Consider the following 60,948-nt stretch of genomic DNA (forward strand, 5'->3'; position numbering starts at 1 on the left):
AACTTCTTCAACCACTTCAGCTCTGTGCATCCCAGTGAGCATCTCCCATGACGTGACCCACATCCAGCAGCTGCTAGTGCTTGCAATTGAGAGGATCTCCAGGTTCTGGAGGCAGTAAGTCCTTGTATACATGGGTGGCTCATCTGTGCATGAGCAAAATGGGAAGGCACCAAACAGGAGCAGTTTTAGCAGCATAGGCAAAGACAGAGCTATGTGCTTCTTGACATGAGGAGAGAGCAGCTAGTCTGCCCTTCCCCTAAAAAGAGGGTTTGAATGTACAATTTTACTAAATGCTGAAGATTTCAGAACAAGGTAAAGGCTTCTTTTATCTCCCTAGCCTTGCATTAAGCAATAAGCTGAAGGTCAGCTTGTGGTAAGGTGGCATTTTGTATGTGATGCTACTGTTGTTTACTAATTAGAGGTGACTGCTTTGACTTAGAAGACCCAGCCTGCTTAGTGCATGGCTTCTGCTAACACTGTGTCGAGGACAACTTGTTTCAGTGTTTTCAGAGGAGGATGAGAGTATGATAACATGTCAAAGCATTTTGTGTTTGATATATGCACACAAATTCAGAAATGTGGCACAGACATTCACATCTTCCAATGGCAATAATGGTTAACAGCATATTCATGTGTTCATTCCAATAATTCAATGATATATAGCTCTATTACAACAAAATTTGTACCTCTGAAAGAAAGGGCAGCTTTATAAAATTTCCTTATCTGCATTCTAGCTAGCTACATTTGGCCTGAACTTACTTGGAGAAAGGTCGGGGATGCTGTTGGTTACCCAGCTGCCGAATCAACGTCATCCTTCCTTAAAGTATTCCAACACACATCATTAATTCTGATTAAGAAGCATCACTCAGTTGTGATTCTTATTAGAACTCTATTAGTGTCTCTGCTAATAGATGCCATCTCAGTTATTATCATAATTATTACTATTTATCACTTATGTTACTTTGGCAATGCCTTGAGGACTCATTCATAAGACAGTCTCTTATTGGATCTTCTGCAAACAAGGAATCAAAAGAAGTTTCTTGCCTTCAGCACTTTTATTTGGTAAAACAACAAATAAAGCATAGAGGAGTATGAGGAGACAAAGGGACCATCTGAGTTAGCACTACACATTGTTCTCAGCACCTCTGGAGCCTAAATTTAGCCATAATCCCACCAAAGAAAGGTACTCAAAATTCAGCACTTACATGCAGATGTCAACACTGTCTGTCTTCAGACGCACAGATCATCACCAGTGGGCCTCAGCATAGAGATACAAGTTCCAGCAGACGTGAGTATGGGAATTCAGAAGACATGAACTAAGCTGCCATCCACCAGACAAGTGTGCATCCGAGTAAACTGTAGCTCCTACTTATCCAGGGTGTGCAGGTTGCACTCAGGCAAGGCGTACTATGCTGAAACTTGTTAATAGCAGTTTTAAGATAGGTAGCCCGTTGCTTATTTGGAAGACTAACCATAGAAATTTAATTTCAAAGTACCACATCCTGAGATCCCTGTGCTCAGTGCAGCAAACTCCATGTTTCATTTTCTAGCTGCAGGTGCTATCCTCCTCCTTTACCCTGAGAAAAGTGAAATGAAGAGCTGGCCACAAAGCCCTACATGTGGAACAGATACAGAACGGGGCAGGATGAGCTGAGGGAATAGGTATATTTTCAAAGAAGAAATAGAGCAAGGAGTTCAAGAAAAGTTTTATGAAGTAGACTAGATTCTACTCTCCGGAGCTTCTCTGATCCTCCCAACAATCTGGAGTCAATCATTTGGCTCTGTGCGGCCTTGTAACATTAAGGAGAACATAAGCACTGGTTTGAGACATTTGAGATGCTTTGTAATCCCGAGACAGAAGGTATCAAAGAACTGCAGCATACTTATTGTTAAAAGTGTTTTCATTCAGGATTATAGCACAGTTGCAAAGAGATCTTGCATTCCTGCATCCCTGTAGCCCTGGGCTGTCTTCTTTCCACAAATTCTTTTGCAACTGAACTTGGAAGATTAATATTTTAAGAGCAGCTAATGCTGCTAATTGAACAGGGAAACAGATATGTCAACCTTTGTTTTCCGCAGGACTCACTTCAGAAGCATGAATGATAAATGCACCCCAAGAGACATTATGATAATCGTAACACCAAATAAATTTTTCAGACAATGAAGTTCATGGCCATTAACTTTCAGTGAGATGCAAAAAAAACACACTTGGTGCTAAGCTACTTCCCAAACACATGAATATGTATTTTGCCCCACTGTAATGAACTGATACAGCTTGAATGAAAAGGACCATGACCAGGTGAAGGCAATAGGGATGAAGCTCAAAGCAAGGAGAAATACTCAATTAGCAATCACTTTTGTCCTGTACTCTTACTGTGGAAATCCACAACAAATGCCTTGATAAGACCACAGAGCTGATGGTTCCCACAGCAGCTTTTGGCAGTGAAAAAGGAGAGTGGTCCTGCTATCAAATAATAGCAGGCGTTTGCTGATGTGAGACAGAGAGCTTTAATTCCCAGCTTAAAATGACCCACTGGAGCTGAGAATAATTGTGGAAAATATCAGGCTTTGTTGTGTCATTAGGTACCAATGGTATAAGGTCACTTCTGTTCAAACACACTCCTCAACCCTGTAATTAAATTAATATTTTGAGAAATGGTTCTCTGGGTTGTGTTTTTACCACCGAGAATGTTATTCTCAGCCATATGTCACATCCTTGTGCTATGCACATAAGAACTTGGACATGAGGCTGTCAGGTCCTTGGCTGTGCAGCAGAGATCTAACTGTTCTTCTTTAGTGCAAGAAATCCTTGGCCCAAGCCTTGAAAATGAATTGTTTTGGAGAAGATGCTTCCCACTCTTTGGCCCCTGTTGCTTTTGCTCATAATAGGTAAATAAATAAATAAAATAAAGAAATACAGAAAACTTTTCTTTCCCCTGATTTCTGATGAAGAAGGATATTTTCTTCAGAAACGACTTGCAGGCAATTTTTGTATCAGCCCTACTCACAGACTCTGCAGTGAAAGGCACAGAGCTGCTTTCCCAATCACACTGCATTTCTTTGTAGATTCAGCTAAAGGAAAACATGTTAAATAAATTATTTGTTTCCAATTATTCACTCAGCTCTAAAAACAAATACACATGCATATCTTTACATAGAGACATAGCAGGCAAACCAAAATATTTGCTATTTTAAGAGCTTAATGGGAAATAACACAAACAAATGCCTCTTCTGATCACAAGCAGCTATGCCACCACTCCCTGTGCATATCATTGAGGGTAGAGAGCTGCTCCCCTACAGCAGGTGACAATGTGACCAAAAGGAATGCATTAAGAGAAAATTACAAGCCTATAAATATTACACCATAATTTTTTAATTTACTTCAAAGATAAAAATGCAGGCACACAGCCATTATTGTGTACATCTGCATGCTATTCTATTCTCTGCCTTCCAAACCAGATCTATTGGAAGGATGAAGTTCTGATGATGTCTCCCAAAAGCTGTGTGATCCTCTGCTCTGACAAGCTCTTCTGTCATCACCCAAACAACATAGGTGAGAGAATAATACAAGAGAAATGAGCGTACAAGAGAGTGTTAGCAAATCCTTGAAGATATGCACATATTTGCTGTTCCATTAGGTTTCAAAACAAACTCTTTGTCTCTTTTTCTTACATTTTTCAGACATTTCTTTGAACATGATAGTCCCACCTGCTACATGCAAAATGACATCATCAGGAAGCTAGATTTTTATGGTCAGGAGAAGCCCTTCCCTATCTGCTCTTTACTGGTTCCCTTCTCCTCCTGCATCATTAGCCCAGTGAGCACACTGCCAAGCAGAAAAAAAGACAGCATGGTTTACCCCCACTCTTAGGGCAGATCAACCCAAAAGGTACAGTATTGCACCTGTAAACAAGTGTCCTGGACGAAGATGCACTGGTGCACTCAACCTGAGGCTTCTCAAGCTCTTTCTAATTAGTGAAGAAAGTTGGCTCACTTCACTACCCTGTTTGCTAGCTCAGCAAAAGCTGAAAAGGTGTCAGGAGAGCCTCTCCTGGCTTTTAGCACGTCCAATAGTTGTGAAATCCAATAGGTGAAAGGAACTGGGAAGCAGGCAATTATAGGATGACCTCTTTAAGAGGCTCCTCTGTGCTAAAAATTCAGCTAGGAAGATGCCAAGGCTTCTTCCCATGCAATCTCCTCCTTGTTGTCATTGCTGCAATATAAATATAGCAACAAGTAACACTCTGAAAGACAAAAGAAAAATAAACTCAATCTCCCTCACTCTCCTCCTTAATTATTACTAAATCTATAGAGAACTGTGGGTCTGAGCATAGCAGATCAGAAGGCTACCCTGACCAGGGAGCTCCTCTGGGGCTCCCACCATGGAAGGACACCACCTGTCTTGCAATGGTGGTTTGCTGAGCTCTGAGCAGTGTTTTCACTGGGTGCAGCACAGCCCCGGTGAGCTCTGCTCATGTAAATGGAGTATTCACAATGGCAATTAAGTTGGAAGAACATCAGTTTGAAAAGGACTCGGTATAAGACTGTGTATCAATCAGAAATCAGTGCTGGGTACGCAAAGGAATGGCATTTCCATCTTATCCTGGCACTTTTCCATCAGCCTGAAACATTATACACGTAGGAAATGTATGTCTGTGTGCATATAGATGCACGTGCGTACATGGGTGTGTGCCTGTGCACATACATTGAACTTTCCACTTCTCAGAAGAAACAACCTCTAAAAAAAGGCCTCAGAAATAATGAGTCTTAAAATTGAAGAACCACACTGAAGTCAAGTGAGTTGGACACAAGGTTAAGAAAAGATCCCATACCTCTGGAATTCAGCAATCCTGTACCAGCAATTTCTTCACTCGTTTACTGCAGAACTCTCTCAGAATCACTCTGCATGAGAAGACGTGATGCATTTAAGTAAATCTGATACATAAAGAAGAATAATCGAAATAAAGTTAGTGAAAGGAGAAACAATTCTGCATTAGATAAAGAGAAGAGCAGCATTTACAGGAACAAAACTCATCAGATCAAAGACAAGTTTTTACTCTACGAACCATCAAGAATTTTTCTGGAAGGGGAGATCACAAAACCAAGGATGAATTGTGTGACAGCTGGGGGCAAAGCCTTCACTGCTGATAAGATAGAGCCTGAGAAATGTCTGCCAGGGAAGGTTAACTTAACTGCACTACCACCTTTAGGATATATTGCCAGGTTACAGTTTGAGTACAATAATGGCACAGGAATAGCAAAAATATGAGCAATTGCATGAAGATCGATGGCTTTTTCACTAATTTCTTTGAAAATTCACAATACAGAAATATATTGCTATGTAAATATACATTAGCCAAGCCCCATATATGTGCTTGGGGCTAAGAACACACAAACAGACAGTCCCCATCACTCAGATGATCCACAGTGAACTGCTGGAGTGCAATAAATTAATCATATGCATGAACCCACCTTGACAAATGATCCCTCCTAATTATTCTTCCTAAGGAGATCTCAAGAATGGAAATTTAATCATAAGCAAAGAAAATCCACTGAACAATTGCTGCTACCTCAGACAAAATTTTGAATCTGCGGTTACCCTGCTGAAATCTGTGGTTATATTTTAGAAAACGCCTCATTACGTTAATTAGCTGAAGGTTTTGCAGCTGATCCTCTCCCTCAGCAATGCACATAGGTGGTGCCATAGGGGTAAGGCGCACAAAGGATGAGATGCCGCAGCAAACCCAACTCTGAGAGTAACTACCACTATCATTCCACAGTGCCTTTTACCCAGCCCTTAGAAATGTGACCTGTTCAGAGCCCCTGCCAGGTCGGCACTTTCAAAGAAAACCTCCACTGGCTTTGCTCACTTTTCAATCTGAGCCAGAGCAATTTCGCTCTGCCACCCACTGAGCAATCATTTCGGCAGGAGCAGTGCAGTTTGACCCCATTTAGCGTCTGCAGACCAGACCCTCGTGCTCACGTCTCTGCGGAGCCTGGGCCAAGTAGAAGCCAAGAGCACTTCGTGCTGCAGTCGGGCTCAGCTCATCCCACCCATGCTGTGGGGCTACCCCATGGCTGAGCATCCCAATTCGGGGAGGGATGCAATAACTCTCCTGCCAGAGTTGCAAACGAAAGGAAGCTTCTGCTCACCCAAGGCACGAGAAAGCTGTAAAACAGCACACTATGTGTGGGAGGGAAATGGAGCCTGACGGGTTTGGGCCATGAAAGGACCAAGCGTTAACAGATTTTGCTATTGCATTGCACTATGGCAGTGTGAGGATAGCGCAGGGTGGGAAGCTCAGGGCTAACACACTGCTGTAGTGCATGAGAATGAGACCTGCTCCTCTGCACCTGTGTGTATGACACATGCAGGAGCTCACAGGGTACAGTCTGCTCAACATTTCACTTCTCCCTGCTCTCAGAAAAAATGAGAAAGGGAAGCTTATTTGTCCACCAGGCCTTTTTAAACAGAAGAGGTAATTACCTGAGTACATCCATTATATGCAGAGCTGCTCTGATCATCACTAAGCATGATTGTCAAAGTATAGTTAATCAGGAAAGGAAAAAAAAAAAAAAAAAAAAAAAGCTGTGTGACTAATGCAAAGGTATGGACCAAAAATTCCTCTTGTCGACCCCATCTGGCTGGAGGCAAGAACAGGGCTCCCCCTGCAATCCCGGCCCTTGGCTTTCAGCTCCCTGTGTTGAAAATTCTTAGCACTGTATTTTTCAGAACTAGTCTGCTATGGAGAGTTACTAAACATACATCAGCAGCCCAACAGAGCACTAACAGGAGTACGCAGCAATCAACTAAATGGACCGAGCGAGAGCTGGGAAGAAGACAGTGTGGGAGAACGTTAAGTGAATTGGTGTGTTCCTAAAAAATGACATATTAATGGTCCAACAGACTCAAGGTCCCAGGGAAAGCAGAGAAGCAGTTCAAGCTCCAGGAGGGCTTTTTAAGGTGTCCTGGGGCTGCAGAGCTTGTGGAGTCACCAAGGCACAAATCCCATTTTTCCTCCCCTGTTCTATGCACACATCAGTCTAAGTACAAGCATTTCTCATGTCTGGATACCATGGTTTGTTTCTCCCTCTTCACAACAGCCTCCAAGGGAAGAAGATGCACCAGTAGGACGTAAATGTTCCCCCAGGTCAGCGATGCTGATGTGGGAGCCCTAGACCCTTCCCTTGGCCCCTCCTGGCAATGCAGGAGCAGCTGGCAGGGGTCCTCAACCCCCCTTCTGCCCCAGGCCCCAAATGCTAACAGCTGCATTCCTAGCACAGCCATGTATGCAGCAGTAACAGAGCAAGGTCACCATGGCATGTTCTCTAACCCACATCAAAAAAGCCAGCATGTGAAGGAATGGATTTACAGAAGACTGGAGAAGGCAGAAAGTCAAACATCCCATTTCCACAGCCCCACCACCAGGTAATCTCATGGAGCTCAAAATCAATTTGTCCTGACTTCCACAAGCATGGAAGGAGAATCAGGAATCCCGTATCTATATATTACAGCCCTAAAAGGGAAGAAATCATACAGTTAGCAAAGCAAGGGCATTTTTTTTTCTTCTCTAAACCCAGAGGTATAAGAACAAGAAAAAAAGAAACTTCACCTTACCCAGTACACAAACATCATATGTACTTTCACTGTTACTCAGCACTTTCACCTGCCTTCCCTCTCACACCAGATTTCACTCTCACTAGGGAATTTACAATTACACACACCTGTTCTAGAGCTAAGGTAACTTTATGCTTGGTATAGGTCAAGGCAAGCTTTGTGTGGGGAAATGCAGTATCCACTTCTAGATGGGAAGGATGCTTAATTTTGAGATATTCATCTACAAGAACCCCAAAGCTGTCTGCACAAACCTGATGTCACTGACTTCAGTTCAGTTTAAAAACATGGAAATTCCACCAGTTCCCACATATCACAACTATTTGTGCAAGCCCTACCAACCCATGCAAACCTGAAAAAAAAAGCCCCAGGTCCCTTCCCAGCATCATGCTTTGTTTCTGGTCTGATCAGAAGAGGGGCTGTTCCCAAAGTTGTGCCTGATGAATGTCATAATGTGGCCTTAAAGTTAACTTTTCATCCAAATGAGAATAAATGGACTTCACAAGTGTGTGTGCACATGTGTTAGCACATGCATGTGACAGATCCAATTAGCAACTGAAGCAGATACATTTCTGGTAGTCTCTCACTCAGACAAATTCTCTCCCTTTACCATATGTAAGTTAACAAAACATAACGTCCCATTCTCCCTTGGATTTTCTGAAAGTGAGAGCTGTAGAGTAATTTAATGTCCCCACTTACCACATTTTTATTGAATACAAAAATCAATAGCAAACCGCTGGTCAATAAAGTGCTGTTTATTGAAGGCAAAATCTTCTTGCAGGTGCTAGAAAGGAAAAAATAGAGGAATAATTAATAAGTGTTTGACAGTGGCCACTGGGCTGTAACTAATAAGAGGAATGTATCATCTGTTAGGAGAAAGTTTTCATTTCACAGCTGCCTGGAAGACCTGGGGACATTTTTCTGGCTGCCTGCAGGAGCAGGGCATAGGCACTTACCTTCTCCCATGGATATTTTAGCCAAGCAAGGAAAACCTTTTTTTCATCTCTTTGAAATTGGTTATTGCTTGCACAGAATCACTGTCTCCAGTAAGTCAAACGTCTTTGTTGCATTCCTACAAAGTAAACTGAGATCTTGATGCCCTCGTTACCACGTGGCTGCACTCATTGCCTCATCAGTGTTATGTCCTGATGCCTCCATGACACAGAGCTGGAGGGGACCTGGCCACCCCAGACAGGTTGGCTTCAGCTCATGGGAATAAAGTAAAAGAGCGAAGAAAAGTACACTGAAAAATAAAAGTGCCCGTAAAAAACCAAGCCTTTACACCAATGGAGGAATAAGCACACTAACTGAAATGCATTGATTAGTTATGCTACCTTTGGGAATCTACTCTACTGCTTCCGGTTTCCAAACCCTGCAGCAAAGCACTCCAGATAGCCCAGCCACAATGAGCCCAACCTCAGGTGCTGAATGTGCACAGTCTTAATTTAGGCAGTTTATAACCCAATTTCTTCCAGATGAAGACAGAAAGAAGGAGACTGCAGTGAGTCTACAGGCATGTTTCAAATCCTTTGCCTGGACAGCTGGGCCCCATTGGTTGGGTTTTGTGGACCCTTTCCTGCTGTGCTGTATCAATATGCAAACAACTCGAGTGCACCTTCAGCTTTCTTTTGCTCTGCAAGCTTCTGTTTCCTCCTTCAGTGCTATTATACTTCAGTTGGAGTGATCATTCTATATTATCCCACTGTTGTCACTCTCGGGTGCGAGAGCTATTAGATTATGCTGCCCCATCCATGAAGACACGCATATCGATAGCATCTGTACATCCTCCCTGATGAACTGCTAACCGCTACAAGATCACCCTGGGGGAGGAAGCATTTCAAATGCCCAAGAAATGAAAATTAGAGGGAAAAGAACACAAAGCCACAAATAAACAAGGTGTTTGCCTGTATGGAATGCATGTCTGAGGAATAACAGCCTTCAAGTTGACACTGCTGCTGCTGCTTTTACAGAAGTGAGTGTGAACAAAGAACGGAGCTGTTCAGGTAAGAGGAATAATTAAGCCCGTAATCAGTTATATGTCTCCAGATGGAGACTCATTAGCTTTTCAGGCAACGTGCATTAAAATTCTGACAAGTTCATAGCAAAGTCCAAGCAATTCAAACACCTCCCCAGCATGTCTCTGGTCTGTAATGTTTCCTTTTAACCCTCACTGTTGTAACGTGTTAGTTAAAGGTAATGAGGGGAGTGCTCCAGCGTTGAACCCAATCCATACACCGTCTGATGTGAAGGCATTAGGATGTAAACAGGCTGACATTTCGTATATTTAGGGTTTAATCTATATGTAAATTTCCCAAGCGTACTAAAATAAAATATAATTCACAAAAATTTACGTTTACAACATAGGGTGTGATTCTTCACGTCTTTAACTAATGCTCTCAGATCCGTGCTATTATATTTTCTAACACAGAGCCAATAGATCGTCTGAACAGGAGCAGGGCTGAACGTTTCCTTCTGTAATAACAAGAGAGACCTGAGAGGTTTTGGTACACGGGTAACAGGCAGTGGTAAGGCACATAAGCCCTCTGCTAAGATTCCTGTTAATTAGGCATCTGTGAACCCAACGCCAAATGAACTCTAAAGAAACCAGTTCCTGTCCAACAGCATTCCCAAAGACATTCAGCCCCCTCCATGAGACTTTCAAGGAGATCTGGAAAGTCGACTGTAAAAAAAACAACAACCAAAGCTGTTTGTATCAGAAACATCATTTCAAGGACAGAAAAGGGCTTTAAACAAAGACATAGGTCTTTAAAGAAAGACAGAGGTCACTACCTCCTTTGGTTCCTCCTGCACAGAAAACAGTAACTCTCTGAGGCAGCCAGCTCTGACTGAAAGTCTTCAAGCAATGGGGATTCATCATTCCATTAACTTTCACTATTTCTCATTTCCATGGCAGCGAAATGGTAGTTTTCATGCAAGCTGAGAAACATGTTGAAAAGAAATGCTCATACATATAGAAGGAATGAATCACAAATGCTCCTACTTAATATCCATTTATATTTTTCACGCTAATGTGCAGGTTATAAACAAGAGACCTAACAATTCTGAGATTTTATCTAGATGCAAAAATGTTCTGTTTAATATTAAAACTTGTGTAATGTATGAAATTCCAAACCAGGTATTTTTGCATACAGTCAAGCCATTCACATTCTGATGGTTTAATAGTCTAGTTCAGTAGGAGCCACGTTTGTTAGCTGTCTGTAATTCTCAGACTATTTTATTCTGATTATGTTTATATAAAGACAGAAAAAGAAAAAAGGAACAATGTGCATTTCAATGGTTTTGTCTTAAAAAAAAAAAGAAAAAAGGAATATTTACACGCCATATCTGATTAAAAATTTACCAGTTACTAATATTGCATTGGGAAGATTCAAACATAATTTCAAGGTAGAATACACGAAAAGTACATGTAGTTAAGACCAAACCTGTTGCAAGAGCAATCAATAAAAGTATTCATTAAAAACCTTTGCCGTTCAAAGTTAATGGTTCTCTTAGAAGGCTCTCAAACACCTTAAGGGAAATACAATGCGCAATGAAGACATTTAATTAACCTTAATTCTGACCCCCATAGCAATAGCATACACGTATCTTGCAATCATTATTTCTTTCCTACCTGCTCTGTACCTCTGGGAGCACACTTTCTCATCACAAGGATCTTTCTGTGCTTTTCTAAATTTCTCTAAGAGAAGCATAAGGGACACTGTATGAAATCACGTAAGGAAGCAGAGGCAACAGGATAAAATTAAAGATAAACATAGATGGAGATCATCTCGTTTGCTGGGGTGGGAAAATCATCAAGATATGAGAAGATAATTTCAACTGTGGCTGTTTCTACAACAAGAGAATGATGAACAGAGAAGAAGAGAGAGAGGGAGGGACAATCTTTTATTTCACACACAACAGAAATGACATAATTCTGGGAATGAGCAAGGCTGCCAGACCACCTTCTTACCTCGATTCCCTGCTTGCAATAAATAATAACCTGGGCTTCCCCACGGGCACCAAAAAAAGCTCTACAGAGGTAAGATGAAGGAAGGGAGGAAGCGACTGGCTCAGGTTCCTTCTTGGAAAACTTTCCAGGTTTATGCTAAAATTCTTAGTAATCTCTCCCCCTCGACATAGTATTTGGTGAGAACCTCAGACTGAGGGCTGTTAGAGATTTATTCACTAAAAGCTTTTCAACTCGCTCTCCAAATGCACAGCAAATTCACACACGAGTGTCAAGAACTCCTGAAAAAGTACCACTTAGAAAAAAAGTAAAGGCTGAAGATTTTAAGAGGTGGATGAGAAATGGCTCTTTTATACTCAGAATGTCTTAATGTTCATAGGAGTCTACGAGGACAGCTGGGTTTAATGGAAAGGGAGAGGAACCCCATACTTCAGAGAAACTTCTGCTATGGAAGGGATTGTATCAGAAGTGTCATTTCCTCGCCCTGCCTTAGAAAGGAAGCCAAAGAGTTCTTAAGAAGACAGATCTGCTAGACACAGGCTGACAGGCACTAAGGCTACAGCTGCACCAAACGAGTGAAAAACCACAGCTGAAAGGTGTATTCGGAAGAGTTTTGGAGGAGAATGATCTCCTATGCACCATAACAAAATAAGCTCCCTAAGATATCACAGTTATAGGAAACATTGCCATAGATGGAATGTAGATAATTTAGGAGAGTAAAATTTTGTGTAATATGGATTGTTTTCCCTTGCCATGCAGTACACTTTCACTACTAAATAATAGCTAAGGAACTAAGACAGCTCCCTTGAGTCAGTGAAGTAGCTGCCCTTGACTTCATCTGATGATTAATCCAGTTCCAAGGAAGGTAAGTGAAATGGATGTGCTACTTTCCATCATCAGTGAATGATGGAACGGAGGAGAGCCATTTTCCAGCCATATCCAGTTTGTTTGGATCCAGTCAAAGCCATAGTTTGTGCCTAAAGGGGTCACCACTGCAGCACAGCCTCTGCTGGGGCAGGACGCGGATCTTTTACAGAGCACAACAGCACAATCCATTTTGGAGATGAGAGCAACTCAAGCACTCACTCGTTTGCAAAGAATATGTTTGACCCCTCCCCCCCCAGCCCATGATAGCCCCAAGATGTATGGATGTATTTTAACATCTGGAAATTCCAGAACAAACATATTTGAATAGCCTCTCCCAGGCTGACCAGGACCTGGAATTCAGCCTCAGCAGGGATGATGTGCTTCCTTCGACCACCAGCCCCACTCCCTTGGAAGATGCTAAGATAATGCCAGCTCAGTCCTGTTTCATTTATGAGAGCAGATGTGACAACAGGCCAAGGCCATACAACCCGAGGGCAATGACTCTTTGCATCCATGTACGAAGCAAAATATCTGAACTCATTACTTGCTGGAGCAGTCAGCATCTGCTGTATCGTGTCATTGTGCAGTCTGTCAGAATAAATGACTTGGAAAGATCAATACTGGTAAGAGATACCAGGGGAGAGGCAGACAGATGGCTTAGATAAGAAGAGCTGAATTCTTCATCAAGGCTCTGATTTGTGCTCATCGTATTTGGTTGTTTCCTTAGATCTGACTTTTCAAGGACCTGCCTGCATGGAGTGAGCTCAGAAATCACACAGAAATATCCCAGCCCCTGTCAGTGAGAGCTCCAGTAGCCCTCCAGAGACAAGCAATGACCTCAGCATGGCTCTCCTGCTCTAGAACACCCATTCACATATCCTGACGGTTACATCAACACCCAGTGACTCCAAACACTTTTAGATCAGACAGCAGAAGCAGCAATCTGGCAGCAGGTATGACTGATAAACACTCTCTTCGTACCATATGAAATCCATACACTGCTGCTGGCCTCATCATTAAGCCTGCTCCACTATTGAATCTTATTGGAAAAGAGTAGGAGGCATTTTGCCCTGGCATCTCTTGCACTGAGCCCAACTACAAGTTCAGTGCTGTCACAAACTTTCACCTTCTTATATCCAATATTTTGCCATCTGAAGCAGGAAAAGTATGAAGGGGAAAAAAATAAAAATAAAAGCTCATCCCAGAAGGAAATGAGCATCCGGCAGCCTAATAACCCCTTCACTGCAGCCCGTGCAGGGCCGTGCAATTAAAGCCATAAAATATTCAGAATTGATTTCTGCATGTGGCAGATACGCTTACTACATAACTAATGATGGTTGCTGCTGTGATTCTGGGAGAGGCACTCTCCCCCACAAAAGCTGCTCTCACTAGGATACCTGCAGGTCTTATCCTGACTCTGCCAGGAGAGATGAAGGTCAGATAATCCAGACAGGCTGCAAATGCATTTGGTTCCTACCCAATCCACAGCCCAAATCATCACAACTCAACACTGCTTTGAACTGATCAACAGTGATTTCTCATAGACAGAGAGACTGCCCTGACCTGGGTCCTGCCTTGGTGGGCTTGCTTTTGTCTAAAGAGTGTGGAAGCCTTCTCCAATCTATCAGGTTCCCTTTAAAAGCAGAATTAACTTCTTAATGTATTAAGATAAGAAGTACAAGATGTCAAAATGAAAAACTGCTTAAGTTAAGCTCATATGCAACAGTGTTCTAAGCTGCACAGTACACAGAAAGCACCCAGTCTTCTGTAAGACAGATTCACACACAGTATTACTTTTTTCCTCCTCTGCTTTCCAAACACTGCAGTGACTGCTTTGGGTCACAAGTGACCTGTGCTGCATGGCAGCTTGATGATGCCTATATTTTCCTTGCAAAGCCAAAGCAGGTACTTACTGATGTGCACTGCGTACAACAAGAAGAGAGAGAGATGTTGCAGCCAGCAATGCTTCAGCCATAGAGAAAATAGAATTTCTCCTGAAACACTTCGGCAGAAGATCTCCAGGCTGATGCCTCCTTCACGTCTCCATCCACCTCAACATAAGCAGGACAATGAGGAATCCCATAGAGGCACTCTGCTGTCCTAACCCAGTTATCCCAGCAGTTATCCCAAGGTATTCCATGGAACAAAACCCATTAACAAAAGTCTGGACTTAAGCATCGACAGCTACAAGAATTTCCTTCAAAACCAGTAGGTTTGAAGGAAACCTTACTGCTGCATTTCAGGGTGAGAAGCAGGAATTCTTGCCCATGTGTAGCAAAGAGGAGAAACTCAGCCTGAGGCCCACCCTGCAGCCAGCTGTAAGTTAGAAAGAAATTATTTCCATAATTCAGCTAAAATTTGCTTCTTGTCCTTTCCAAAAAATCACTGTCTTGTACAGAACATTGGACGAGTCCCCTTGATTTACAGCTGCAGTCATTAGGAGATGTAAGAAATATTAATGACCTAAGAATTACCTTGCTTCTGAAAGCCAAAAACAATCTGAATAAAAAATTCACTGATCAATATTCTCCCGTCATTTCTCACCAATTAAGCCTGTAAGTTAGTGTACCTTCAAAGATAACGCCAGAGCAAAGGCTTTATGGGCTTAGCCTTGGCTGTTCACCTGTGAAAAATAAAATCTGCTTAATTTTGATGGGATAATAATTATATGACTTATTTTTGGAAGTAAATAAATTCAGCAAGGATGAGCCATGCAATACAGAGCATGTATTTCCTGCTGAAAAAGGGCAATTCTGCTGTCCCACAGAGTGCCTGCAGCACCAGCATTAACCTCTGCAAACATCTTGAGAGAGAAATGAGAAGAGCTCTCCCAGCAAACCTAAATTCCTCTGCCAGCTGACATTTGTTTCCTTTTATCTATACATTTGTCTAATTAAGAAGATATAGTGCCATTTTAATTTTCATATAAACTCTTAACTTCGATGGGGATGCATTCTGCAAACCAAACAAGGATTTATTAAGACAATAAAGCAAGCACTTCATAAAAATTTAAATGCCTGCTACAAACATCTTTTTTTTTTTTTTTTTTTTTGTGCAACTGAGAGGCCAAAAAAATCTCTTAAACTGGGGGAGGCATCTGCAGCAGTCAAATAGCCTTGGCAGGAAAAGCACATGTATGACATCCCTACATGTGAGAGTGGATTTCCGTATCTGAGGCCACAGCACCAAGGTCCAGCAAGATTGTAGCTGTGTGCCAGCACTGCACCTTTTCATGCACAGGGGTGCACTGGTTCAAATTAATTGATTCATTTACAGGGGCCTTGGCTCAGGGGGAAGCATATTAGTTTCCCTTGCTTGTGCTGCATCGTCTGTTTATAACAACATAGTTAATCAAAGGAAGAGGAGATGAAGATCTTTTTTTGCCAGTGTGGCAGGAAAGACTGTGAAGCTTTAATTGACCCCTCGAGAGACAAAGTGAAAAGCTTGTGGAATGAGCTGAATTTTTAGCACAAGGGCACATTTTTCTTTCATTTCTTCTCTGGAGACTATAAGGAAGGGTCATGCTCTCTGGTCCTGGGTACAGCTGCTGTGGCTTCTCACCTGAATCATTCCAGAAGCAATGGAGGTATTAATACCTCAGAGTAATAGCTCACCCTAATCCCTTAAACCCTGTAATTGGAAAAAAATGATCACTGCTGACTAATGATTTTAAAGGCTGAGGCTTAATGAATTGAGCTTTGCCTACAATGCCAGAAGATTTTAAAGTTGGTAGCTCTACTCCATTTATCTGGGCCACACACAAAGGTGTTCCTGCAAGGCAAAACCCAACCAGGTCCTCCCAGCAAGGGATGCTGTCCTGGATGTCACCATCCCTGTAGATGTTCAAGAAACGTGGAGATGTGGCACTGAGGGGTGTGGTTCAGTGGGCATGGTGTGGATTGACTGATGGTTGGACTGGATGATCTTAGTGGTCTTTCCAACCTTAATGATTCTATAATCCCACATCCCCACCAAACACACACAGCCAGCCAGGGAGTGGATTTAGTGGGCACCAGAATGAAGAAGGTCCCCAGCTGGGTGGGTAAGGAAGGACAGCATCCCTTGTGGCTGAAGTGAAATGCTCAGCTTGTATTCAGCACTCCTGTTGGAGAAGGGTTCATAAAATACTCCCAAGCTCTCACATTTGTCAGGAGATGCCAGCATCCATACACGGTTATACAAATGAGAGAACTCCAAACAGCATTTAGAAAATGGGCAGGAGAGAAAAGAGCCTCAAAAATACTCCAAATCTGACAAGAAGTTCCTACAGAGAACTGATGAAGTGAGCTTGTTCCCTATTAAATCCCATTGGCTTTTACATGACAAACTGTCCCAGTTATCTCCACCAAACCAGATTTTTCCACCTTCCTATTTCATTCTGGGTTTCTAAGTACTCTTCAATCAGCAAAGACCATCAGCAAGCCATTAGGGATGAGCCTTGGTAACAATGGTAACAATGTTGTAGCCTGGTCACACACAATGAGGAGGAACAAATACCAGCACTAGCAGCTCCAGACTTGCTCAGATGCTATTATGAAAAGAAGGACAGTGATGGCCATGCCAAATCACAACCACAGAAGCTGAGGAGTGGAGCTAATAACGGGTGGTTTTGCAAGTGGTGTTTCCTGTAGGAGATAAAATTCTGGTGAACAATTCCCCTACCCAAAATAAAGCTGCTTGCAACCCATACATTCACTCCCCAGCCATGGACACGTAAGTGGCAGCAATGAAGAAAAACTTTTTAGGTATAGGCAATAGTTTTTGTTACAGCAACTAAAAGCCATTACTTCTCTCAACAAAACTCATTTTGCCCTCATTATACAACTGCAGCTCCAACAATGCTATGATAAATAACAAATACACCCAAACGTGTGGCAAGAAAATCTAAGCAACGTGTTAGCTGTTACTCTCTTATCTTAAAATATTCTAGTCAGATTTCCTCTCCGCTGTAGCAAACATTATGTTTCCCTCTTTTTCTCAAACAACTGTGACACTCGCGACCACATAGCACGGAAGCTCCCTGCAAGCCCCCAGCATTATGCAGCCTCATTAGCAGCTTTGATTATTTATTCGGAACATCTCCAGCTTGCCTGTGAGACTCTAAGATTGTCAGCCCTGTACACTGATTCATATTCTTACTACAAGGCAAGCCAAAGGGCAAAGCCAAAAATAGGTAGTAACATCAGCTAAGAAAAGTAACTAATTCACATAATGTCAGTGACCCCATGATGACGTTTGAGTGGTGTTTAATAGAAAGCATTGAAAATGAGGAATTCATGCCTAGGGCCATATTGATAATATCACGGAAACCACCATGAGCCAGCACTGTTCTTCTGAGACCTGTTTTTTTTTTTAATGACTGCTAAACTTGTTTAAGACAAGAAAAACTGCAGTTTACTTGAATGTTCTGGATCTACAGGATGGTTTCATTTCATTCTTCCTTTCCTTTCTCTAAAGCACCAGACAAGATTAAACAGCAGTTTGAGCTAGAACACATATACAAAAAACAAAATAGCCTTAAGAAAATTTGCGTTCTCTAAAAAAATGCTCCTGGAACCAGACATCCAGATCCCGATCTTCATATGAACCAGCTTTATTTTCATCTTGACATTTTCAGTGTTGTTGCCATTAGAAAGTTACCAAAAATGTGCTACTTAAAAATCCTTTGAGACCATTGACCAGCAGCCCATGGACCACCTCCAGTTGTCAGTGAGCAAGGCAGAGATATACTTTGGTTTGTCTGAAAATACCCATTTTGACCTTTTTATATGGGAGGAAAAAGCCTGCCTAGTTTTCTATTCGTGTTGTGGAATTTAGCTTCTTTGAAAGTCTTTTCTCTAACTTTCAAATCAAATCATCATCTAGAAATTCTTCATCATTATACCACATTGCAACCAATGGGTATTATTGCTGAAGGAAGAAATAGCTGAACAAAAAATAGCTTTATTTTCAACCTATCCCTTATAAGGCATAATGACCCACAGGAGTTATCCCTATCACTGCAGGATGAATAGAGATTTTTACTGGTCTGCAAAGCCCAAATAATACATAATTCATGCCAAACTTGTAGAGCTCTTGTCAAAAAGGCTTTACCCAGACACAAGGCAGGATGTAGGTTACCCTTACATCAATAGCTCCTGGTATGGTGATCTGCAAAATGTCATAGCAACCAGTCCTGCAATGGGCTGAACTTCCTCTGAGGTAGAATTCTGAGGGTAAGTCATGCCAACAGCTCAAACCACATTTTGGGATGCAGCCCAGAGCAAGGAACAGCCCCAGGGCCTGCCGGCACCCTCCTCTTCCAGCTGCCAAGTTCCTGGGTTGAGCTATATGAAGAAAAAGGCATGAAGTGAAAAAACGGAAGGAAATTGGACTGAAAATGTTCTTTCTACTGGAGCTAAGTAGGACATGAAAGCTGAAGCACTATGTCCAAGAGCCAAGGAGACTTGGAGGATTAAGGAGGCTTGTGCTCTACTTCATGTGGTTGCTGGGGGGGGGAGGTTAGCCCCCCCAAAAGACCCCTTTTTCCTGACTGTCAGTCTTGCCAGGAGTCTTAAAGAGTAACTGCTGTGCTGTGGCCTTCACAACGTGCCAGAAGATAGTATGAGAGACAGCTAAGGCATAAACTACGTGCTCCAAATCCATCAAGTCTCATGAGGAACCAGCACTAGAAGGATCCTCAGACCCAGGGAAAACAGCTGGGTGAGGAAATGAGATGAATTCACATGGGAAATGGGAAGGGAAATGGAATGAGATTGACGTTCCCACCTCTTCACACACATCTGTGTGCTCCTTGTGCTCCACTGGGGACAAGAAGAATGAGAACGGGATCATTTCTCCCTTCAGGAAATGCTGATTGGATTATTTCACCTTTCTCACTTCAAAAGGCATAGTTAAGGCCCAACAAACAGCACACCCAGAGGTGACATTCTCCACACAAGTGATTACTTAAGGATTAGTCACACCCCTGCACCTCAGGCACAGCGCTGGCTTTGCAGAAAGCTCTGTAGGACCAAAAATGAATACAGATGGCCAAAGCTGCCAGGACAAAAGCTTGTCCTCCCATTTCAGCAGGGGAAAAAGTTCCTTGTTGGAGATCTGTCTGTAAGTGGTGTCTCCTGGATGCTCCTGCAGCTCCGCGTGTAGTGATCATGAAAGGAAGGAAATCATTTACAAAAAAGAAAGAAGAACACAAAGCATCTGATTTCCCTATGAAATCTTGATCAGTGCCATGAAAAGTCCTCCCCCTCCATCTGGCAGTTTGTGAAAGGCAACAGAAAGGCAAGAACTTTCTGCAGCATTTTCAATTGCAAAATTCATACGGGAGCCACAGGAGCTCCTTCATAGAATCATAGAAATGGTCTAGGTTGAAAAGGACCTCAAAGATCATCTAGTTTCAACCCCTCTGCCACAGGCAGGGACACCAACCATTAGACCAGGCTGCCCAGAAGCCACATCCAGCCTGGCCTTGAATGTATCCAGGATGGGGCATCCGAAACCTCTTTGCACAGCCTGAGCACATACCCTTGGTGCCCTGTACAGGGCCATGCCTTCCCAGCAACCTGAGCTGGGGAATTCATGCTCCTTGCACGCCCAGGAGATGCATTGGCAAAATTCTGTGCAAGGCCCCAGTCCCAAGTTCAGCCCTGGGTAACAGTGAAAAACACACTGCTGGTGACTTCACCAGGGTTTCTAATCATCCCAGGTGTCTGTTATGTTAAAATTGCAGCTTTTAGCACTGTGGAGCCTAGCAGTTTGCTGGGATGTAACAATTGTCCTTGGGTTGCTCTTCTTTCTTCCAACTGCTGGTTTGTAACTCTCCTCAGAAAATCCATGGGGAATTGTTTTGTTGTTGTTGTGGTTGGTTGGCTTGGTTTTTTGGGGTGATGGACACGGCACAGTCATCCTCTAACCATCACCCGTGCAGGCACATATGGTCCCCTAAGAAAAGAGACCAAGCTCCCACCTTCACCTGAAACAACACATTATCACTCCCTGTTGGTGCCTTCACATCTGCAACATCACAAACAAGCCTAGTACAGAACAAACAAAACAGCAGCAAGCCTTAATTATCAAGGCATCTCTACCTTCATCATCCCAAATGCAAAAAAAATAATAATAACATCCATCAAATCTCAGACGAACAGGAAGCCATGATTAGTCACTTTGTTTGTTTGTTTGTTTTAAATTCCCCATCTTTTTTTCCCCAATTGCCCTTTTCCACACTCACTTGGAAGCAGCTTGCCATCCCCACTCCAAGCCTGCTTTCCCCCACTGCCCACATCATCCCTGTCTGCTGTGCTCCCCCCAGGCCATACTTGGCCGCTCCGCGGGGTCCCTCTGGCGGCACTCACTGAGCGAGGTGAGATGCTGCCAATAGCATCACCTGTCAATGCAGCTCTCTAAAACAGGTGTCATTTAGCAGAGGGTCATGCCTGCTTTTTTCCCCTAAAGATCCCTTACAAAAAGCAATCTGTCAGACGTTCCTATTCAGAACGTTCCCAAGTTATGTTCTGCAATACGGACACAGAGAAAAATGTAGGGCTTTCACTTTAAAGAATGATGATAAAAGAATATCTGGTAGCCAGTGAGAATCTTCCAGGGGCAAGAGAAGCCCTTCCAACTCCTCCGGGGGTCTGATATTACAGCTCCTCAGGCAGGTAAGCTATTAACTGGCTTCATTCACTGCTTTTAGTGGGAAGCAAAAGTAAGTGCAAATCTGAGTCCTAACAACTGCGGACTGCATGCCTACCTTGGGGTCTCATTTTTTCCAGCTCCAGTAAGTATCCGTCTCTCATTTTGCCATTTTCATGTTGCTCTTTCCAGTGGTGCCCAGTGCCAGGATAAGAGGCAATGAGCACAAACTGGAAACCATCACAATGCATTTTTGTGCAGTACAAGTGCCAGAGTCCTGGCACAGGGACCTCAAGCGAAACATTTGATCCATATCCCTTTCAGATTTTTCCACACAAATTAAGTGGGAGAATATGCCCAAAAGTGAAATTGGGATATAGAAATATGATGTGTGGAGTTGAAGGGTTATGATACCCTCACAATGTTCCAAAGTCCATTAACAACGTAGCTGGTTTTCCAGGCAATTCCAAAGTAGATGTCACACTGAGTGATATGTATTAGCAGGCATAGTGATGATGGGCTGATGGTCAGACTAGATGATAATAGTGGTCTTTACAACTTTAATGATTCTATGACCCTATGATTCAATTCTGTTTCGTGCTCAGAGCAGTGTTTGTACCACTTACCATCAGACATCCTCGAGAAACTTCTCTTTTTTACCCACTGGAAGTGAAAGCAGCCAAGATCTCCCACCTCTCCAGCACAGATAGATGAATTGGTGTCCAGCTTTGTGCCAGAGATGCCATCCACACACTGTTCAGGACTGAGAAGCATAAAAATTGATTCTGCCCAGTTTTGGCAGAATGGTGGTGCGGACATTCATCCTGTCCAGAAAACAAATAGAGCTGTGAGCACATTGTGACATCCAAAGCTAAGCACACCCATGGCAGGCAAAATTAGTGGGTGGTGCACAATATTAATTCTGCTCCTTATCCCTGCGTGCCAGGATGCTGCCTTTAATTAAATTAACATAAGCTCCCTCTTTGACATTGTGATTTAATGTTATAGGCTTCGAGTTTTATCCCAGTAAATGTATAAAATGTGAATGCATCTTAGAGTCATTTTTCCATTTGTTGCTCTGTACTCACATTGTTCCTATTGTCCTAATGATCTAGTTTGTCTTTGCCAGCTGGGATGCATGCATTACAGAGTAAGCCAATGTTTGATTCTCAGGAGAGAACAAGTCCCCACCATAGCTCCTCCATTGTGAGGTGCAGGGGTAGGAGGGCTGTTCTCCCTGGGTTGGTTTTTTTCAAAACTACTTTTTACTTTGTCAAGTGCTGTGAAAATGTCACGGATAGCTGAGTCTTATTCAATAAGCAAAGTAAAGAGCAGGGATAGGTTGTGTGACCATGATCTCCAACGTGATCTCTATGCACAGAGGCTTGCTTCCAGGATTTTCCTCACTTCTTTTTCCTCCTGCTTGCCGGAGGACAAGGAACCAAACCACAGTTCTGCAACACATGTCTATGTGCTTTCATCCAGCCATCACATTTGCATGTTTTGGCCTGCATTAATCACTTAAATGAATGCTTGCTGATTTTCTCACACCAAACGCAAAACAATATTATCTTCACAGTGACTATTTTTATCTCTACAGCTACAGAACAAAACCAGATTTGCTGACGTTTCATAGCCAGTAAAACCAAGCATCTGCAGTACAATTCTTAATGCTAAGCAGACAAAATTACATCATTTTTAGAAGTATTTTAAAATGCTTGACCGTAACAGCGTGAAGCTCACTTGCTTTGCGCATTGATGATGACAGGAACCTCCTCCACTGCAGGTCCTTATCAGGTTGCTTGTGATACTGGTGCTTCCCTGGTGCCATTGCCTTCTCCTTGCTTAGCATCTCAATCTTTCCAGGATTTTTACATTTCTTCCACCTCACCCTGGGAACCTAACTCAGCAGGAACCAACCTGCCCCAGAGCCCACCTTGATGGGCACCACAAATCCTCCCTGAGGCAGACACAGAGCACTCTGCTCTGGCAATGTTTTTTCCAAATCCAATCAGCACAGGGAATGACAGCCAGGTTTCATAAGTTTTATGCCCCAAAATATTTTAAACCATTTCCAAAAACTGTCAGAATACTTTAAATCAGCAATTTCTAAATGGAAAAGTCTACAATTTATTTTTTCTTTAAAAATTAATCTAATTGGTTGTTTAATTAGAATTGTCAGTATTTACACAACCTCTGAAAATGAAATGTTTGGTAGATGTTATTTTTTCAAGCCCAATAATTTGTCAGGTTTCTATTTAGCAAAACTTACCGTGGCTTTATCCCAGAAAAGAATTACCATAAAAAATACCTTCATGAGGCAGAAAAAAAGAATATCTTCTGCTTTTTCCTTGTTTTGAGCAACTCTGCCATTGCAGTGATTGCAGCAGCATGGTGCTTGCATGCCTCTTGCAGCTCAGGCTCCTAAAGGGAGAAAGGCAATGCTAATTCCATGGTTAACTTTGCTTAATTAAATAAAAAGAATATTAGAGTAAATGAAACGGGATTCTTCCCAGCCCTTGCCCTGATCAAGCTGTGCTCCAAAACATGTGGTTTGATTATGGTTATCTTAGCAAGATGACTGTCAGACTTTGCAACCCAGCGTGAAGACAGGCTATTAACAAGTCAGATATTTATAGTGCAGATGTCAATAATTTGGGTATTTAATCACCACTTTCTTCAATCTGTCCACAGCTTAGACAAACGATCCAGCTATACTAAAGGCAATGGAGGTGCATGGAGCTGGTCCAGGGTCTGGCCCTGGGCTGCTGGCCCTGCATCTGAGAGAAATTTCCTATATTCATACGTGCCATGACCTCTATGTTAACTGAGTCATGTACCTGATATACCTTCTCATTAGCTAATTATCCAACAATGAGTTTCAGATGGACCATCCATCCATCCCATCACAAACGCTGGTCTGAAAAGTACTTGGAGGAGTACCTTTTCCAGCTGGGAACGACAAAACATCCCTGACGTTTCTGCAGGACCTTCCAGCTGTGCCCTGCTGCTGCAATGGGAGGACACAACATGCTCAGGTCACAGCTGCATCCTGCACATTTGCCAGTGCTCAGCAGTGTGTGATCCGAAAGGAGCTGCAGGTGGGGATGGGGAAGGTTTGCTTTCTCTGACTAATAGCATGGCATATATTTTGCCTGCAAAAGTCCTCTCAGATATGAAATTTCACAAATCTTAGAGAAAGGTCTTTTCTGAGTGCCCAGAGACAGTGCACAAGCTAATCCTGTAGCACTGAGATGATAAAAGCACACCCTGAAGGAATGAATAATTGAGGCCAGCCCTAAATATTAATGGCATACAAGGGGGAGAAGACACTTTCCTCAACTTTGCACTTATTGAGCTGCCTGTTCAGATTTGAGAGGAGATATTCTCCCAACCACTCAGAGCTCCTTAAATCCCTCTTGGAAGGCTGCGGTACTCCAAAATAATGCTGCCTTTGCCTAAAATCCCACAGCTCATTCTCCATTCAAACCTCAAGAGGAACACAGCAGTGTTTATCGGAGGACATGATCCAAATGCAAAGGGACATGGAGAATGCTCACTGAGTCCCATGTCACACAAGGGACATAGAGAATGCTCACTGAGTCCCATGTCACTGCACAGGAGAGAGGATGCACGGGGAGCAGGATTGAGTGCAGCAATGGGCTTCCTGACTTGAGGTGATGGAGGGATACTGAAAGCTCTGGTGGACCCTTACAACAAATGAAGAAGGGTGGGATTGGATTTCTTTCATTAAATGTCATTAATGAAATGAATTTCAATTAAATGTTCATTAACCTGAGCTGTAAAAGTGGCTCTGCAGACAATGGAGACAGCCTCAAAGAACAGAAATCCCCCACAGCATTTCCCAACCTCAGGCCAGTAAAAAATAAGCAATGTATTAATTAAAAAAAAAAAAAAGAAAGAAAAAAAAATATCTACACTTTCACATGACTTAGGCTGCTCTCTGCTGGCTCTGTGTGCATTTAAAGTCAGGATCACAGACATCACTTAAATTCACCATTAGACCATTTCCAGGTTATCTCAATAAAATCTAGAAACAGCTTCAAATGAGACAGTGTTCCCAACGTTAGGGAGACAAAATACCTAAATAAAACAAATTTCCATAACACTGATTTAAGTTAAAGCACACCTGTGGTTAGAGGTGTCCCCTTTCTGAGGCACTCCCTCGATGCCAAGACTTGCCCCCGCTGACAGCAGTAAGGGGTCTGCAGCATCTCTGCAGAGGAAGCACTAGCTTGCAATTAAGAACATTTGGACAGCAGCTGCTGTGGTTTGGTCAGCCCTGGGAAGCTGAAAAATTGTCATTTGCAGCCAAGTCTGTATACTGAGGATGATTTTGAACTTTTAGTGATGGCAACGTTCCAGGTGCTGAGAAGTAAAGCTCTAAGGGAGCCCCATGGGCACTGCAGCCAGTCCAACCCGAGCCAGGTGCAGTGAATTCCAGCAAACTGTGCCGAAGTGCCCCTCCTCTGCTAATGCTTTGCAGGTGCTTGTTTTCACCATGGCAGCTTCAGGTGTGGAGAGCTCAGCAGGGTTTGCTCAGCCTCTGTTTTCTTGTCTAGGGAGACAAAAAGGGCCTCAGCTCCAGAGGGACAGTTCAACCCCTGTCCTCAGATCCACTCACTAAGACTCCGGTCCCTGTAACCAAGCCCACACCAAAGGGCTGTGGGTGGAAAGCTGTCATTTCACCAGCTGAGGTACCAAGAACACATCCTCACTATGGCTCCTCCAACCTTGCTGAAGGTGCTGAAGGTCCTCTCCTCCTCCAAAACCACCACAGAAGGGATCAGATCCCATGCTTGGACAAAGGAAGCCCATGGCTCCCATTCTCCTTGGGCCCTGTCTCCCCTTTCCTTCTGAGGCACTCAGAAGCTTGGTAAGATGAGCCTGGCTTGATTGAATACGAGATATGTTACATGTGACTGAGAATAAAACATGACAGTATCAGCTCTGGGGTTGAATTTCTCCTTCTTCCAAAATACGAGTGCTCAAGAAATGGGGTGGTTAAAGCCCTTCTGTAAGTGTGGTTTTGCTGATGACTTATCTCACAAGTTCCTCCCGGAGGAAGGATAAGGAGCCTGCATGCAGTGATCAAGGCACAACTGCTCTTCAGCAGCACCTTTGGGAGCAAAACCAGGGAGAAAGAGCAATCTGAGCAAGTGAACAAATCGGTCTAAAATAGCTTTAAGTACCTTTTGGCTGTAAATTTGAAGATTCCCAGCTGTCAGAGCAGCAACTTTCTCAAAACATCTTGCACAAGGCATGATCAGAGCGGGGAGCCTCCAACCCTGCTGCTTACAACGGAGCTGGGCGAGCTGCTGCAGAGCTGCCCCCAAACCTCTTTCTCCTCATGAAGCAATGCAGAGGAATCATAAGAAACTAGTTGTTTTTTTGTTTTTTGTTTTTAATGGAGTCAGACAGCATTACGTTCCTGTTTCTTTTCTATGCTAATTGTTATCAGGCAGCTGATGCTTCACTGCATCACAGAAGTAACCATGTCCATGGGCATCCGCCACATCCCAAATTTAGAACACTTTTTAACAAGCTGGAAGGAACAAAATAAACAGCACTCGATCTGTGAAGCTTCCCATTCTTGACAGTGTCCCCAGAGGTGGTGGGAAGCTGAGGAGATAGCTCCTTGCTTTAATTGGTACATTAAAATTCTTCCAAGCTGCTACACAACTGTTAATAGGCAACTTAATTAAGTACTAACCCAGTTCATATTTCCACCCTCTAGAGGCCCTTGTTTCATTTTTTTTTCTTATTACAGCCAAAACCATGGGGACTTTTGTCCTTATCATGTCAAACAACTGAGGGCACTGACACCAGGCAATTTAACTCCTGATCACAAGACACCCCACCAGACATTGGACCCACAATTTGTCCCCTAAAAAAAAGGCTTAGGAAAAGGATTTGTCCCCTTCTGCCACCCTACAGCAAGGGGTCCTGCTGTTCCCTCTGTCAGTGAAGCTTCAAAGCAGTTTAATTACTTCACACAAGGCAGAAAAATGGAGCAGACCTAGGAGACTCTGGGAGCAAGGTGCGAATTGCTGCAAGTTAACAGAAATAAACAGCAAAAATCCTCAGCACCAGCCGTGACTTCACCCCCAGTGAGTGCCAAAAGGAGCAACAGATTCTCTGCAGGCAACAGGGGTGAATACAAAGGCATGTTTTAGGCAGGACTGAGGAGCCTCATTCAGCTTCTCATTTCTCCAAATGTTGGTGTACACCACACCCTGCCCAGAGGACAACCCCTCCGAGCCAGAGCCACCACGTGACAGAAAAGGAAAGATGTCACCTCCTGGTCTCCAGGAGAGCTGGGTTTGACAGTGAGGTCCTCAACAATGGTATTCTCAGTTTCACTTTTCTTTCCAAAGCCAGGCTGGGGAAAATCAAAACTTGCTTCAAAACTGCTGTGTAAAGTGATAGGTTTAAGAGCCATGCAAATAAACAGTGCAGTATCTGTTACAGGTGAGTTACAAGCCACGTAAGTTAAAAACAGTGGGGTTTTACTGCTGCCTGGCACGCTTTTGGAAATACTCCCAGACTGAGGAAGGAGGGGTTATGGAAGGATGGAGCAGCAGAAGTAGGCACAGAATAGGTCAAAATCTGAAAGAAATAAAAAGTGTATTTTCCATAAGGAATCTGAAGCTTGGACATGAAAAAGTAGAGAATGCACTTGTGTTTACTATGTTTTCAGAGTGTGCTGGAGAGGATTTAGGGATGGCAAAGGGCCAAACATTTCTAGGACATGGATGGTAACAACCCCAGGTGGGTATACAACCCCCTAAAGAGGTAATCCAGGTGGGAAGAAGGATAATTGGGCTATTCAAACCTAGCAGCGCACAAATTGCTTTAGATGTTACATCCCCCATCCCTCACTTCCCACTGAGGTCTCTGAGCCAAAACACAGTAGCTTTGTATTTAAGACAAAGGACAACAGCTTCCCTGGCTGTTCTGCTTCAGCGTTTGGTAGGCATCATTCTCTTTTGCCTAACCATTCAGCCTTACTGCACAGACATTTCACTGGGAAGTAACAACCTGTTCAGAGATCCCCTGCTTGTTCTTTGATCCCGTAGCACCGTCAGTGCCATCAAAGGTAATACATACCTGTGGAAGAAATGCTTTTTCCCCAGTCTGTTTTAGATAGCATACACACACGAGATATGTGGACTGCTTGATATGTGAGCAGGGAATCCCACAGACAGCTAACAGCTAATACTTGCAGGCAGTGGTGGGAAACCACTTGGATATTTAAATGCATGCATGTATCTGTAGAAAGTGTAGTATCAAACTTTTAAGAACTTACTGCACTTCTGCTTTTACACTTTCTTGGACAACACAGCCAGGAGGCCAGGCAATGCTATTTCCTGGACTTCTCTTCCCTAGTTTCTCTTCCAAGTTTTCTGTCTGAATACATGATACTGCTTCCCATTCCTGGAACTCTTGCAGTAAATACAAGTTTCATGCCATTTAACGGAGATTAACATTTCCCTCTCAGAATTTCTTGCAGGAAAAAAAAAAAGAGAGAATTCTACATATATATGAACATTTTCATTTGCACAGAGCATTTCTTTACAATATCAGGAATCTGAGTTAGTTACCCAATTATTCCTTTTATATCTAATATTGAGCTTTAGTTTTTTTTCTGTTTCAAACATTATGAGTTCTTCTTTCAGTAAGCATATTCTTATACTGCCATTCAGCATTATGGACAATGCTCTGATGAGGCTGCACACAGATTTTTCAGAAGACAGATCAGAAGACTGCAGAAGAGAACATTCTCCCTCTGGTGAAGGGTGGGATGAGCTCATACCAGCACTTACCTTGCAGTAGCTCGCTCAGCCACTAGATGTCTTTGTGCACTGCCTAGCAATCCAGAGTACTGTTCCTGGTGTCCGAGGTCAGGCTGATTTTGAACCAAAGTTGCACAGAAGCCTTCTTTTGTCCACTGTATCTTTTTTTTAAACTTAATAATTGCCCTGTGTCCAGGAAGAGCTATAATTCCATGATACTGCCAACTCATCCTGTGCTGCCAAGGGTTATATAAGTACTCAGTACATCATAACAATAGACAGAAGTACTGGCCTGAGAGCTCCACAGGCATAACCCTCTGTGTCACCAAATCCCTTCCACAATCTGTCACAAAGCATAGACAGAACTGACAGCTCCTGTCAGGCCTTTTCATAACATCTGCGCTGTTCCTAGCACAAGGAAGCTCTATGTGCATTTCTTCACTGTCTATGCTGGATACACACATAAGGGTGGAATTTTCTGGTTCCTGCCCTTCTTCAGGCTGTCAAACTCAACGCATCACTGACTGCAAGAGAAGGCAAAGCAAGTAACAGGTTGGAAACTTTTATTCAATAATCAGTCCTGCTGTGTGGGTAGAATCTTAGCAACTGGAACCCAAGTATGTAAAAATACTGAGTTTTCACAGTGAAAAAAACAGACCATATAAAATATTCCAGTATTATCTCTTATAACCATTATTTCAAGATCCTCCATTTCAAAAGCAACATGCTTGCGTATTTCATTTGCTTTCTATTCTCAACCTTCCCCTCTCCCTCAAAAACTGTTGAGACAGTAATCTTTCTTTCCCTCCCATTACCCGCACGTAATGGGAAGGAGACAAACACTAAACAAAATCCCCCTCCTGATTTCCAAAGAACTTTCTCCCAGTGGTGTCAAGGGCCAAGAAGATGTAGATTGCTGTGACACCGAGCAGTCCTGATGTTCCACATACCAAAGACAACCATGCTGCTACTGAACTCTGATTAGAGGCTCTGTCTCCCGGATGAGCCATCGAAGAGCTTCATGCCGACCCTGCCTCTCCAGTTCTGCTCCAATTACTTCCCGGCACTTTTGATGATAGTCATTCACCCAGTTGCACTAGAGAAAAGGAGGGATACAACATTCAGTACAAACACAGAATAGCTGGTGGCTGTACACAACTATGAAGGCAAAGACATTAGTAGGGCATTGTGCCCTTTGGGACTGGGCTGTGAGACTGGGCTGGCATCCTGTCCCAGAGACAGATCCCCAATGCATTCAAGTGACTTGCAGATTTGATAAGGGAAGGAACTGAAACAGTTAGCCCTGGGTTTTCAGAGGTGCTAAAGTTCAGTTCAAATGACTAGTATTTAAAATCTGCAAATCACTGCCTCCAATATGTCAGAATAGCTACCTTGGCACAGTCTAATTAAAAGCTTTGCACATTTGTAACTCTGAACAATGCACTGCTGAGATACAAGTTGCCCTATGATCTCAACAGGTAACCTTAAGGTAAATCTTGGCACTGTTCACAGTCCTCTTCAGATAAAGGAAACGCAAATGGAATTATCATTCAGAATAGCAGGATAAGCTGAAGAAAAATGAACAGTATGATAAAAATCAGCATGAAACATACCAAGGTGAAGGTAATGGGAAATGTAAAGAGAAAGCTATGGTATAAAGCTATTTAGGAAATAAATGCTGCTGAGCAAGTATGACTGATGTCTGCCCAGAGGCCATATGCGCTGCAAAACGTGGCACTGCTGAATGGGATAGATCATGATCAGATACAGACAGCAACATGGGACAGTAATTAGTATAAGTCTCTGGGGAGACAGCACCAGAGTCTGAAAATGAAGGCAGGAGCAGAAAAAGACAACACATGAGAACAGCAAATACCATATCAAAGCATCACTGGAAGGCCCTCACTGCCTTCATCACAGAATAATTCAGATAAGAATTCTAAAGTCATCTATTCCACCCAACCACCCACAACTGGATCAAGTTGAAAATTAAGTCAGGTTCTTCAAAATTGCTCTCTGAATCTACCAGCTAAAACAGAGGACAGTGGTTCACGTAAATAGAACAAGACAGTTCTAATGTTATATAGAAAACAGTGGAAACGTGCTCTTTTCACTTACCTCTTTTTGTGTCAGCAAACTAACATCAATCATTTTTGTCTGAATTGGAACCAGCGTTAAGGGTTCAAAAGTCAGGCTTCCTCTGTTTTTGAAGTTGTACTGCAAAAGACAAATTAAGTTGCAAATTTTTAGAAGCCACTCTAGCAAGATCATACTCTTCAGATCATGTCATCACTGACCACTAGAAAAATACCCTCATATCATTCAGATGAGAAGGTAGCAACTTACCAAAAAGTTTTTCTCACAGATCAAAGAGATAATCTACACATAAATTTTAGTCTTTTCTTTCAATAGTCGCTTTCTAAAGGCCCTGTCCCAAGTCACAACTGTACAGGACTTGATGACCATACAGTAATTTCCAGTCTGGCATTTCTAAAAGCATATTCCAACCAGACCTGAAATTATTATGTCAAAATCTATCCGTAGTTTTGGTTCTACTGCCATGGGGGACTGACCTGAGATCAACTAATGCTACAGCAATAAATCCAAGTGGCTGCATTAAAGAAGGTTCTAGTCTTTGATACCCAGACAGAAAACATTTTAGAACAACTCTCGAATATGTATGTTAACCCATGGAAACTCCACGGAAGCAGAACTGTCTTCTGTGTCTCCATTAATAAAGAAGACTTAGAAACAGTCATCACCAAAGCAGGGTTTTGGTGAGCAGCAGTCTTGAGTAGGACTAACTGTCCACAGCACTGTCCCACCTCAAGTTTTATGACACGGAGTCATGAAGAAAGGTACAACCTGTGCAGGTCATTCACCTTGGTTTCAGCAGGGATCACGAGGACAACATTTTCTATTCGGATCCCGAAGGACCCATCCTCATAGTACCCAGGCTCTGTAGAAACAGACAATAATTAACTAAGACACACAGCTACACTATGAGAGTGCTTATTCCCTATGGCAAAACTTCCCCTTCATAGCTTTAGTTCACTGAGGTTGCTAAACAATCTTGACATCAGGCACCAGAGAGGCAAACAAATTTCTGACTCTACTTAATCTGCACAGAAGCCCCGAGCAAGGTGACAGCAGAAGTTCTCAAAGAGGGGAGAAACCAGACAGACAGCCCTCAAGCTCAGAGAGTCTCCTTCCAAGTCAAGAGAGAGCACCAAGTACATGTTCCAAGTACCAGAAACTCTGTAAACCTTCATCTCTTTATAAAAGGCACATAGGAAACACCCTTCCCTGAAATTATTTTAGAGTTCTCTCCTGACTTCCTGAAAGGACTTGGCAGCCCTGAAGGAATGTGAGTCTTTTAGTAAAACCCAGAAGGTTGTTAATTTCTTACTGGAAAAATAAGGCATGTATTAACCATCTCAAATTACCCATAGCATAACTCCTGAAAATCTGGTGTCCACCATGTTCTGTAGCCAGCTCTTCCACTGCAGAATGGGAGGCAGCATGCCAAAACTACTATGGTCAGCAGCACAGATCTGCTGAGGTTTGCACTTTACAAAGAAGGAAGCAGGCCTGCAGAACTCAACTGAAAAGATGCTTTGTGATGACACCTAAAATCAGAGTGTCTTTACCCAGAAAGCTTACGAGACAAAGTAACAAACTGAGGAGGCAGGACCAGAGCTTACAATCACATCCTCCCTTCACCACTGAGTTATTCCTCCTACATCTTAAGAACTTGGTCCCTCCCTCAATAGCCAGAAAGAACAGTCAATGTTAAATACCATCAGAGACGATCATGCCAGCCTCCAAGGGCTCATCTGCAAAGGTTTTGTAGCTAATGCCGCAAGGACCTTCATGTACATTTAGGAAAGAGCCAACTCCGTGTCCTGTCCCATGCAGGTAATCCAAACCACAGTCCCACAAGGCAGAACGGGCAAAGGAATCTAGAAGGTGACCTGCAGGCCAAGGGGAAAGACACACATGGAAAGATAACTTGATTAACTCAGACTCAAGTCAGGCTTCCTCACAGATTGCTAGTCACATCAAGGGTTCAAACCTGGAAAATGCGCAAAGAAAACAAAATTTTAAAAAGGGGAAAAACAAAACAAGTCATTGGTTTGTCAGGAGTTACAGAGCAGAAGTCTGCCATTCAAACTCATCCTCATTGAAAGAACCCCTCTCCCATTCGAGTCGCACAGCTCTTCAGAACACAGCCTGCAAAATGTTGCACTGCTGCTTGCTTTACTTGGGTTTTCAGGAAAGAATCTAGTAGTTAAACGGCCCACAGAGAATTCAGGCAGCTACACAAAGAGAACTTCGTGTGGAAGACCTGGCAATTCTACTTGGTGAACTAACCAGCCAGACCTCTGGCCTGAATGTCATCACTTCATGCTGTTTCAATCAGAATGCAGGAGATTTCTGTTGCCTGCATGTGAACATCAACCATGTGCAAGTGCTGACACTCTCTGTACTGCTCACTTCAGTTGGAATTTCTCATACCAGCAGCCAGATGCTTTTTCCTTACATACATAACAATGTGAACTGGAAGCCACCCTATAAAGAAGCACGCTAATGTCAAGTTTCTGACTAGAGAGAAAAGAGCTTGCAGCATTCACCAGCAGTGAATGTGTATCACATGTTCTCCCGCACAAAAATCAAATCAGCTCCTCTGTATGTTATTCTCCCACACTGCTCACTGATGAAAGAGATTCCACATTAACTGGAAGAGAATTAATCTTTTTGAACTGGAAAGCGACCTATCGCTTTGATAAGTCTTAGAATAAAAGCATAAAGACAATCTCAGAGCACAAAAAAGCCACAGATGTGCTAGGAATGCTAGTCACTGAGGAACATCGCCATCACCCTAGAAACAAAGCACTCAGAATACCCTTCAGACTTCTCTCTCTAAATTTTCAGCACTGGTGGCTGCTAAAAGAGGGGGAATCAATAATCCAGAATCCAACATGCTGTGATGGAAACAGACACAGACAGTTACACCAACATCTGCCTAACGCATCAGGACCTATCAATCACAATGCTGCTTTCACATCATTTAATGGTTCTCCAGAAGTCACCGTCATGGTCAAACACTCCAACTCATCAACCTACCTTTGGTTCCATTTGGGAAAATGGCTGCACTCACAGCTATGTGTCCCTTCAGGACATAGGTGAAGCATTCCTGCCAAAGAAATGCATACTGTAAATAAAAAGGGAGATACAAAACATTGCCCTTCTCTGGAACAGAAAGGAAGACTGCATCTGGCAGCAAAATGCGAAGAATATGGAAAGACCTGCTCATTTCCTCCTATGACGACGCAGTGCAAAAGCAAAGCATGAGCAGAAAAGAGTTTAAATTACTCTGAAGATCTTCCTCAGTTAATATGGACAGTGCCACAAACTCAGATTGCAAGTTTAGCAGAAGGATTCACCTGATCTGTGTGACTGATTTTCTTTGTGGCTAAGAGCTTCGCTTCATAAGCATATCCTATTTTCATCACTGAGCAAACTACAATAATTGGGTGTTAATTAAAGAAACAATTTAAAATAAAGAAAATTATATTGCTGAATTTCCAACATGGACCTCCTCAGAGCAGTCTGAGACTATTTTTTGATGAAATATACTAGGCACAAACCACTAATGCAGCTCTACATTAGACACTGAGCTTTAAGCTAAATTAAACTCCTGTAATACCCCATTTTGGGCAAACCAGTAATGTGTATCCTCAGCCCACTCATTTTATTACTTCGTAGAGAAGACATGCTATTTAGTAAATGAGAGGTGTATGTTTTGAGATAAAAAAGTGTCATTCTCTAAACACTTTATATTCAAAAAGTTCAAGTCAGACAGCTTCTTCTTCAGTCTTAATCAAAACGCTGTCACTTTCATTAGTAAAGAAAAGTACTTGATAGATCCCTTAGACAACATAGCAATGAGGCACATCACTAAATTTAAGCCATCATCATGATTAATCATCTCAAATAAGGGTCAAATTGCAAAACACACTGAGACGGCAACCTACCTTTTCATAGGCTGATGGTGTGCCAAAATGCATTGTTCTGGTCACATCTGTTGTACCATCTCTTCCAGAGGCAAAGATTTGGGAAGCAAAGGAATAGGAGAAAATTAAGATCAAAGTGAAAATGCATTAAAAAAGCAAACAAGACAACAGTCATACTGCAGAAAAACAACCAGTCTAACCATTGGGTAAAGCTATCTGCTCTCTACTACATAAGACTGATTCTATAAAAGATCCTGATCCGAAGAATTCCTGAACACGCACATTCTCTTTCAAACCTAAGGATCTCAAAGTTCTTCTCAAATTAGAATCTAGACTGCTCATAAAAATCAAGTAAATTTGGGGTTTAGCAGCTGGTACCTGCCCACTGGGAACACAAAGAGAAGGCCAAATTTATCTTATTGTATGAAAAATGATACATTAGCAGCTCGAAAATATATGTTTATGTACAAATTACAGCCAACAGCTTAGAAGAAGGATGTGTAAGCAGGTTTAGAGTCCTTTTCATCCTCAAAATGCTTTATGCTAAGACTACTAGAAATTATCCATCATTTGGATAGGATTTAGTCTGAAACATTAAAAACTTCCTTATGCAGATATTATTTTGAGCCTGCTGTCAAACACAGAGGCTTCTGAAATAATGAGTTACCTTTGAAACATTCTCTGCTGTATCAACATTCTTCCCAGCACATACAGGCCATAGACACAAAGAACTCACAGTTTAACTTCTCAGCGGTGACAAGCTGAGCATCCCTGTCACAATGCTCTGCTGAGTGTCATTGATGTCCAGCTTACATTCTATTCAAAGACTTGCTTTTCACAGTGGCACCAAGGAAAATTGCTAATTAGGCCATCAGAGGGGTGGGGTAAAGATCTCATTGTAAAAGCCTTATCAAAGGATGTCTGCATGGTTCATTTTCAAAGCTCTTCCTGACTGACAAAACAAAAAGGCACAGCTCTCAGAGGTACAGCCAGGTCTATCCTGCATCTCTCTGAACAAACCACTTCTCATATATTTACACTGGTTGAAAACACTACTTCCTTCATTATCTGTGGAGTCCGAGCTCCACAATAAACAGCTGCAGAGAACTGAGGCCACTGCCAACAGAGCACAGTGCGTCAAAAGACATGACACCTGCCCAAAAACATACCTGAGACCTAAGTGGCCACTGGGATAAGAAACTTTGCACCTGAGTCTCTCAAAGAATGCCACAGGGCAGTGCTGTCCTGCTCCTTTGCCCCACTTTCTGACCTCAGTATCAAACAAATCATTACCTTCTGCCCACATCCTGGGAGGGTAAGTGCCTTACTTAGCTGAGCAGGCTGCTGTGTGGACAGCCAAAGGCTAAACTTGGGTAGCCAGAGCTCCTCCCAACTCCCCACAACTCTAACATGATCAAATCAGTGAGCAGAGGTGCAACAAACAGAAACGTGCCCCACCAGCTAAAGCACAGCTACCATCACACCAACAAAAGGACTCAGAGAAGCCCCAGCCAGCCACCCAGAAAGTAGCTCAGTGCCTTCTAGCAGGGATCAGTCATCCACTGACTGATGTTCTTGGCTACACTCAGAATCCCAGAGTCTTCCTTCACATGGGATACAATAAGCAGCCTCCCTGTGAAATGGCACTGCAGTCAAAATTATACATCACCATGCTTGCCAGAGCAACTGTGAGCTGACTCTGCAGGGCAGTCACTAGGAGTAGAAAACATAGTGGTTCTGTCCCATTCATCCCACTCACTTGTACTGTGCTCCTGAGTCCAGGAGGTAGATCTCGTTGACAGACAGCGTTCTGTTGGTCTCAGGAACTGGCCTGTTCAGTTAAATACAAAGTTGTTTGGTCCACAGTTTTAAGGCCTCCAACTCATATCTATAACCCAGAAGCCTTACCAGGTGCTCACATGGATGCATCAGTCCTGATTTTTTATGGCAATTACGGAAATCTAACACATGGTATACCAGAAATCATACTAAGAGTTTATTTTCTACAGTAAATAGCACTAAAGTACAGAGAATAGATTTCTTGCTTCCAGCAAAGCCCTCAACATCTGTTCCTGGACATACTACAGAACAGTTTGCACTTCATATTTGTCCTTCTCAGACTTCTACCCACAAAAAAGCCTTTTTCCATGGCCCCTGAGCAGATCAACATCATAATACATGCATGCTGCCAGCAGGGAGAGATCTTTACTTAGTATGCATGGAAGCTCTGGTGGAATAAAATAAGACGGCAAACAGTGACTACATCTCCCTGGAGTACTCTTGTGACTCCACAAAGAAGCTAGACAACTCACTCCAACTATGTTTGCTGATGGATGAAAGAAGAAGCAGTGTTTCTCTTACTTGTAATGAATGATGGCTCCATTTGGACCAGTGCTTGATATAGTAGCAAAACTCAATTCAACAAAGTCTTTCTGTTGGCTGAAAGAAAAGATGGTGATCACTACAGCACAAGCAAGAGGAATACAAAAGATGAAGTGAAACTGAGGACAAGGCCCTCCATCTCAGCCTTCCTCTTAGCCAAGTTAGCTGCCTGGGCAAGAAACACTTTGGTAGGGAAACCATACAGATTCCAGTCCTATCCTTTCAACAATATGGAAACATTTTCCACCTCTATCCTTTTCTTACATGTAAGGTTACCACTCATATCACCCAGGGAAGAGATGTCCTGAACAATTTCTTCTTTCTATTTACTTCTAGGCATTTCTAGAGATCCTGTTAGATATACACTGGAGTATCTCTCAATACTAATTTTCCATCAGGAGAGGATGAAATCAAATGCTTACTTGAGCTCCTCTGTGGTAACAAAGCAATAGTCTTATACTCAAGTGTCATAACCTGCAGCACTCCTCACTGCTATCTCAAAAGGAAACCAGATAGGATCCACTGGGCTGAGATTTGTACCTCCCAAGAGACCCAATTCTTCCCCCAACTCTTTCAAATGTTCAAGAAATGCTGGAGTTATGGTTTGTCCTCAGGTGAAACATACCTGCAAGTGAGCTGGATTTCTACAGAATAAAATAGTAACAAAGGATAAAACTGCCCTCAAGAAAATAAAACAGGGGATTTACTTTTTACCTGCGAAATTCCTCTGCTTTGTCTGCAGCAATTATTTCTGTCACTGTTCCCTTTGGAACCTAGTGGACAAAGATGCAGGTTGAATTAGTACACCAACAAGCAAAGAAAATGCTGCATGCTTCGGCAGCGGGACCCCCTCTGAGCATTATGAAACCCAACCTCAAAGTGGCCCGTTTCCAGGTTTTCTGTCCTCATTCCTCAGTAACTACAAACACAAACCCAGCAGTACTGTACGTGACATGTGAGAAGCAGGAAGCTGCTCAGGGCATGACTGCTGAACCCTGCCCAGGGACCACTTAGTGCAGTATTGATTTCACTGAGATACGCACAAAGTAACAGCTCACAAGGCAACATCTCTTCAAATACAGGTTACAGTAAGTTTAAACAGTCTCATCCATTTCAACAGAATATGGTATTAGCAGAAATTTTATGCCTCTAATCTAGAGATGGAAGCAGTTGCAAGAAAAACAAAGGATGTTACATTTTACATTAAGCATTTGATAAATCAAAACCTGTGACCAATTAAATCAACCTCCCCTGGGTTGAACAGGCAAAAGAGGACAAGGGATAGGTCTCATAGCCCTTGAAACAGGTTTCATGAAGTTCTCAGATGTGAAAAGGCACCTTCTGGAAGGCACCAAATCATTTCCACAGCTGAATTCAATGGATGCAGACAAGCAAGAGCATACAAGCAGCACAGCTTTATAAGTTACTATGTAACATCTGGAACTCTATCTTCACTATGTACTTTTTAACTCAGCCTTGAGACAAATGAGTGATTTCATTTTATTTCATTTTTACTGTACATGGCATGACTGCGCCTCTCCATTCTTAAATACCAGCTCTGTCCATGCTGCCAGTCAATGCTGAAATCGTTGGAATACCTATGTAGTATTGCACCAAAACAGACATTATCTTATGTTTTGCACTACTAAAGCAGCACAAGATAGTGATCAACACTACGTTAAGCATATTCATACCACTGCTCACCTGCTCTGGTTTTGGTCTTTGTAAAATAAACAGGAATATATTTTCAACAAAATTTATTCAGCCTTGGATAGAAGCATAATTGAATTTCCCCAGACCAAAGAGAAGAAACCCGACTTATTTCCCCACTTGTATCAAAGGCATTATAAAGAATGTTAAAAATAGTCTACACTAATGGAGAATTTTACTAAGCAATAATGTTTCCAACTTAATAATAATAATACACACCTCCTTCTCCAGCCAGTTAAAGAGCTCACACAGGGCAACAGCATCTTTAATCTGTGTTAAAATAAGCACATGAAAATGCAATTGTGAAGAAAAAAATATCAAGCCTCAGTACAAATACTGCTCTTGACAAAGCAGTTCAACCTGCAAATTTCAGATATACAAACTAAGAGATAACCTGGTCTTCCCAGCTTCTGCATCCTGTAATTACTGAAAGCACTGGAAACATATGAGGACAAATATATAAATGTTAATACAGGTTTTCAGCTGGGATGCATCTTACTCTGAAGAATTACCAAGTACTCAGCAAACACTGGCTGTATGATTTTGAAGTGTCTTTTATGCATTTCAGCTCATCAGAGGTAACCATGCAACACATCTGGCCATGCAACAGGGGAACATGCCCTTCTCTGCTCAGTACTTTTTCTTCCTTATTAAAACAAACAAACACTGAAATAAGAACTAGCAGATCCCAAGAAAATAACAGCAAATATGAGAAAAGCCCAGAACTGTCAGCTCTGCTTTCACTAGCACATTTCTCCTGTTGTGAAACCTTCTGCTTTAAAACTAACACAAAATAAACAGCAGAAAATTTCAGCTCCACTGTGAACTTGTTTCACAGGAAGCTTCTTTGCTTGAAAATGTGAAACATTCTGGGAAATTGGAGTCATTTCCAGAATGTCACAATGGTAATGCAAAAAGAGAACACTCTGAGGACATTAGCTGCTTTTGACAATTCTGGCCTGTATTTTGCACCATGTGTCAATAACTGTTCTATGCTCTTTAAGCCATGTTTATTCAAGTGGTAATAATTTTAAGATTTCAGTGAGACCAGCAATAGAACTATCAGCAGAGAAAAAACATCCCTTTGAGGGCTCAGATTCTAAACACTTCAAGTCTGCATGGTCTTCCAACAGAGCAAGGTTAGCTCCTTGTGCAATTAAAATGTTGCTATCTTCGCTCCAAGGGAACTCTAACCAATCATAAAAGATGTGTTTCAACAGCAGTAGGCAACCTTTTTTAATCTGCCATCCAAATGAGTATTTACTTTTTAAATCCGAAACGCTAAAATTGAAAGGAAAATGCCATTTCTTCGCCTGAAGGTAAAGCAAACCTCCTGCCATGTGCAAGGAGGCTCTCAAGGCTTCACTTACATGTGCTCTTCTCATGCCTTCTGTTTCCAATGCATTCTTCACAGCTTTTGCAATGCAGATGGGGGTATATGGGGTGAGGTACCGGTAAGCCTGCAGCAGAAGGACAGGATTACTTGTGGATTAGTCAGACTATGTAATCCTACAGGTTTAATAACTCAGCTGGCCGCAATTCATACTTTGGCAGTCTTTCTCAACCTTCAGCACTGAGATACTGATTGCATACTGGGGAATAAAGAACAGGAACATCATCTGACTAAAGGAAAATCAACCATCACTCAGGGTAATCCAGGGAACTGAAGGGTTAACAGCATATCACGAAGCAGGATCAAGACTGCATATGCCAAATATCACATCAATATCTGAGCTATGGCTTTCCTGTTAATGCTGTACCCTAAAGAACCAGAGACAGCCAGGGAGAAAGACCAATCCCAGGGACTCGGGTGGCATTTCAGCTATGAAAAGAGATCTCAATAGCCACCTTGACGTGTTACCTTACTGCTAGCATCAGGAAGCAAAGGGTAGCCAGCCCAGGAACTGAGAGCTGGAGCTGAACATGGAAAGCCCCCTAAGGGTCTGGCTCTCACAGCAGAGAGCACCACTACTACTAACAATCAGCAGCTCTGGCAAATACTTCAATAGCTCAAAAAACATGAGAAGACTTTACAAAGCTGAACTTTACATACTATCCTCTTCTGAAAGAAGCTTATGTCAGTGGTTTGAGACAAAGCTTTCCTGTGTATCAAGAACTAGTAACTGATTCCTTTCCACTGTGCACTTCCCCAAACACCTGTCCTTAGGTTTGAATGCTTAGCTGGTTCTCTGCACATGTTCAGAAATTCACTGAAGTTCCTTGTCAAAGCTTTACCATGGTCAGTATCAAAGAATGGAACAAAAGTGAAGTCTTTTGCTCCACAGTCCTCCGTTCTGCCCCTATAAGGGGGGTGAAATAGGATGAGCACCTATGCAAGCAAAGTCCAAGCAACACACTGTTTTCATGTTCTCAGTACACCAACATACAAATAAACACCACTTGTATCTGTAGGGAAGGTACAGCAGACCCTCAAAGACCAAATTTGCAGCTTCCAAATTCTTAAATTCTTTTAGCAGAAACATAGCACTACTTTAGGCAGAAACTGAATTATGAAAGAAGCCACAGCAAAGTTCTCTCAGAGTAAGGACAAAATTTTCCAACAGCTAGATTTTGTATTAGATCAGCTTGTCTTTTACAGATACCATCAGGTTCTATTAATCTTCTGTGAAAAAGCATATTTACATGTAGTTGTAGGCAAACCTGTAAAGGGTTTGCAGATCTGTGTTTAATAACAAATTGGAATTTTGCCAATGTCAATATTTGACTTTGGTGGAAACAGGCAGCAAAGGGACTTAGAGTACTGAAGTTCTTCAAAGCACACCAGATCAGCTGCTCAGCTGTTGTGAAGTGGTGTAGAGCTAGTGAAAAACACCTAGCATAAGGAACTGGGAAATCTCCATCTCTGCCAGTGCTTTCTGGGGTGTTTTTAATCAAGATGTTTCAATTCCTCACCTCCTGTTTTCTACAGCATACAGCTCCTTGAGGCAGGGCCTCCTGCCACATATACAGAGGGTATCCAGCACTGCAGTGACCGTTTGCACTGAGAAAGGGACCCATTAAATTCCTTAATCTAGGCCAGGCCTGCCATACTTGTCCATAGGGATACCCTGTATGAATCAGCTACAGCAACTTACCCAAAGTGGGGCTATTCTACTGACACCAACTACAACACAACAAGAGGTTTTCTAATCTGAAGACAAGAGGTTAATAACAACTTATCCTGGATGCTTCACCAAATCTGTGCTCAACAAAAATCTAACCTCAACAAAAGGCAGTGGGCAAAACGTCAGTGCTCTGTATTCAGATGCTACTTGCACCTAGAAATGGATTGATGGTGTCTGAAAATTTAACCCTAAGCAGAGGTAAAACACTGTCTGTCTTGCTTATGTACATGCCTTGTGGTTTGGTTATGTTTGTTTTTTAAATAAATTTGTGATTCTAAAGTAGTAAGTTTGGATTATTTAGTAACTCAATGTGAACACAGATTCTGTTTTGTGGGTCTGGTATTCCAAGGCAACATCTGGAAAATACCCACTCATCCCTGCTGTGTAGTATGTTTTTTCACAATATTTTTTTAGTACATGCTGATGTAAACTGGATGATGTTCCAGAGAGAATATGATCTATAGCAAACAAGAGATGAATACAAGACACATGCAATCTGGCTTATCAATCTGTAGTTGCTGTTCTGTCCTAACCTGAGCATCTGCTTTCATGACTTTCAGGTTGAAACGCAGGACTTCCAGACATCCATGTTCAAGTACAAGGCTAAGCTACAGCACACAGAGCTGTACTAAAGTTATTTAGATGGTACAACTGTCCCTCAACAGATGTGCTCGCTTCATGGACAACCAGCACCTCCAAGTTACCTGTGTACTCACAAGGGTCTTTGCTGCAACAACTCTTGTCACCCTGCTCCTCCTGTCTTTGATAAAGACATCATACACTGTCTCATTTATTTCGGTGGCTTGAGGATATAAGAGGAACCATCTTCAGATGCTCAGACCAAGCCCAGTGCTTCCTCTCAAAAGTCCAGCCCAACTTTTCTGCTTCAATTTCTGTTCCCACTTCATACTGCTGGTCCACATAACGCTGATGCTCCAGCCATAGGCACGCTGACCTGAGTTCACCCTGCTCTCCTTCTCCCTCCCCTCCCTCACTGTACTTGTCTTATCTTAAGCTGACAATTCTTTGGGTAAATCAGCTTAGTGAGTTGGAAGGACAGCAACATCAAGAGCAACCCCAGGATTAAACAACCTCCCAGTATCTCAGTATGGCTGGATGCCTTCCGCTCCAGCCTGCAGCACCCTTTGCAAAGGGGAAGCTGAGGCCAGCTGCCCCTCATTAACACCATTCCTGACCACACTGAACAGAGAGTAGAAAAGCCTTTTCCCTTTGCAAGAGCCACACACCTTGGGAATGGCCTCAGTTACAGCATAGCTGGCTTTGTCACTAAGCCATACTTTCTCCTTGGGCGAGAGGCCTGCACTAACAGCCTGCAGTTCCATCAGAATAGATCCATATGGCATTACTTGGATTTTAAATTCTGGTTCCTGGGTACTGTCAAGCTGTAAGTGCTCCCTCACAGCTGGATCCATCATCCGGTCACCATCAATGAAGAGCCTGAGAAAAAAAAGAAAAAAAAATCAGAGCAGAGAGGTAGGACCACATCTGACAGCAGCTAGATTAAGGTAAGGAAGAAACCATGCTGTTTTGGTGACATTTCAGGAAAAAGGAGTTTGTCAATTATGTCTTACACTCTACTCTCTATTGTTTTATCCAATGACCTTCATGCAGCTGAAATTCTGCTTTGAAGTTGCGATGTATCATCCTGCTGAGAAGGAGCTGACAGCATTTTTGTTTGTATGACATTCAAAATGGCTGAAAGCCATCAGTGTGCTTCAAGCAAGAGAGAGAAGCAAAGTACATAATAGCCATTCCCTCATTTTTAAGGGTAACATCTCAAAATAGAAAATCTACTGTTGCTTTAAGTACTGTACTGTTTTCTGTTTTCACTGAACTGGAAAGTTCAGCTCACCCTTCACACACAGCCTGTATCAATCAAAGGTTTTACTCCAAATGCATCAATCTAGCAGTTTGGACATGATTCTAAACCACCTGTGCTTGTGGAAGCTCATTTTATGGTGCAGCCACAGGAAAGAAGCCTTCTGTCATAAACCAGTCCTAAAACTTTACTATGTAGTCTCAGAAGCTTTGAAGCAACTCATCCATGGCATTAGAGAAAAGTCTTCCAATACCCAGGTTAGTATTCACTTTTACCCGCTTTTCACCCAGGGCCTCAGGGTGACACAGAGGGATCAGCTGTCCTGCCCAAAGTCACCCAGAAAGTCAGCCAAAGTGCTGAAGAGCACAGGCGAGCTCTTGGCTAACTCTCTAGCTCTGATCAGTGGAAGAAAATTAATTAATATCAAAGACAAAAGGGCTCAGAAGCAACATTAAAGCATCTGAGCATAGGTGTTTTAAAAAGACAAAAGCTTTGTTGAAACAGATCTCTCAGAGAAAAATGCATCTTGGGGAACAGAAGAGGGGAATACAAGCACCTGATTGTGTTCATTCCTATGACGGCGTATGCAAAAAACACAGGATTGTACTCAACATCAGAGCCTCGGAGGTTGAAAAGCCCTGGAAGATAAGAATGCCAAGAATCACAGTTCTGGTTCATCTCTTGCAGCATTAAAGAAAACCAAAAATATTCTCACCAAAATACAGTCAAGCAATGAGTCATCACAAGTGCAGGCCATGGGTTCGGCTCACACCCAGCTGTCCCACATCATACATGCCAGTTTTCCGGCAATCCCACGGTTTTGCCAGGAGATGGCACCAGAACTACAGTTTAAACACTGTAATCCAGCAAGGAAACTAGGTTTTAACTTCTAAACGAGGGCTGGCTGAGAACAAAGCAGGTACAGGAAAAAAAAAGTTATGGAAATGTAAAAAAAAAAAAATTGTATTATTCATCCTTTCTTGTCTGTGCAGTGTGGTAAGAGCTTACTTCTCAACTGCCAGTAAAGTTCAAAGTTGAAACAGGATATATTTCATTCCAATCTTTCTTTTGATACTAGAGGAAGGAGGGAAACAATAAGTGATACCAAAAATGCCTCTTCTTTTGGCCACTTATATTGGCTTCCAATATCTCAGAATCAAACTGCAGTCTTCGTATCTTTTCTGACAAAGGTTTAATTCCTCACAACAGCATGCAAAGTCAGGAGAGGAAGGAGATGTTCAGCATCTCCAAATTTCTGATTTTAGGGTCAAATAAAAACCCCAGGATATCCAATTAGCTGAAATGAGTTACTCAAGGCAATAAGACTAGCCAGCAGGACAGCTGGGGAAAAAAAAACAGCTTGTCCTAAATCACAACCCGGACTGCATTCATTGAACTGTGCAAATTCTGCCATGAAAGTAAAAATAGAGTTAGATTCTCCCCAGGGAAGGAGTAGGTCACTTGAAAGCAGGAAAGAGCCACAAAGAACTCGTTACTGTAAGGGTAAAAACTTCCTTGCTCAGTTGATTCCCAATGCAATAAGGAGGCAATAGACTCCTTTGTAGCCCTCTCTTTATCCCCAGAAACTTGTCTGGAGTTTAATACAGGAAATTGAATTAAAGAAAATTAAAGAGACCTTTCCATTCCTCCCCCAGCTTAGGACAAGAAATTAACTAGGCATGTGGCAGTAAGTTTCTCTCATGACCTCCTTTGGTCCATCTTAAAAACCCTTGACTCATAACCAAGTTTAGCTTTGCTGAAGTTATTTAATTTGAAACCACCTCAGGGCATCAATTTATCATTAATTTAATTGGAGATGCACCTGAAAAGGTGAGACAGACAATCTCTGCTCACATAGGCATCCCCAGAGAGGAGTCATATTCACCACTCCTGTAAGTATTTCTTTCATTAAACAAGCCCTGTGCTCAGAGTCCCAGATCCAGAAGAGCCCACAGACCTCCACAAGCTGGCTTCTCCTCTAGTGACAGTGACTTTGTGTTTGCAGTACTGGAACTAGGAACATGCCATTTTTATTTTTACTTTGTCAGATTAGACATAAAGTACATACATCAGCACCAGATATCCTGCCAGGACTATGTTCCAACTGCATCAGCCTGTACACTGGGATGCACAAAGCATACACAAATCCAGTAACAAGAGTCACAGGGGAATCACTGCTGTTTCTGGACAAGCACCCTTCCTATGTATTGGGCTGGGAGCCACGATGTGGAGACTTACTTAACCCAGGGTCTCAAACACAGAGGGGATCCTCTAACAGGACCCCTTGAATCATGAGCTGAAGTGATCTGGAAACAGAGTTTGACCTCTTGACATTCATTTTAACCAAAGAATTTGCTAAACTCTGGAGAGGTAGAGATCAATGTAAAAATTTGTGAAAATTAGAAAGATAACTAGGAATGCTGTATACCCCACCCCTGCTTTATGTAAACAAAGCCACACGTTGCACTGCTTTGTTTGTAGCACAGCCCCCAGCGCAGAAAACAGACTCCATTTTCACATAGGATGAGGCAGCATGAAGATATTTTACAGTCAGAAAAATCTCACAGGTTTTGGTGGTTTTTTTGTTTTTTTTTTTTTTTAAGGCTGCCTCAGGCTTATATTACAACCTTCCCTTCTCCCAGGCTGTTACTCAAAGTTGGTGATTTGCTGCACTTCCTAGGCCAAAAATGTACTCAGGAGTTGTACTGGTGTAAAAAGGCAATGTGCAAAAGTACAGATTCATCATTTATGACCTCGTTTCTTAACTATACTTGATACAAGTTAACCTCTCCAAACACACTGGCTGACATGAATGCCTCTCACTCTGTCAGGATTCTTCCTTTCTAAGGCAGGGAGGGAATTTAATAGGAAGAACCCAAAAGGAAAATGCAAAGACTTACATGCTACTTCATCCAGAGCTGTTACTACAAACCACAGGACTTTCCTCTCAGCCATTTTTGAACGGAGGGCTACAATTTTGTCTTTCCAGCTGACCCCTGCAAAACACAATGTGAAAGGCTACAGTCACCAACTTTACTGGAGATAAGGACAGAAACACAAACGCACTGGATTTTGGAGATATTCAAAGCACAGTTTTGCTTGCACTCTTCAGTCCTGCCTCGTAACCTGATATAAACCATCTCAAACAACTTGCTCTCTCCAGACATCCATACATTTGTTCAGAAGTTATCCAGCTTCTAGCAAATGGTCATGTGAACTTTCAAGGACAAAAGGGTAATTAGTCTGACCACTTTCTCAACCTAACTACAGTGGATCATATTAGGTTCCAATAGTTTTTCCTCACTATTTTATAAGACAAAACCAAAGGGAGAAAGGGCAGTAAAGATAGTCCACCTATTGGGAATAAAGTTTCTCACCTGTGTAACTCAGGTCTAGCACGATGAGAGGCTTGCAGGGCCGCTGAGGACGGTCTGTCCAGATTGTATCAATCAAGTTTTCCTTGACAGGTACAAGATCGTGGCCAGCACTTCTCAAGACTTTGGACATCCTCTTCCACTGGTCTACCAAAGGGAAAAGACTTAAGAGTATTTGTTTCAAAGAATGCATACCAGTTGAACAACAGTCCCATTAACTGGGAATGAGCTTGAGAATCTGGGTCTCTTTCTTTCTAGGCTCCCCTTCCTCCCTTTCCCATAAAAGGCAAAAGAAAAACTATTTTAATTACAGTTTCACAAATGCAGACAGAAGCAGATACAGAAGCTTGCAGCCCAGAAATTTCATGCTACTGCTGAAGAACTGCTAAGCTGGGAGACAGAAGACACCGTAAGAAGCCACCTCAGAGAACAATATAACCATCTCCTCTACTCCTGCACAGAATCATGTTAGATCTAAGCTAGATGAGAGACACTGAGAGACAGCCATGAGTCTGATTCTCTGCTCATCTGAACCAAGGAAAGATCTCCCCAGTGAACTTTCAACTGGACTGCATGTTCCGAAGCATGAATACACAAATACTTGTTCATCTGATACAATTGGCACCTCGCCACAAATGTGTTTCCTACAGAGAAAACTGCAGAGATGCTGAGATCACCAAGCAGAAGGAGCAAAGTGAGTTCTGCTTTGGTATTCTGGCTTATATGCTGGCCAATGCAAGTCTCTTTGTGCTGAAGTGCCTGTGACAAGCACAGAGAAAAGGAGGTGGACTGGGATGCTGCTTTGCAGATAAGGTCACTGTAAGTCCATTGTAATTCCAGAGTTATGTAGTCAATGTACTGCTGCGAAGCTCTCGCAATACATGCCTAAAACCAAAATCCAACCTATTTTGGATAATGGTTTATCTCACCACCATCCCATTTAGGCTGAAACACAGCAAAAAATAAGCTGTGTATCATCATCAACAACAAAACAGCTTAGCCAGAGAAGCAAGGAAGTAAAATTAACTGCCCGACCCAGTTATGAAATGAAGTAAAACCAACCAGCTGGAATTATGAAAGGGTCCACTCCCACCTTCGAGCCTTCTGGGAGGACGCTCACCAGCCAGTCTTCCTGAGTTGGTGTATCTTTCAGACCTCCATTGATTTAAAAAAAAAAAAAAAAAAGGAGAAAAGAGGTTCAAATAAGGTGTCACACTACCCAAAAAATCAAGTCCAGACTTCTCCTAATGCATGTCTAGATCAAGAAGAGTCACAGGACCCTAAATCAGGAGCAGGATCTGAGAGTCTAAGACATCTCACGTGATGGGGTATCCCTACAGCCCATGTTGTACCATGGACAAAGTGCCCAAGCAGCCTGCACTTGTTCTCTGTTCCCATCCTCCTACATACCCATTTTCATGAGCGTCCAGTTGTTATCCATTTGATTTGCTGCCTGCAGGAAGTAGCGTCCATCTGTCCACATGGCTGCATGCTGTTCAGTTACAATGGCAGTACCTAGGCAGGAATGCAGAAACATGAGGGTATTTAGAGGCCAGAAGCCATTGTGCAAAGACACAGACAGTAGTGAGCACGTTTGAAAAGAGCCTAAATTCCCCTTTAAAGCAACTTGGCTCACTGTTCAGTCCTATTTCAGTGGAGACATTCACCACTTTTCCTACACCACGACCTTCAAAATCCTACCACAGACAGTGCATACAGCTATGCAGCCTAATGAACTGCCTCAGATACATTAAACTTAGGCATATCTCATTCAGTGCAACTGGGTAAGTGAGGCTTTCCCAATCTTCTATAACAGAGAATGTGATCTCCACCTGCCTGTTGTCACACTATCATATACCATGCATCCCAACTCCATCCCATCTTCTTACAGGGAGGAAGCTGTGCTCTGGTAACTCAAAAGAAAAAGGTGTTACTATGCTAGCAGAAGTAGGTATCACTTCCAGATGTCAGCTGTATCCCTTTCCCAAACATTACAGCTTTAGCAGAGATGGCTGAACAGCAATAATGAACAGGAACTTCTGCTGGTTTCAATATTTGTCCTATTTCACTAACTACAAATGGAGGGATGCAGACAGACAGAACTGAAGCCCAGATTAGCAGAGTAGAGACTCCAAATACAGATTTGTCTTCTTACTAACCTTTGCCCTCCGAAACCCCATTTCAAGATGCTCCAGCATGAAAATATATGAAACAGAAGTGTTTTCCATCAAGTGAGTTTAAAAGGTGAACTCCTGGGTAATACTTTGCTTATTTGCTGCAAGCTAGGCTGGAAACAGACCTTCCAAGTACATAATTAGTGCCCAAAATAGAGAGAAAGGTTAAGAAGAGGCCATAGAGAAGGCATGAAATTAACATAGGATTATCCATTAGCATCAGCCTGCAGCCCTGAATTTACAAGCTTCCAAATGAGGTCCCTGAGCAGTACATAGGAACTGATACGTGGACCCTCCAAACACATACACAGCAGTACTAATTAAGCCAATTTACAACCGTGGGGAAAAAACACCTAAACAGATTAAAGTGACTTTCCAACAATCACACAGCAAAGAAAGTAATATAGGGTACAGCTAGGGTAAAAACTAGTTCTCTTGACACAGACCTATCCTAGAGCCAAGAAAACATCCTGTCTCAGCAAGATAAGTAAACTTTTCCACAGCGCTCAGTTTCCAAATACAACATTTTGGCCCTGTCCTTGTTTAAACAAAAGGGCTAGCTAAAATCCATCTACTACTCACCCAACCCAAACGGGCAATGTAAAAGTCTGTTCATAGCTGCCTTCTCATCAAAAGAAATGAAGATAGGCTGCGAGCACCACATTAAAGAGTTAACAGGATTTTATTTTGTGAGAAGTTCATTCAGGGGTCAAACATTTTCTGAAAACTTGTTATTGCACTGATATTACATAATTCCAGTGGGCAGCCAAGACATTATTCTGCAGATGCTGAAGTGAGAAGAGACCATCCAGACAAGCTGGATAGGTTTCCTTTTCCATTGTGCCTCTATGCCATGAATGAGACTATTTCCTTACACGGGAATTCTGTAGGTTAGCAAGAACCCAAGTTCTGGAAAAGTACCTGCAGAGCCATCAAAGCCAGAGATGAATGCTCGTCTACAATCACAGGGTGCAATGTACTCACTCTGGAAAACAAAAGAGGCAGAAATTATTTATAGCAACACGGAAAAAAATAAATCAGCTGATGACAAAATACTCTGATAAGCTTTTTTTTTTTCTCCCTCTAAAGGGCACCACAGAAAGAAATTAGTTAAAAAAGCCTGAGCTCTACTCCACTGGAACATTTAATCATCTGTGATTATACTGTATTTACATCCAACTGGTTTGGGAGTTTTAGTGCATTTTTTTTGTTGGTGGTTTTTAAGCTGCAGCACTTTTCTCCCATAAATGTCAGTAAACACTGAAGTGCTTCAGAATTTGCAGATGTTTACTTCACACTAAGCCCCCCCTTTAGGCAACAAACAAATGCTGCCTTTGAAGCTGCAATGTGAAAGGAAGAGAAACCAGAAGCATCCCTTGATCTTGAGACCATAGTAATCAGCACGTAAAATCTGCAAAATTCACTATATTCAATGAAGTCCCCTCACTAGAATTTAACAGAATTCCTTTAAGACTTTGTTTTTTTACAATGATACTGGAGGAAAAAAAAAAGAAAACATCTAGGTGATAAAACTATGAAAACCTTAAGCTTTTAGGACCTTTCATAATTAAGATGCCAAACCTCTCACTTCTACCCTACTTACTCAAACCCCAACTACACCAGAAACTAAGGCTTGATGGGTGAGAGGAAATCAAAGACTACTAGTCCATCCTCATCCCAAGCCCATCACAAACACACTTCTGCAGGCACTTCTCCTGGCAGCATTATGAAGAGTCTGAGAACACGCAGATACCTGCCAGTCACAGAAATGTACCTTGAAATGGCCACACATCATTTGTATGGGATTCCATTCTGGCAAGTTCGGAGGTCAGAACTGCTGAGCAGGCCTGTTCATTAACTAGCACAACTCAGCAAATCAGCTTAATCCAGGCTGACAGCACTCATGTTCAAACTGCAAAACCCCTGGATTTGTACCTTACAAATGCTCTGAAACCAAAGTGGGCTCCTGAGCCCAGAAAGCTGCTCTCTCCCCAGCTGTGGGAGAGAAACACTTTGGGAAATGAGCTGAGAAACCACAGCCCAATTCTCAGGAGGTTTTAGTTCCTGCTGTGATAGATATTGCATTTCTTGGTCTCTGGATATAACTATTTTTAAATCATCTGCTCATAAGATAATATTCCCTTTAAATCTGCTCCTCTTCACTGATCTCCTGAAGAAAAGAGAGGATTCAAAAGCACAGAAGTGAGAAGCACAAATTGCAGTTGTTCTCAACTAGCAGCCAATACTTGATTTCTGTCTCCAATCACCCCAATGTCAAAACCCCTGCAGAACAGCCACATCTCTCCTCTCCTAGGAGGAGTTACCACCAATCTCCACTAACCTGCTGAAACGGAGTCTTAGAAAAGCAAAACCCATGGCCCAAAAGAGGATCTTGCTGAGCAAGTTTTTGCTCTTGACTGCCCGACAAGAACTGTGGGATTACACGCAAGAAATCCCTTATTTTACCTAACCACCAATAGGAAGAAACAGGGCAGGTATCAAACTACAAGTGCCTTCAGCTCTGCGATAGTCCTACTCCCTGTGCCTCTTCCTGTTCAGCCCCACAGCCCCCAGCAGGCTGTGATACACACACAGCAGCTGCCGGGATAAGAAGGGCCACAACATCCCTCAGGCTGGGATGATGTCCTCCATGCACCTCTAGGTGATGAGGCGACCCAACCAGTGCTCCACTAACCCTCCTCAAAAGAACAACGGAGACAGCAGTAGGCAGAGGACAAAGATGTTCTGGGAAGACAGTCAAATGCCAGTTCCCACAGGCACCCATCTCCCAGCAGCAGAAGGGTGATGCTGGACTGGAGAATAACCTTCCATTTCAAAATTTCCTAACAACTATTCACCCTGTGGACCTCTACAACTCCTCCTTCCCAGCTGGGGTATCAACTCCCCAAGGGTTCAACACCTGCATGAAATGCTGGAAATTTCCCACTGTGCATCATATCATAAGGATTTCTAAAAACAGACAAGTGATTTATCTTCCTTTTCTCTTAACCAACACAGCAGAGAGAGATTATAGGCTGGTTTGCTTGTCTATCAGTTTTAGTTGTTTAAACTAAAAAAGACTTTGAATGGGAAACATCTCATGCTGTCTCATTCACACACAAACTCAGAGAGCTTTAAGAGTTTACAATGAAGCGGATGGGGTTTAGGAGGACTTATGAGGGATCTGGAAGGAGAAGAGGGTTCATTCATCTGTCAGTTTGAATTCCTGCACTCCCACCTGTTCTGTTCCATGCAGCAATCCCCACTGTGAAAAGATGAGCCCATACTTTGCACAAGCTAAAATTACAAGGGGAACACCTGTGTATGCCACACAAAGTACAGGCCACAGCAAGGTATTTCCCTGGGGTTTGTCTTGCAGCTCCCATGGCCTTCAATGTGGTCTTTCTCAGGCTTTTTGTGGCTGCTCTCCCCCATTCCTGTCAGTCCCAAACATGCAGACAAAATGGGGACTGCATCAAAGAAGCCCTCAACCAAGCCAGGAAGAACCCAAAGGAGTTGTGCTTATCGCCAGTATGCATGGCTGTTCTAAACATCTAAAAACTTAGTCTGCTCAGGGCATTCTAATGTCAACCAAGAATAGCAATGAAAATTGCAGTTCACTGGCCTTAGTGCTACCACACCAATGCCATTAAAGAACACATGCTGCTGTGTGCTTGGAGGGAGCTCAGTATTTACTGCCATAAACTTAACTACATCAGTAAGATCTGGAACAGGTCAGTACAACCTGTGCACAAGCCATATCCTCTTTTGCTTTATAGCTCTGCTGATTCCTCAGCTAAGAACATGTGTTTTAGAGGAGCAAAAGATCACATCTTTGCCAACCCAAACACAGTGACCTGAGCTGGACAGGTACCTCCTGGATGGGGAAGATCAGCCAGATGTGACCAAATTTGTTTTCACTGAGTCAAGACCTGAGGTGTGGAAGTCAGATCCAGGTTAGCTATGACTGGCTCAAAGTCCAAGCTTCAATATAAACATCATTCTCTCCCATTAAGGAGACAGTTCCTCCAATCTCTGAATATCCTCACACGGTAGACTCCAGATTCAACATTAATTGGATAATTCAACATAAAAATGGATACTGCATTTACAACTGCAACATCCCAAAAGCTTAGACAAGTATTCTTAACAAAGCTACAAAGAAAATAAGTGCCTCATTCCCAAAAGCATGGCATTTCATCCCTTCACACTCCTTTGACAATTCAAGCACAATACTCACAAAAGCAAGCAGGATTTTTTGTACAGACTTTAGCCCACTTTTGGCTCTTCTTTCTCAACAGCCTTTGGACCATCCAAACTTCCAAGGAAACACTTTCTTCTAACTTAATACCAGCACCAAAATTTCAAAAAAAAAAATTAAAGGAGCAAAGATTAAGTGCTGACTACAAAAGCCACAAACCCAAGGTATTAAAAGCCTTGGGTAAGCCAGAAACAGAGCCAGCCGTGTGTGAGAAGCTCTGCAGGTCCTTCATCTCCTTACACAACTAAGCATAGAAACCAGAGGAAAGAGCTGGTGGCAAGCCTCCAGGCAGCAATATAGCCTAAGCCTTTTAGCATTGGCTGGAAAACCAGTATTAAAAGCATCACAAAAGCTGAAAGCTCAAACATTCCCAGTGACACTGGTTACAAAGAAAAGTCAGTCAGCAAGTTGTAGCATCAGTCCAATTCAGGAATTGGAAACCAAAAAGGGAATGTTTCCCCTGGTCTAAAACCAGTGTCAATACCACAGGAGGAAAATCCCTCTTTGTTGATCTCTTTGTTGATATGGATCCCTGGGTAGCATCAACAACAGCTGAGAGAGGGAAAGGCAGGAAGTAACTCAGGCTACAGAGAGGAAAAGGCTCAAGCTCAGGTATCATTAAGCCACGGTCTTCTGAGTCACGAAAGAAGCTGGCTAAGAACACACTCTTCAGGCCTGTAAAGTTCCTATTTGCATACAGGAAACAAAGTCTTGCTTGGAACACACAAAAGCTGCAAATCTCAGCTCATCACAAGATATCTGGAATCAGTAAGGCTGTTGTGGGATTACCAGGTTTCCGCCTATGCCTAAATCTGCGGCAATTCCCAAACCTCACAGACAGACAGAATCCTGCACTAGCCAGTCAAGAGGCACCAAAATCAGCAGCTTTTAGTAATCATTTCCATTTAGATAGATTCATTCTCCAAAGAAACCTGATCAACTTGCCCAGCAGGAAATAGCAACATGGGGTTCTCTACTTAACTGCATTCTGTCAAGGAAAAAGAGAGCAACAGAAAAACCCAGAAGTCCTGAGGGTCACATTCTTCAACTCACATGACAGCACTTAACATCTAGTGAAATGAAACCAGAGTTATATATGGACAGAGGCAGCTTGAGGCAGGAATGTAGCAGACAATAGCAGCTGCAGAAAGCGCCTTCCCTCTACCTGCCCAAGTTTGGTCTCCATAATAGGAAACATGATGCTGCAGCATACGCTCCCAGGGCACAGGCAAGTCTGGACCCAGCACACCTCAGTGCCAAGTCGAGGGCAAAGGTTCTGACTGAGTTGCATTTTGCTCTAGTATACCCTAGGGTAAAAGAGAGCTTTGGATGTGAGCCAGAAAAGCTTCATGTCTTTTGTTTCCTGAAAATGGCTGAGGAGAAAAAAAGGCCTTAGCTGTTCTTAGGTCTCCAAACAGAGCAGACATGAGTAAGACTAGCAAACAAACAGGCTGGGGAGGTAAAAAGCAGGTCAATAATTTAAAAATAATGTCATGGACTACACAAATCAAGAAAAACAGTGGAAGCAGCACACAAAACAGCTGCCACCATGGGTTACCACGTTGAGCCACTCCTCTCGTCTTTAGCACACAGAACTGTCAGATGCAGACCAGACTCCAAAGGAAAGTGTCATTGTGACATCCTCTTTTCCTACCTCTCCCAATGCCTCTCTGCATAGGATTTGAAGAGCTTTATCAGAAAGCAGCAAATTCCAGCAAGAACTGGATCTAGCAAAGGGAAAGCCCTGCAACCACCAGATATAAGAGAATGTCTTAGTCAGGAGGTGCTAATGGGGAAACTAAAACTCAGATAATGCTTTTTCCTTCTCACATAAATCCATACTTTCCACCAGTCAGGATGGGGACAGCAAGTGCTCTGGCAAGCTCTCTTTTCTCCCTGGAGACAATATGATGAGAAATTGCTGGTGGAATATCCAGGCTGATTTGTTACAAGAACATAAAAACTTCAGTCTCTTGAATAGATTCCAGAAACTTTTTCCAACACAACGGTTCTCAGGTTACTCAGGCTGTTATGCTAGAACCATGAAAGTTAGTGAATGAAGGATGATTTTTATTATCCCTGGCAAGAAAAAGTAAACTCATTCTCATAATTCATCCATCCATACCTGGTGGGCATCTCCGGAGGGCACTATGTAGGCTTGTACAGGCTCCTGGACATACCTAGGACTCTTCATGACCTGCCGCAACTGCTTCAGCAGTTCTGTTGTAATTTTTGGACTCATCTTCCCACCTGAAACTAAAACAAAGCACAAAATTTCAGAGCTTCTTCAGCCATCTCAGGCCACTCACACACATGGGCTGGAGGCAATAACCACTAAAAACTCCAGAAACTCCCTTTGAGGACAACAATGCCAGCATCACCCCTCTCAGACAGAACTTCTGCTATGTTGTCAACTTCACTCACATCCCTTGAAAATGAGAGTTCTGTCAGAGCCCAGCGAGTCAAAACTTGGTCTGCCCTGTTAAGGCTCTTCACAATCTGGTGAAAGATAGGCTTGCCAAGCTTAACACACATGCCACCCCTTCATGGCATCAGGAACCCTAACAGCACAGATACATCTAACAGCTTGGAGCCCTGTGACAGCCAAGGAATGTCCTAGCATGTGATGCTGAAGGTCCCAAATTCCCACATATCAGAAGTAACCCCACACACAGGAAGAAACTTACAGTCTTTTCACTCTGGGGGTAGAAATACTGTGACTTACATGCCACAGGAGCACACACTGCTGGGAGAGCAGGCCATGCATTTTAGGGACTCAGAAATGGACAAGTTAAGAAAGCAGTTTTTAAAACTTTCACTATAGCCCAGGATTTCATACTGGACTGGGGATCAGATTAACTCAGATAATAGAAGAAATCTGTTCCCAAGGACAGAAGAATTTCACTGGGTGTATTCACCTCTGGGCTGCAGGCCAGCTCACACAGCAGGAACACAACCGTAATAGGAGGAACGGCCCACTGAGCTCCTACAGGTGATTGCAAGGCGACTTAAGGGAGCTTAAAGGAACCTTCTCTAAAGACCTTTGGCAAAAGCTCCACAGAATTCAGCTGGGACCCAGCAGGCAGGAATGGGGCACAGGTGGATGGAAGGGAAAACAAGGACACAGGTCAATCACAATCCCTTGCTGTGATTTGCAATAGATGTGTCTTTGGTGAGGTAAGGAATGTTAGCTTCTCAATTTGCTACCCAAAAATCACAAGTAGCTGAAGCCTGCCGCAAGCACCATGCAGAGATGCAGGAAGCCATGCTGCTGTGCTGACAAGCTCGAAGGCTGCAGCGGCAGGCACCTGCTCACTGCAGAGGATGTGCAAGCTGTGCAGGAGGCTTGGCCTGAACATCTATGAAGATCAAGTAACTTGAACATCTTCAGAGATTGCCTCCATTTTCTTCACTCATGTCTCCCTGCCAGTGCCTAAGAAAACAAAAATCCCCTTCCCAGTTCTCTACCCATTTCTTTCTTATTGTTAAGTACAGACTGGGATCTTGTAACTTTAATACTACCACATTCCAGGGCAAGGTGAATAAGCTCAGTGTTCCCTGAATGTCATGCTAGGCAGTATTTTATTCTGAACAGTTTGTTTAACAACTCACTTCACAGCCATGTCCACAAACAGATTATAGATGGCAGAAGCAAACAGTATGCAGGTTTCAAATACTTTTTACTTATCCATGCTCTTACTCTATTTACACCTCAGTAGCTACCAAAAGCCCTAAGAAACATTATGGCCCTGTGTCAAAACACAATAAGGTACAGTCTCTGCCCTGTGATGTTTTGTCATCTAAACGGGAAGGCTGCCTCCATTCCACAGAACCATAGAAAGGCAATGTGATTTGACAAAGGCCACAGAGCAATGCTGTGACCAAGCCAAGAACTGATCTGCTGTTTTCAGGTGTAAAGATCTCAACCTGAGCCCACCATTTACACCTCTCAGCACAACAGGTTCTTAGCACACCTGTTATGTGAGACAACCCAGCTGACCACAGGTACTGTGTTTTAAAATCCAGAGCACAAGAAGCAAATAAAGATCATAAGTCACCATTCCCTACATCATCAAATTGATAACTTGACCACAGCGCTTTCACTAGGATTAGATTATAGCTCAGATTTATTTCCAAAACAAATTTTGTATTTTCTTCTACAGTTTGCAAGCTACTCCGAACTTTACTGTACTGTGATCATTTTTGTCTGTCCTCCGTAGCAAGTTCCTGTAACATTCTACAACGCTGCTGCTGATTTGTGTTCAAAGAGAGAAAAAACACAGAGGTGAACGAGCAACAAGGACACAGCTTTCTTTCTAGACCTGTGCTTTGACCCCAGGAGCCAGAAAGTCTCATTTGAATAGGCAAAGAATGACAAGGCTTTACTTTTTAATAAGGCCCCTTGCTGACAAGCCATGATTTTGTTATCAAGTAAAAGGGATGAGGAAAAAAAAAAATTAAAAAGCATTCTTGCTGTTGAAAGATTCACTTGCAATGCTAAAACACAACTAACCTAGATCAGCAATGAAAACCATACTAAGAAGCTATTTTCCCTGAGATCTTGGTTGTCACTCACTCCGGTCCTCCTATAAATTTTAGCAGGTGGCCTTTCCTTTCATAGCCATAACTATTGCCCTGCTTGAAGCTAACACAGCTTCTCTATCATCATTAAACCATGTCAGCGGTTAAAACCAAGCAGAGCTAAATTAAGGTAGCAGGGCACGGTCTCATTCCCCGCCCTACCTTTCCAAAGTACCAGACCACCCCGTTACCTGCCCACGCTGCTCCCCACCGTCCGGACTCTTCTTGCCTCCCCTCACACCAAACACCATTCGGTAATTTGCTTGGCCTTAGAAACGTGCCTGAGAAAGCAAAGGGCAAAGTGAAACGCAGCACAACCTTCGCCCCCCATAAAGCGCTCTCATCCCCCAGCACCGTGCTGAAAACGCGCTGGGCCTCGTGATTAAATCCTCTGTGTTTTTACACCGGTTTGTTTCTGCAACCGCTCTGAGAGACCGCTCCTCGTTTCACGGAAGGGAACGCTAAGGCCGAGCAGCAGCAACGCAGGCCGTGGTACGCGATCTACGTGCTGCTCAGCCCCCGGGGCACAGGCCGGCTCCGAGCAGAGATGCGGGACCTGCGCCCCGCCTCCACGGGCCGCGGCTGACAGGCAGGGCCCGGCGAGGACGGTTAAGGAGGCCGCGCCGTGCTCCGGCCCGCCCAAGCCCCTCCTGCTGCCCGCCGCCCCGCTCGGGCCGGGCCCGGCCGCCCCCCTCGCCCTCACCTGCCGCCGTCCCGCCCGCCGGCCCCACCGCGACGTCACCGCCCACGTGCGCCGCCGCGGGCCGCCGCCGATGACGTCACGGGAGCGCCGGGTCGCGGCGCGGCGGCTCAGTTCTTGCGGCTGCGCAGTGCGGCTCCGTTCTCGCGGCAGCGCTGAACCGGCGGAGCCGCGTCCTGCTTTGCTGTAGCGCTCGTGGCGGGGTGCTGCTGCCGTGCGGAACGCGCTCATCAGCTCCGCGTCTTGGACGCAGGCCGGAACGCGGCGGCAGAAGCGTCAGCCCATCCCCAGCCACGCGCGCTAACCCGCATCCCTCGGTGCTGCCCTTTTCCTGAGCGCCTCCGGCCGCAGCCGCTCCATCACCCCTGCGGGCAGCCCGTGCATCACCATTTTGGAGAATAAATTGCTCTTCACACCTACCCTGCCGCAACCTCAGGTCGTTCCCTCACGTCCTATCCGGGAGGAGAGACCGACCTCCCCCTCACTGCAACCCCGGGGAGAGCAGGGAGTAAAGAGTGCGTGCTCCATTGATTTCTCTCTGCTTTGGTCCCGGCTCAGGGCAGAAATAACAAGCACCACTGAGCACAGAGCATTGATGTGATATTGACGTCTCCTTGTAGTTTAAAATGAAGTAGCCTGCTGCTAAAAGCACCTTGCTGCTTTGCGTTGGTGACAAAATTTGGCCACTCTTCTTCTGGCTGTCTTCTGATTAAGATCTTGATTTAATAAAGGTTAAAAAGAAAGCACTCTGCATTTTGTGGTTCTACGATTCCCATCTTCCCAGAATGTGCTAGAGGAAGCAGAAAACAGAAGGTAAATATTGACATCTGTAAGAGCTACTTAGTTGCCATTATAGCCTTTTAGACATGCTGTGAAAGCTTCAGTACCCAAAGGTGACTTCTAAGGGTTCACTAAACATTAAAATTCAGACTAATTTCTTTCCCTTTCTGATAAAATTAATGATGGCAGACTGATAAGCATTCTGTGTAGGAATTTTATTGCAGAAGATGATCTTGTAAGAACAGATGTACAGGGGTCAAAAAGCATTTTGCAGATATCTGATTAAGCTAGTGACAAGTCCTCTGCAGCAGGCAGCACCCAGCCCATTTGACAGGTGGAAGATGTACAGAAGTAATGTGGTATTACTGCATTACTGCATTTTCTGCAGACCGAGGCAGCAAGAAGACCTAAATTCTTGAGTTCCCAGTGCTAGGGCCCTTATTTCACCCAGCAGACGGAGAGAGCTCCAGGCTCCTGGGTCCAAGTTAATGCCCCAGCTTTCTGCCTCCTGGTGAGATGGCCTCATCGGGTAGGGGAAACTGCTGGATGTTCAGCACTCTGGTTCAACCAGTGGCCTGACCCAGCAGGACCAGCGTCAAGCCTGTGGATGAGCACAGTGGGGGCCCAGGGTGCACTGAGGACTGGTGCTGAGATGCAGCCCTGCAGAGGCTGATGGATCCCTAGGCTGAAAGAGTCAGCAGAGGACTCTTGGCAGTACTGCTCATTTCACTTGAATAGTAAATGACTAGTAAGTTAAATAAGAGAAAGTGGAATGAGCTTTCCTGTTAAGCCCAAATGTTTGATGCTTATTTCCTGGGTGTTATGGGTCTCTGGGAAGCTTCTAATGAGCTTTCCAATGTAGATAATGTAAAATATTTTAATAATTCATTTATCAAGCAGTACTGTGAATGATGTATAATTGGAAATGATTAAAGAGATGAAACTGGCCTTTCTAAGCAGCTGTTGAATCTCAGTTAAATAGTGCAACTTCTGTTGGAAAGGTGTTTTACGAAAACTGTTCAAAATACCTAGCTTTTAATTAAATTGTCCTAATTGAGCTATCTTTTATGTTCTTACAATGCTATATTGCATCAGATTGCATAA

The 60,948-nt window shown here is 43.1% G+C and overlaps 1 protein-coding gene and 1 long non-coding RNA gene across 5 annotated transcripts; both read right to left on the reverse strand.

The window, feature by feature from the left end:
• Window positions 1-3,210: 3,210 nt before the first annotated feature.
• On the reverse strand, window positions 3,211-15,453 carry LOC149917088 (uncharacterized). Its single transcript, XR_016468838.1, has 3 exons — window positions 11,247-15,453; window positions 10,406-10,552; window positions 3,211-8,399 (listed from the first exon to the last, which is right to left on the reverse strand). It is a non-coding gene; the product is annotated as an uncharacterized LOC149917088 (long non-coding RNA).
• A 13,983-nt stretch (window positions 15,454-29,436) lies between these two features.
• Window positions 29,437-59,164, reverse strand: XPNPEP1 (X-prolyl aminopeptidase 1). 4 transcript variants are annotated; one of them, XM_031597508.2, is made up of 21 exons: window positions 58,768-59,013; window positions 58,556-58,645; window positions 55,909-56,039; window positions 50,444-50,507; window positions 48,759-48,863; window positions 48,411-48,503; window positions 47,352-47,495; window positions 46,875-46,970; window positions 44,531-44,612; window positions 43,382-43,592; window positions 40,380-40,469; window positions 39,229-39,279; window positions 38,014-38,072; window positions 37,279-37,356; window positions 36,677-36,748; window positions 34,939-34,999; window positions 34,028-34,097; window positions 32,701-32,874; window positions 31,783-31,859; window positions 31,019-31,117; window positions 29,437-29,996 (listed from the first exon to the last, which is right to left on the reverse strand). In XM_031597508.2, the coding sequence occupies exons 3-21, from the start codon at window positions 56,023-56,025 to the stop codon at window positions 29,868-29,870; spliced, it is 1,872 nt and encodes a 623-aa protein (XP_031453368.2). In that variant the 5' UTR covers window positions 56,026-56,039; window positions 58,556-58,645; window positions 58,768-59,013; the 3' UTR covers window positions 29,437-29,867. The 4 variants fall into 4 exon arrangements, with proteins under 4 accessions (XP_031453368.2, XP_031453369.2, XP_090001613.1 ...); XM_031597510.2 differs by lacking the exon at window positions 58,768-59,013 and adding an exon at window positions 59,068-59,141 and having other exon boundaries at window positions 29,438-29,996; XM_031597509.2 differs by lacking the exons at window positions 58,556-58,645; window positions 58,768-59,013 and adding an exon at window positions 59,068-59,164.
• Between the last annotated feature and the right edge of the window lie 1,784 nt (window positions 59,165-60,948).

The sequence above is a fragment of the Phasianus colchicus genome, chromosome 8, assembly GCF_987193195.1.
Source record: "Phasianus colchicus chromosome 8, bPhaCol1.hap1.1, whole genome shotgun sequence".
Taxonomy (NCBI): Eukaryota; Metazoa; Chordata; class Aves; order Galliformes; family Phasianidae; genus Phasianus; species Phasianus colchicus.

Coding starts and splice junctions, on each gene's coding strand:
- XPNPEP1 (XM_031597509.2), bottom strand. CDS start 56,025: ATGAGTCCAAAAATTACAACAGAACTGCTGAAGCAGTTGCGGCAGGTC. Junction 50,508..55,908: donor CCTCCGGAGATGCCCACCAG/GTATGGATGGAT, acceptor TTTGTTTTCCAG/AGTGAGTACATTGCACCCTG. Junction 40,470..43,381: donor TAACTGAGGCCATTCCCAAG/GTGTGTGGCTCT, acceptor CTTCTGCTGCAG/GCTTACCGGTACCTCACCCC.